Below are 71009 nucleotides of genomic sequence, written 5' to 3'. Positions count from 1 at the left end.
ACATTATAATATTCGAGTGCGTATATCCGACGGACGTCACTTGAGCCACGATAAGCTCGCTATCGTTGCTTTAAGAAAATGTTGTGGGGATTCTCCGACAAGACTCCAAATTAAAAAAAAAACGCACACCGTGAGAGCGACGGAAAAAAAGATCGTGTTTCAAATTGCGAAGACAAGAGACGCGACAGGGTGAAGTTGCACGACGGTGTAAGCGGCTACAATTTCAAAGTCGACAATGTTTTTTTTCCACGGAAATAAAGAAAAGACTCGATAGTGTGGAGAGTATCGAAAATATCGAATTGAAAAAAAATTCTGCTTGAAGTGTATACAAGAGGCTTTAGAAAATCAACGACGCACACGCACGATAATCGCGAATATCAACGCGAAGTCGACTACTATATGATTTTCAGATATGAAAACGAGCGCGCCACGCGCGGCCTAACGTCCGCGTTGGCTTGCCGCCTTGCATCGCTTTGCGCTTCGCATTTTGTGCATAAGGCACGCGTCCGACGCTCGCGCTTCGCATTCGTAATGCCTGGCGGTGCTTATACAGTATTATCCTGTTTTTTTTTTCAATATTGTTGTCAAAGTTTTGTATTAATTATTTATTTTTGTTTGTAGATATTCTTAAAATATATCTTATATTAATTTTATTCTATTGTAATTTCAGATAAATAATACAACACTTTTGTATTGCAGTTTTCAAGAGGAAGTAAACAAAAGGATGATATTTCGTTTGTAGAATTTTAATTAGAATATTAGAAAATTGATTGTTTAGGTATTTAGCTACTTAGAGCTTTTCTTCAATCAAAGCAATTTTCTTTATTGAGTTTAGGTTTTTCTAGTTCAGTATATACACTTGAATTTTGAAAGTAAATTGTACTGATTCAGCTTAAAAGATTTAATTAATATAGCGTACGTCGTTATATGATGCCAAGTTACACGGATTGTATTTCCTAAATTATGCATTTTTTATAATTTAATTTAAAAAAGTGGTTTAATTTTGTATATATGTACGAGATAAAGGCCAAAATATAACTTTCAGCTTTTAATAATATAGGAAAATTGCTGAAAATAATTGGGTTGGATGGGGCATGTTGCACCGAAGTTATTATTGAATTTATGTATCAAAAAATCGCTTTTAGGGTTGTGTATGCCAAAAAGTGTTTAAAAAAATGTTTGCCACGGTAAAAAGTTGTATTTTGAAAATGTTTACAACTTTTATATTTAACATTTTCATGTCAAACGGAAATCCGTAATGTTTTATGGCAAATAATTGGTTTTTAGCTGTAAAAAATCGATTGTGGGCTGTAAATTCGAGTTCTAAGCATTTTCACGATTTGATGTTAATGGGAAAAAGTTGTATTTTTCAAAGATCTATAACTTTTTTTTGTAGAATGTATACGTGCAGGATCAAGCCCAAAATAAATCTGTCAGCTTACGAGGGGAGTTCACACACAAATTTTTAGCCCGATTGATTAAAGTCTTTCCGATATAATCGCATCACAGGAAACTTTTTATTAAAAAAACGCTTAAAAATCGAACAAATTGTGCCCGCATTTCAAATCGACGTAGAGGATCGGGATAAAAATAAAATAGTTTTTAGCTTTTGCAAAAGGAGACTTCTCCTAAAATTTCAGCCCGATCGGTTGAAAATTGCGTGAGATATCGCATCTCACACATTTTTCGCGCACGAAACTATAAGACACTTCCGTGTCGCGGTCGTGCCTAAAAAGTAATATATTATCTCCATCTATTAATCACAATCAAATATCAAGCATATTCGAAGTCTGCGATCGTAAATTCTTTGACGCGTGCGCGATCCGTTGGCGCGTAAAAGTTCATAAAATCACGCTAAACCGATTGATTATCGAATTCGATAGTATCTGAACGAGATAACAGAATAATCGAGGCCGACAGATATTATAATGAGAAAGTAGAGCGAGTAGGCAGAGAAACAAAGACTTACGAGGCTGAGCGAAGGCGAAGACGCTCTCGGTCTTGGCGGCGAACTCGTCGATCTCCTCGTGATGCGTTATGCCGGGCTCCAAGGGCTGGTCGGCCTGCATGCCGTACATGTCCATGAGCTTGGAGATCGGCGGTATCCTGGGCAGGGCCCTGCCGGTCATGTTGGGCGCCTGTTTGAGCCCGAGCTTGTTGAGGATCTGCTCCTTGATGGCCTCGAGGCTCATGGCCCGTATCTCCTCGTGGAGCCGACAGGTGTTGCAGCTGCTGCCGCCGGCACTACCCATCGCCAGCGTCCTCCTCGGCGAGCAGCTCGCGACCATGAGAAGCGCGAGCAGCACCGTCCTCGTGATCATCTTGCGCGACTCTGCAGCCGGGTCGGAGTCTTGTTCTCGGTTTTCCTCTTTCTCTCTCTCTCTCTCTCTCTCTCTCTCTCTCTCTCTCTCTCTCTCTCTCACACTCCCTCGAATCGAACTTTCGATCGCCGCAGCCGAGCGGAACTGTCACTGGTAGCCGTGCTGGATCGCAGCCGGCAGCTTCATTCTCTCCCGCGTGTGCGTGCGTGGTTTCCCTCGTGACTGAACTTCGCTCGCGGTCTGCCTATTGCTTTGTCCCGCTCTTCGGCATCTGCGGTTCTTCCTTTCTAGCGGTTTCGTTTGCCGTAAACTTGTAGGGCGTCAAATTCTAGCCATTAACACTCCGGAGAAAAGCACTGGCGACGCTGCACTCGCTGTCTCCGTCGGCGTCCGGCAAAGTCCGCAAACTACACGCGCACTCGCACACGTCTCTCCTGCGCGTTGAGCGTCGTATTCGAGTCGACGGTTTCGTCTCTCGCAGCGATCGATATCGCAGGCAATATGCGTGCGCGCGAACGAGAGATAGATAGAGAGGGAGAGGAGAGCGAGCGCCGATCCCGCGCGTCCTCCCCGGCGGCCGATCTTGCTCGCGGGGCGGCTGCTACTACTGCTGCCGACGACCGATCGCGCACTGCATCGCACTGCTTTCTTGCTCACACGTGCTGGTGGCGGCGGCGGCGGCGGCGGCGGAGGGCAGGAGCGCGTAACGTCGAGTAGGCCGGGGATCGAGGATCGCGACCGATGCACTTAATTCCATCGCCGATCGTGCATGCGCGTGTTTCTCTCTCAGCGGCGGTGGGCCGGCGGTGGCAGCGGCGACGTTCTCTTGCCGATAATCCGAGGCGAACTCGAGCGCTCCAGTCTTGCGGAAATCATTTTACGGCGAGCGCGCGCGACTGTCGCGCGCGCGGCGCTCTCTGCCCGTCACTCTCTCTCTCTCTCTCTCTCTCTCTCTCTCGCTCCTTCTATCTCGAGTCAGCTCCCTCTTCGCGCTCCCGCGGTGCTCCTCTCCGCTGCTCGACGCTCGCACGTGCAGCGGTCGCCGCCGATGGGCGATCTCTCAGTCTCGCTTCATCCCTCCGAGCGAGCGGTCATCTCCCGCGAGGGATGTTCTCCGCCGATAGGTGAGCCTGAGCGAGAGAGAGAGAGAGAGAGAGAGAGAGAGAGAGAGAGAGAGAGAGAGAGAGAGAGAGATAGACGGCCGGGGTCTGCCAGTCCGCGAGAGCAGCAGCGCGCCGGCGGTGAAAGGCCCTCTCTGCTGCAGCGCTGCGTGACACGGACACTGCGTGCGCGCGCGTGGAGAACTCGGAGAACTGTGCAGCGCGACGATCGTCGGGGGTGCAGCGCTACTCGGCTCGCTCGCTCTCTCCCTTCCGTGGCCCCGCGCGCGCGGAGGACTATACAGTGCGTTGTTAGCTGTAGCGGGCGGCGAATATATGCGTGCGTGCAGCTCCCGAGAGAGAGAGAGAGAGAGAGAGAGAGAGAGAGAGAGAGAGAGAGAGAGAGTGAGAGAGAGAGACTGTATTACGCTCTATACTCCTCCCTCTCTCTGCTTCTTCTTCTTCTTCTTCTGCTTCTTCTGCTTCTGCTTGCTCGGTCTTCCGCGCCGCGAAGCGCAAATTCAATGCGCGAGCGATCGGCTGCGCGGCGGGCGAGCACCGCCGCGCGCGCCCGAGCCGGGCACACTGCTCGCGCAAGTAGCCTCCGCTAAAACTATACGACTGGCCAATCTGCTCGCTGCGGCCTAGCCGGCCTTCTTATTCTCTAGGTTATCGGAGCGAGCGCCTGCGTATGTGTGCTCTACAACATGCGTTTGCCGAAGTAACGATCTAGAGAAAGGCTGATGATCGCGATGTGGTCGGAGCTCGCCGGCCTGTCAGTCACTGATTCGGGAGACACACGCACTCCGAGCAACCTCCACTGCTGACGCGCTCTTCTCCTCCTCCTTACTCTTCTCTGCATCTTACGCTTTCGCATTCGCGCAGGGACAGCGACAACATGCGCAACGCTTTTTAGAGAGAGAGAGAGAGAGAGAGAGAGAGAGAGAGAGAGAGAGAGAGAGGGAGGGAGACGGAGAAAAAGACGAGAGAAAGATAGACTCTCTCTCTCTCTCTCTTTCTCTCAGTTCGCATCTGCAGCAGCGACGACCACCCGTGCTTACGTGCGCGCGCTACTCCTCGCTAGCTCCCAGCTTCTTTCTCGTTGCTCCTTTTTGCTCCGAACGCAGCCCACCGGCATTCGCGCGTACATGTAGAGAGATAGAGCTCCTATGCGTGTGCGGACGAGGCTGCGAGATGCTCGTTGACGCCGACGAGGTGCCATTGAGTATAGACTGATTCAGACAACCATATGAAAACAATTCCAAGGCTTTTAAAAAGATGCTCGAGCTTTTTTATTCTGCAGAAGTTCGAAACATCATTTGAAACTTGATCGGACGGATGCATGAATATCAATATTGATTCATTTATCAAAGCTGGAACGATTCCATTTATAACTGCGTTGATAGCGCCGTCTCCGCGGAAATTTTCACATTTGAAACTTTATGAGATTAAAAAACATTGATAATTTTCACGACGGGTCTTTGGACGTAAAAAAAGTACTTATTTATGGGACTCGTGCGTGACCGATCACGGTGATTACCAACTCGTGTAATTATCAGGCGACGACATTCACACTTGTCGATAATCACCAACTTAATTCCGCTCTTACATAGCAATAATCTTTTTTGGGGACGAAAGTGTGGTAGAAAATAATTTTGTCCACCCCTTTTCATCGCTGATGCGTTCATCTTTTTTTCGCTTGCTTTATTCCATTTTGTAATTTCGCCGCGATGTAGTCGGGTTGTTATCGCAAGTTTTTATCATTTTATTAAAGAGTTTGCGTGGCTACCAAGCTTTGGGCGGCTCCTACAATCTTAGGAACGCCCGCTTTTCTGACACATGTCCCAATCTATTCTATTCTATCTATATTCTATTAATATTCTTTCACATATGTGTCTGAAAGATTGTGTATTCAATATTTCACAAGTGAATACAAAGATGCTCGTATCTTTCTATAGATAAAATATTTTCTAAATATTTTATTTATTTTATTATTTTCTAAATATTTTATTGATTAATAATTTGATATAAATAAAGTTATGGTTCTGATTAGGATTATAATAATTTAGAAAAATGTTTATATCACCCAAAACGTACAAGTTAGGTGCTAAAAATCTGGCTATAGGATAACAAGAGTAGTGTCGAATATTATTTGTTTAAAGTAACCTGCAATTTTTGCCTTTTCTCTGCTTTAAATACTTTATTTTATTTATTTATCAAACCAAGATAATAGCTTACATAGTATACATTACCAGTACGCATGCTAGCAAGCCTTGTAGAGGTAAACTAAGTTACCTGTGTACAAGCTTGGTATGTAACAAAAAAACTTAAAACTAGTACTTAAAACTAAAGATAATTTCCTTATCAGATTCTTACAACAAACACTATTTACATTTTCTTTTCTTAAACTTTAACAAATTTAACAAATTTAAAACTATTTAAAAACTAAGTTTAGGTTTTATCCAAATTTTAAGTTTACTTTTTGCCGCGGTTTAGCTTATATCTAATTCCTTGAGCTCAATGGCATTATTTATTACTTACTCGTTTTTTGCTCTTTGGTATAATTAAACTTATTTTCCTAGTAACACTTGTAGACATTTGGAATTGAGTTTTGAGATCATTATAATCGATTTTAAGGGATTCAAAATTAAAAATTTGCTCTAGGTTTAATGGTCTATCTTGTATACTAAAAGTATTTTTATTAATAATCTCAAGAATTTTCTTGTGTAAACTTTGCAGTAAATCACTCAATTTTTGATTGACATATCTCAATTGTATGCTTAAAAAGGACATTTCTCAACCTGAAATTGAGAAAAGAATTCTTTATCGACTTACATTTTTCATACGTTCTCGCATAAAGAAATTTCTGACTTGGCAAAGTAGTTTCGGAAATATTGCGGTATCCCCCCCCCCACCACGCATTTTCTCATTAGACCTTTAAAAAGTTGAAAATTTTATTTTTACAATGTTTACTCTAGGAGAAAGCATACTTGCAAATATGTATATCAAACCTTTCTATTATTTTTAGAAACATTAGGAATAATGATTTGCTATAGTAGGATTTTTTTTGGTGCTAGTCTTTGCAAGAAATGAAGGTGCATGTAAATTTATACCCGTAGTTTATAAACTCAACGAAAATTTATAGTTTGAGAAATTCATTTAATTGTGATAATACCGCAATATATATATATATATATATATATATATATATGTGTGTGTGTGTATGTGTGTGTATGCGTGTGTAGAAGGATTTGATTGATTAATTTTTGACCCCCACCAAATTCGTTCAAATCTTATCTGCCGAATATTAAAAACCAGTTTCTTCTCACTTGCTCAATGAATTTGAATGAAAAGAGTACAAATTCATCAGTAGAGGATACGACCACTTTCCCCATCTCTCGAGGGAACAATGTTACGAAAGAGCTGGTGCAAAAATATCCGACATCCGACAGTATAATCTGGATAGATTCAAAATGCAGTGAATAACTTGTATAAAGGATAGATCGAATTCTAAATGGTGGACGTTCAAGTCGCAGACGTCCTGCGGGTGACACACCTATGCGCTCGCGCAAATCTCTCTTCATACGTAACACTGCGAAATGAGAGATCACTGGCAGCGATAAAAGTGAGCGCGAAAAATTCGCGGTCGCGAGCGAGTTCAAGGATCAAACTGAAATCTTGCCGCGGACACGATTTTAAAGTCTGATTCAAACGATTTCGAAAGAACAAGAGCGTACACTCGTTTGTTAGCATTAGAACTTTTTTGCAGCGCGAAGGAAACTCAAAGCTTATGTAAACTTTCCGAATTATTCACTTTGACCGGTAATTTATTCTACGATCCGAAGGAGAGGAAACGATTTTGTTTATCAGATACCTGTAGTTTTCAAAGCGCGCGCACATCTTATTCTTTTTCTTCTTCTTGCTGGCGAAACAGTGCATCAAGGAAAAACTTGAAGATTATACATTCTGGCTGGCTTCAGAGACATATTGTATCTTGCATTATATGCGATACCATGTATACAGTAAATTAGAATGAAAAGTGACCATTACTTATATAAACGCGTGAAGAAATAACTCGGTGAATTGTATGTTTTCGAGAAATTTCTAGTTAGTAAACTGAATTCTGCGCAATCAATGGAGTCAGTTTCAAAATCTCGCTGTCAAATAAATCATCGATTCAACACAAAATAAATTGAAAACATGATAAAGTTTTGAATGGTTCCTTTATATAATAGAATGATTAGATGAAAACAAACCAATGGGTCAGTTTCGATCCGTCTCCAGGCGTGCGCGCACAAGCAAGAAGCATCAGAGAAAAGAGTGTCTCGAAGAGTGTAGCGTGGATAGTGTAAAAGCGTGACGAAATTGAAGCGTCTGTTGGCCAATGGCTGCTGGAACTGTTGGTCAAACTTCATAAAATTGGCCAGCTGTTGGCGAATGGTTCGCGAACGTTTCTACTAGGGAAGCTTGTGTTATTTACTTTTAATATTCTAATTATTAATGAAAATAATACGCTTAATAGTGACTAGTCTTTTCTAAAATTCGCATCTAATTTTTGAATCAAGAATTATTGACAAGATCAAGATTCTTGGTTCCATGAGTCTTGGTATTGTCTCGAAAGTTTGATTGCATTATTGTCTTGAATATTGTCTTGAAAATCAAGACAAGACAAGACAAGACCAAGAATACTCTTGTGATCTTGTGAAGCACTATACCATAATGTTCATTCAATAATCGCAGTTTGTAGTGAACCATAAAGAGTTTACGTTGGAAAAAATTTCGTTGAATGAGTTTATCTGTACTTTTTGATATTGATAAATCGAAGTGTCACTTTGAAACGTTAACCGATTTCTTTGAATCTTCTCTCGATGAAAAAAGATAAGGCAATCGACTGTTTCTGTACACGTGTCTATCAGCTTTTCTCAATGTCCGCGTGCCTTATTTTGGTTTTTATTAACTTTTCGTTAGGAAAGCGTGCACGCGCGGATCGAGGCAAACATTGATAGGAATACATAGTTGCAGCAGCAGTTACGCTCGTGTTAGTATCAACTTTGTTGTTTTAGTAAATAGAATATCGATGCCGAAATTTCTAAAGTTTTGTCCAAATTGGCGTCTTTCCAAACTTTCGAGCGCGCATTTTCTTCTCCTCTTCTTCCTCCTCCGCCTCTTTCTCCTCTTAACTTATTGTACTCAGGGTGCTGACCCTGGTCTCGTTTCTAATTTTCGCAAATATTGCGTAACGCTAGCGCCACTGTTCCATATAGAGAGCAGCATCGGCTATAACGGCTTGCCAGAATCATCGGTTCTGCCTGCTCGTGTCATCTTTTCAGAGGATGAGAGAAAGAAACCGACGGACGAAAGCTGCAATTATTGCGAAATACTTGACTCGTTGCGGTTAAGGCAGGCGCCTGCGCTGCTTTAGCTGTCGATTTTTATGAGCGCGCGCGAGGTTGAAGGTGACACAGATGAGCGACGTCTCAGGCGACACACACGAGGCAATAAACTATAAGCGTTCGCTTTTCAATGCTTCATCAGCATAATTTAAAATTCACATGAGTGCAAGCAACCTCGAGAGTCTTTTTACTACATTGTCTTATATAGAGTGTCGCTAGATGTTAGGGTCACCTTCAAACTCGCTAGGATCGATTGGCATTCCTTTGTAAAAGAAGTGATAGATATAAAAGCTTAATAAACATCATTACTTCGTAGAAAACATGAGCGTTAGCCAGCTCGCGAGGATTAGTTTATTACGCTTAAACATTCATACAGTTAAACGATATTAAAACCAGTTACACAGCTTTTGAACTCGGTCTTTGTTCAGAACTTATATTAATCGCACAGAACAACTCATTCAAGGCAATTAATTACTTCATCAAGACCACAGTTATCGCATCAAAATCATCATAGCACTTAGCTTCCTCATATTTTTTTTTGTAATCGCTCTAATATGATAAGCATATTAAAAAACCGCTGCCAATTCATTGGCACGTAGCTTCCTCCAACTAAATTTATAGGTCCAATAAATAAAATATTGTTTTAATATATCTATATATCTGCTTGCTAATGTATGAGGCGGTTTTTGTACATAATTTAATATATAAGTTTTGGATGGTTAATTGTTCAAAAGTTTGCAGACCCCTCTGTTTTTTTATTGTAGAATATGAACACTGCCGTCAAATTTTTTTCACAGAAATTCACGCATGTTTATATGTGTTCCTAACCAACCTAACCATCAAAACAACAGGCTATCCATTAGATAGGTCGCTTGCGCAATTTTCGAGAAAACGATTTTTACATTTTAGCACTTTAGTTGAAAACCGCTCGACGAAATCGTTTAAAATTTTAGCAGCAGATAGCTTTTTTATGGCGAATCACGGAATAAAATTTTGAAGCATTTGACTGCGTTGTTTTAGAGATATAAGGAATCAAAAAAATTTTCAATAAAAAATTGAAACCATAGGGGTATCTTATCTTACGAACCATAGGGGTTTGAAAGCCGTGCAATGAATTTATCCAAAACACATAAAATATCTACTTTTTCCCGCAATCTCAAATGCAATAAGGCCTTTTTGCGTCCGTAATCGAGGCACAAAAAAATTATTACTGAAAAATTAAGTGGTCAAATTACTTGAAATTTTAATGGGATATAGTTTGACACGTGACCCATCAACATCATTTTTTCGCGAGGTTATGATGTTAAGTTTCAGAGATATGAATTTTTCAAAAAAATCACTATTTTCATTTTACCTGCCGAACAAAGTGGTCGATCCCGAGCATCAAACGAGAAAAGTAGGTAACTTTATTCTCTTTCAAATGCATTATAGCTGAATTGTTTGTAACAATGGGATGATTGAAAAAAACGCAAAATAGTGTTTTTCAAAAATCAAAAAATGGCCATAAAAAAATATAGTTGAGAAAATAAAAAATAACTGTTTTTGCCGAATTCAGAATCCAAATATATATATATATATATATATATATATATATATATGCATGTCAAATTTTATTGATATTGACGGAGTAGTTCCAGAAATATTGCGGTATACATACACACACATCCATACGGACATTTTCTAAAAACACTTAATTTGAACTTCTTACACACCAAAAAGTATTTTCTAGAAGTTTTGAAGAAACTCAAAATTTTACTATTGCAAAGCTTCCTCTAGGAGGAAGCAAAATTTTGTACGCTTGGGCTTGAATTCTATTTAGTTTAATTTCGTCACAGTGAAAACACAGATTTAGCCGAAAATGTACGCAAACGCGCTACAAAGCAATCTTTCGTTACAAATACGCTACAATTTGATTGATACTGCGTTGAATAATTATTATGTCGATCAATATACTGTCTTATATTTGTCATAAATCAGTAATAGATGAAGAGCATAAGCAATCTACAAAATTTACATTTCATAAACATTATGAGTTCATTGAAAGCTTTCTACTCACGCAATCGTTGTAAATAATCAATTTTCAATTTGAAAAAGTAAGCATACAATTTACATCAAAATATTATGATGAAATAATAATGCGTTGCATCAAGTTAAATATATCAGCAATGAGTTTTATCAGCTGGCAAAATACGTGAAAAAGTCCTTTTCCCAAAATTTCGATTAAATTTGAACACTTGCCAAATCGTTATGCATAAAAACAATAACTTCAGGAGGTTTCGTAATGTTTAATTTTGAAGATGTGAATAATTGAAGAAATTTATACCCTATTTTTATAAAAAACAAAAAAGAACGGTCAATTTAATACAACCGGGAACAATTTATAGGCAATTTATATATGCTCTAATTCGGAGGAATTATTCAATTCAGTAATTCATTATGAAAACTCAGAAAACGTTATAAAAATAGAAAAATAAAATTAAAGTTTTACCGCTGATGGTACTTACGAGCAAAGAAAATAAAATTAGTATTAGTATTAAAATCCATTGAGTACTCGGTTTAGTTAAAGGTAAGATGTAGAAACTAACATAAATTAACATATGTATTTCGCTTTCAACTACCTCCAACAGATTTGTAAAATGTTTTAGAAAAAAGTTGGTAAATTACTATTATAAAGCTTTCTTTAAGTACCCAAAAAATTTACTCGCGATATGACTCATTACTTTTTTGTTCCCCTTCTACCTCTTTTTTTTGCAACCATACCCGAAAATGGTAATATATAGCAAATAAAAGTTTAGAAGTAACAAATTTACGCATGAGAGAGAGAGAGAGAGAGAGAGAGAGAGAGAGAGAGAGAGAAAGAGTGAAATTGCAGCTGATGTCTTCACCCTGATAAGCTTACGAAAATAAATTATAATCAGTCTTAATCTTTGTATACAAGTTTTTGTCCTATTTATCAAAGTAAAAAGAATAATATGTGTTGCAGTGTTAAATGGTTAAATGATTTTGATATGTGTTCTACATTCTTTTGACGAGATTTACGGAAGAGATTTCTAAGGAAGAATTCTGCAACAGATCTGAATTATGTGATGTATTTATTTTATCATCTTTGAGGTATGAAAACAAAAAACAATAATAGATTAGAATAATTTATCATAACATGGTTTATCTCGCACGTGCGTTCGTTGTACAAATACAAAATTTTTATCCATTGTAATTTATTACCCTGGTAGAAATCGATACCAGTTTAAAGTTAGTAAACACCTCGTATCAATGGATCTATTTTTCAACCAACGATGAAATGCTTTTTCGGACATTTCTTTGCACTTATGAGAATAAGAATAAAGTTATACCGTATCACGAGGCATTTTCAAGCTTGTAAAAAGAGATCACATTCTTTGAAGCAAAGCACTAGTGATGGCTAATAGCTATGAAAGTGCTACGCAAAATAAGAAATCGGATCGAAAAAATTAAAAAATAAGAAAATCAGAAATATTACCACTAATAAACTGTTAATTGTGTCAACCGTTCGGGAATTGATTAAAATTCTTAAGCCTCTTTGCAATTAGTGTACGACACAAAAGTAATAGAAATATGAAAGATTTAAGGTTGTGTTTATTCTAAAAGATGCTTAAGAAATGGAAGAAAAAGCAATTTATAACAAGTTAGTCTAGGCTATTTCTCATAGCTATTTCATATTTTCAAGTTCATTATAAACTTTAGAAAAGTGAAATATGCATAAAATTGTTCAAAATTACTTCATAATTGAATAATATGAGATAATACAGTGTGAAACGCATAAATTATACTCTTAATTTTTAAGGTAACGCATGCAAAGAATAATTTTACATTTTACGTACGCACTCATTGACTCAGCTCTGTCTCATATTTGACACTGCGCCGTGCTGAATTGAAATCTGTCTCTAATCTTTGCTCGGTTCACGGTCAGTAGGTTCAGATGCATTTACTGCCTTGATCGTTTTGTTTTTGTTTTCTTTAACAGATTCTTTTTGTTACTGGCAATAAGTGCTCAGTATTAGAAAGTTCATTCGTCTCACTAGACTGTATTAAGAACAGTTTTATAGTTAGTAAGTTATATTTTAAAAAAGTAATGTATAATAAAGAAAAATACATACAAAATGTCAAGATGGAAAAAGTTATTTTCAATGTTTAATGTTTTGATTATAAAAATGATATATTAAATAATTTTCAGGATAGGATTAAGCATAATTATGGAAATGTGGTAGAGAATATTTTACGTTATTCATAATAATTAGATTGAAACAATTATACTTTTTAAGATTTCTTTGTGAAAATTAACAGCCAAATCTAAAATTCCTTAAATATTCGATTTGCCGTTTATTATATAATTGTCGTTGGATAACGAAGTACAACTTTCAGCTAACCTTTGTTATTGGTGGATCAAAGTAAAGTATCACAAAATAGTACATTACGATACGTTTGACTTAAATGGTTCTTCTCGCTACGCTCGGGTGCTAACTGCGCCGTGTAAAACTGAACCATTTAAGTCAAGAGTATCGTATAAAATTTTATAGCACAGACTGCTAAAGTCCGCAAGTCTCGCCTATTCGTGACTAAAGTAGTCTTTATTTGCACCGTGAGGTTAGCGCACGAGCGTAGCGAGTGTGATAAACACAGTGCAAAAAAGGACTACTTTAGTTACAGATAGGCGTGACTTAACAGCGGATTTTAGCCACACTGTGCTATAAACATAATTATTTTATAGATAAAAACATATCTTGTCATATGTCATACAAAATGAATTATTTTTTACTGTATTTACACTGTTATTAACTGAAGATAAAAACTATAAATGATGGGTATGCTATGTGAAAAGCTGTATTTTTATCCCATAGTTAGTAAACAACATTGCAGAATAGCTATTGCGATTTGATTACTAAAAGCGTACCTGTATGTTGAATTTAAAAAAATTATGTTATCTCATATAGAATGAATAAAATCTGCATTTGTACTAAGGACATAACGTATGTGTTTCCTAAACCTGTCTTGCATTCAATAAATAAAATAATTTAATAACTCAATGTTTCTCGGGAAGATTAGCACAACTTATGCATTTGCCGCAAAGACTAGTACAATTCGCGAGTTTTTCGCAAAGAGTAGCGCAGCTTAAAGTATCTAAATTAAAACTTGATATCTGAATTGTGATAGTTTTTGCTAGAGAATTTTTATGGTGATAGTTTTTTTATGGAGCCACCGTACAACCGATACCGTATGTATCCTACAATATTTACAGCCGATAATGTAGGCAATGCAATAGCCGTAGCGACAGATTATCATACAGACTATGTCGTGAAAAAGTAGATTGTACGATTAAAGATAGCTGTATTATCGGTTGTACTGTTCACAGCTTTTCAGTGTGTAACTGTTATAAGGCGGATTTTTGATCACCGTAAATAGATTTTATTTATTTGCGCGAGCCTGTGTGTCTGAAACTATAAAGTACCAAGAGAGCCTGGTCGGGAATATGCCTCTACCTGTCGCTGCTTTTCAGATGTTTTCTTTTCAATATAATTATTTGATTTAAATTACTTATATAACACAAGAGCTGTTGTTTTGCGGTAAATATGATTTTTCTTATTTTCAGCGGATCAATAAACAGGGAAAAATTGACTAGATGCGTACACCCAGGGACTGATTTGTTTGTTAGTAAAGAAAGTTGGTCTGTATGTTGTTAATTTATTTGTTGTGTAGTTAAATTGCAATTTCTGGTGCAATTAGAGTCTTTTCACATGAGTTTGATTCGCGGATTACTAAGTGGATGTAAAAAATTCCGGTTATTTGTCTTTCAAATTTAAAAATTATTTTGTTCTTTGATTTTTAACGTTGCACTGTGACTCTACATTGCCAGCGATTCTCAATATTACTATTTTTAGTTTGATTTTGTTTTTATTTTTCAATCTGAAATCGCGTTACCTGTCGAAATTACGGTCTATTACGGTTCTTGTGTGCATGATTATAATTAAAAAAGCGAATACTTCTAAATGATTGACTCTGTGTATGGGTGTGTCTACATGTATATTACGATACGTGTGACCTAAGTAGCCGATTATTGCACGACGTGTATTAGCACCCGAGCGCAGCGAGAGTGATAAAACGCCGTGCACTAATAGGCTGCTTAGTTCACAAGTATCGTATATAATTTTATTTTGGCGGATATAAGCACAGCTGCTTATATCCGCCAAGTCACGCCTACCCGTAATCTAAGCAGTCCATTATTGTACCGCGAGGTTAGCGCTCGAGCGTATCAAGTGCGATATACACGGTGCAATAATTGACTACTTAGGTCACGGATAGGCGTGACTTAAATGCGGATTTAAGTCACACTGTGCTATAAATTATCATTTATACAATGAACAAAAACGCTGCCAATTCTTTGGCACGTATAGCTTCCTTCAACATTATGTATCGCTTTGATATCTGAATTGTTTTTACTTCATATATAATTCTATAAAGTTTTTGTACTTTCGTTTGATAGATTATTTCGAATTAATTATATATACATGATCAATTATAATTCTCGCTCTCTCTCTCTCTCTCTCTCTCTCTCTCTCTCTCTCTCTCTCTCTCTCTCTCTCTCTCTCTCTCTCTCTCTCTCTCTCTCTCTCTCTCTCTCTCTCTCTCTTTTCTCGAATATAACTGTAACTGTTTAACTAAACTCCAAGGAGCTCCTTTGATGATATCATTTCCTCACCACCAAGCGATGGATATCTCGGCGCGTTTTTGTTTTGTAAGGAAATGTAACAGTTTTCCTATCTCAACTTTTTTCTATTAACTAAGTTGAAATAATTTTCAATTTTCTTTTACATTTCCTTAAAACAATGTTTTATATCTCACCATTTAATGAGATTTACATGTAGAAGTGTTAAAATGAATGATAAATAGGCTTACGTACTGCCATCTGACGGGAGGTATACGTGGGTGCCTTACGCGAGAATTGAGATTTGTCACGATAACGCGCGCCAATTGCCAAAGAAAAACAAACAGAAAAAGGAACTCTGCACGTTGGAGTTAAAATTCCTCCTTCCCGTTTTTCTCTGAATATGCTCCATGAAATGACTTAGAATTAAAGTTGCCTATAGTTATAATGACATTCGATAATCATGATGTTGTAAAGAAAAGTTCAACATTTAGTTTCCGAGTTATAATGGTTAGGATAGTTCGCGGAACGCATCTAAAATCACTAGTGATCGAAAAATCGCCATGAAAAAATGCACATGCATAGCTGAAAATCTTATTTTTAGCGAATTGATAAAACAAAAACGAGCCTAAGTATACATTAAAATCCATTAAATAGAAGCTAAGATATAAGCGATGCAGTTTTCAATTATGCAAAGTACCCTGTTGAAAATAATGACGTCATTTTATTACGTCATTGACTGACGTCATTAAATGGGGATTGGGGCTAATGTCCAAGAAATTAATAATTTTTAATAATTTTATTAAATAACAATAATTAAAAAAACAATATTTCTTTGGCGTTAGCCCCCATTTTCCGTACTACCATCCGGATGGTAGCACCTATATAGGCAACCATTTTATCCATTTTAATGTATTTAAGAGTATACGTATTTAGAAGTACAACCTGTTGAAAATAATGACGTCATAAAAGGTTCCAATTTGTAGCTTTAAATGACGTCATTTAACGTCATCATTATTTTCAACAGGGTATACAGGGTGAGAAAAAAAATGTTAAAGCTTAATATCTTTGAAACTAACTACTATCATAAATAACCGAAAGAAAGGGATTAAGGTGCTATATAATGCTAACTGAATCCAAAATTTTGAATTAATTATTGCCTTTTTACTCCACTTATCGCGTCACTTAGAAAAACGACTTTTTTCAGTTTTTGATGTTTTTCTCAGGATCTGCCCCATTAAACTACTTAAATTGAAGTGGATTATAGTCCTAATAACTTTCAATAATCACTTTTTTTAGGAAGATTCAACATTTAGTTTTCAAGTTAAAACAATTTCAAAAAATTACGGTTTATGGTGTATATAATAAATGAGCGACGAAGGATAATTTAATTTTTCCGCGGTAAAAATATAGGTAATTATATTCTCTTTCAGGTACATATCAAGCAATTTACTTTTAGCATTTTTTCCAATAACTTTATTACAGAAAAAAACTGAAATCTCAAAACTAAAAAAAAAACGCGTCTACAAAATGTAAAAACGGGCTTTTTTTCTGCTATGTCCTAGTGAGAACAAAGAAAATAAGATTTGGTGGGTTAAAATCCACTGAGTAAAAGCTGAGATACAGGCGTATACGAATTTACACATACACACATCCGTACGAACATTTTCCAAAATACCATTTTTCGACTAAAAATGCATCAAAACACACTTCCCACATGTTTTTACACCTCCTTACTCCTAAAATTACTATTACAAGGCTTCCTTAGGAAGAAAGCAAAATCTACTCGTTATTATTGGATACAAATGTAACAGTGAAAATCGCGATATAAATAGTTAAATTATTGAGTATGAAAACATGAAAATATCAGTAATTTATTAGTTATGCCAATATTATTAATAGTAAATTGTTTAGCTAGGGGGTAAATTAGCCTTTTCTAGCAGCGTAAAATAATTTAAGCACGAGTGATTAGTCGAAGGCGCCCAAGACTGATAGTAGTCTTCAAGTCTAAAATGTATTTTATTTTATTCCCTGGAAGTAGAGAACTGATATCAAATAAAATACATAAATTTCATCAGGATATATAAAAAAATATATTTTGTGATTTTCTGCGATTAATATTCGTGATTTGCTGCAAATTTTGATTTTTTTTTTGTTGCACTAAACTTGTAACCCTCTATATTCATGATTTAGATACGAGTTATATCAATTTCTTTTTCTATTCACTAAAATCTTTTGTCAAAATAGCAGAGTCATCGGCGGTAATGCAAACAATAGACCATGATTTGGGACATCTGACAAGTTAACAATTTATGAATACACAGGTTTAATTCTGTGATAGAAAAGATAAATTAGTATTCAATCGATAAATTAATAAACCACCTAGATAGTACTTCAGTTTTTTTGATACTTTACCTGTACCTTTACTAGCAGAACGAGAACTTAATTTGCATAGCAGAAGCTTGTGCACAAGAACATGTTTTTCCATAATAAGTATATCTTTATCATGATTGTAAATACTTTGAGAATTGTTCAACAATTTGTTATTTTTTAAACATATAAAAAACTGTTTGACTATTGATATTTTTAGTTGATTCCAGCTGAATCCCTTGGAGAAACCTGCATTTCTTTTTTAAAACACCAGGGTGAAAATGATAACTTGCTTTTACCTGAACGGGTTTGGCGTTTTAATTCAGCTACTGGAATATTTGATAAGCTTGAAGCTTTGAAACCAAATCGCAGTGCACTTTGTTCTGTTGATTTTACATCAAATCTTGAAGGGAAAATTTTAAACATCGCTGTTGATGAAGTAAATTGTTATTAAATGAATATAAAACTTAATCTTATACTGAATCTTATTGGATTTTCGATAAATTTTTAATTTAATATATTTTTGTAGCTAAATCCGTACTTAATTTTCTTGAATAATAACACTGAAGTTACTGGATTTTTTGGTGATGCTTGGACTGCAATACAGGATGCATTAAAATTTAAGTAAGTTGAAAATCAACTTGAAGTACAAAATTATTAATTTACATGCAATTTTTTCTAATTAATCAATTAAATTGTACAGATCTATCTATGAACCGTCTTATAATTATGCACTTTTAAAAACTGGTAAATTTCATGCTCATTTAACAACTTCTCTTATGAAGCTTCCACCTACTGCTTACTATACGCACAGCACAGTAATAGGCAAGAATTCGTAAGTTAATTTAACATTTATTGCTGAAATAAGACACCATGATAAATTAATTAATGAGTTTGAACTGTAAAAACATTTAATAGGTATTCACTTTTTGCACTTTCGGAGGGCACTTTTGTTTCCAAATGGTGGTATACGCGAATATTTGATTTTAATGTCTGGATTATATCGACTGTATTTGTGGTGATATTAACCATTACAATGATGAGTATTCAGAAACTCAAAAGAAATTGGACAAAGCAAGCTAAATATTGCAATGAAAGTAAAGAGTTTGGTTTTCCTACTTTCAATCTACTCTGCGTTTTGGGTGCCACGAGTGGTCAAGGTTTGTTCTTAAAAATCATATTGATCAAAGTCACAACTTATTATTTAAACAAAAAAAAAAAAAAAGAACACGTTTATAGGATTTCAAGAAATGCCTCGTTCTTGGTCTCTAAGATTGTGTGCCCTCACCTCACTCAATATGGGAATGCTACTATCGTGTGGATTCAATAGCACTTTGACGTCTTACTTAGCATTTCGCGCACCATACGTAGGAATCAGTAATCTTGATGATGTCTGGAGATTAGGGACATATTCTCTTTGCGTGAGGAATAAAAGCCTTGCTTACGATGAACTAACCGGAGTACGTACATATTATTGCTATTATAAGATACAGTTAAATTCTATTTATGAGAAATAACTTTTTAATATCTATTTAATATGAATTCAGGCTATAACTACTGGAAATAAACCAACAGCTACGAAAGAGAAGTGGGCAAAATTATTAAACAAAAATTGCCCGGATATGGAAAATGAATTGGAATTAAGAAAAAACCTTTGCCGTACTGGTTTCGTTTATGTTGAAGCATCAGACGTATTTTTAAAAGAATATCGCCATGTCCAAGATATATGTCAAATAGTAAAAATACCTGGCACTTATTGGAGTTCCAAAATATCGTTTTTACATTATCGAGGTTCCAAATATCGAAAAACTATAAACAGATAGTAAGTTTAAGTTCGCATTTTGTCGCATATACGAATAATATCAAAATTTATTATATGATTTAATATATTTACATAGCTTGATGCGGCTTCGCTCATCCGGTATTTTAAAGTATCTGGAAGCTAAATGGTCCTTCCAGCAAAATCTTCAGCATGGAGTATTTAATAATTTTCAACCAGTTGAGTTGGGTCATATACAAGTACTTCTTGTAGGACTGATTATAATGATGATATTTAGTGTAATTATTTGTATTTTTGAGAATCTGTGGTTTTCTTATTGTAACAAGACAAGAAAATCAACTCCTTATTTCCTAAGGAATGAAATAAGTGATCTGTATAAGCCAATTCATGAAAAGTTAGTTATCAAGCAACCAAACACGAAAATTAAACGCTTAAAAAGTTCTATCAATAAGCGAACTTCGAATCAAATAATGAAGCACTTATCGCTGCATGGAAGTATGAAAAATATGAATAAATAAAATATTATAAATAAGTGTATGAGATATGAGTATACGAAATAATAATAAATAAAAAGTCATATTTAAATATGTCAACATTAATGTAATTTAAGCTAAGTACATGACGTACAAGTAAAATACCAAAAAATAATTACATACATCATAGACGTATCACTTTCGTATTTTTATATCAAATAATACATAAATTATACACAACAATATATTTTATATATATAACGTCAAAACCTTATTGTTCATAGCTCTCGACAATGTAGCAGAGACGTTATCTTTTTATATCCAATTATGATCAATGTACAATTAACACATTTTAACAAATTCACATACTTATTCACATCTCACTGCGTACATTTTAAGGCCTACAAATCGCATTGAATACATAAATCGTCGTAACGATTTACTTAATTTCTTTTTATGGTTTATATACTACGGTTTTATTCGTTCGACTAGCAATAGTTCTGAACTCTGTTTCTCTTTTTACAATTTTTGTTATTTTAATCACTGTCTATTTACGCAGGAATAAAACATCGGTTTGACTATAACTTTGAAACACTATAGTCAATGGTTGGCTAAGTTATTTTGTTTGACTATTTATCATCGGCATATGATGACTGAGAATAAAAAAACATAAAACTTAAATATTTCTTCAAGTGTAGTAATTGATTTTTTAAGAGTCTTTACTTTCAATCGCATACGAAATCTTTTTAAATTTCAAAACAATACCTATAAGTATAATGGCTGTTAATAATACATTGTTCCTTATCAATGAATTTTTAATGTTCTTATATTAAATATAAAATGCGTTGAAAATTTGAGAAATTATAAAACAAATAATTCGTTATCCGTCTTTTATTTCTTATATAATTTGTATTGTAATAGATAATATGAATAAACTGCAAAGTATTTTCACTCCAAAATTTTGGGTTCTTCTTTCTCGATTCAAAGAAATACCTACATCTTCTTCAATTTCGACTATTATAAAAGTTTTCTCAATTGATCGTCTGTGTAACTTATTAATTAACTACAATTAAATTGATTGCATTTTATCGTAACAAATAATCAAAATCCCGTTATATTCAAATATATTAGTATAAAATATGTTGTTGAACCAAGTTATTTATATATCGCCACGTTCAATTCGCAGTACGTTTTACATATTGGTTTGACTATCACAGTATATACTTGCGCAAAAATTCTATTCGATTGTTAGTATCCTAAACTATTTAAATTCTGTTTATATCATTAATTTTTCAATTTAGTGTTGGTAGAATATTCGCAGCAGTTATGACAAATAAATGAAAGCAGTAAGAATAATCATCAAAATTTGATTTTCTTTTAAAATACGTTAGGTATGAATATACACCTGAAATTTTTACACTTTAGAACATGAGTTATCAATAATCAATATAATAATTAAAATATTAATATATTCATCACATCGATATTATTTTAAAATAATTTTTTTAAGCTTATCATCTATCCTGCCTGCAGAAATAACTCGGCGGCACTTTGACTATAAGTTTACTCTGCTTCAACGAGACGACTGTTTTGACATCGTACAAACTCTACACAAAAATAACCCTACACGCTACACAAAATAATTCTACACAGGAAATAACTGCACGGAAAAATTCTACACAGATATTTACTGCACGGAAATTCCCTACACAAATTTTCGGTAATTTTACTACACCGCAAAACTCTACACAATCATATAACCTATTATTATACATTGTGGACAACAATAGGTTTTACGATTGTGTAGAGTTTTGCGGTGTATTAAAATTACCGAAAATGTGTGTAGGGAATTTCCGTGCAGTAAATATCTGTGTAGAATGTTTCCGTGCAGTTATTTCCTGTGTAGAATTATTTTGTATAGCGTGTAGGGTTATTTTTGTATAGAGTTTGTACGGTGTAACTGTTTTCAAAAAATTTTCCACTTTTTCTACTTTTACTATTTATCTTCATTTATCTAAGTCGTATTAAGTTTCAGAAAATAGGAAGAGCAAGAATGATATACTGTATAGTATTTTTTGAGTATAAAAGTGGAAAAGGGCAAAGGTTTAAACTATCAATTGCAAATCGTATACAATAGCAAAGTAATACAATTTCATATACAGGTATTGTTGTTGTACAAAATCGCTTCTGCATGGAGCAAACAAAACTTTAGATTTTGTTCAACCCCTTAATTGTTTGTCTCGAAGAAGCAGAGTTCCATGGTACATATACCCTTTTCTTCCATAAACTCCATAAACGAGATCAAGCGTTTTGTCAAAATTTCTGGCGGAACGCGAAAAATGTGCAATTACTGACTGACGCATCATATTACAATTTTTCATTAATTGGATTCTAATGATCAATTGAGAGAGAATCTCGTTTCACCCCTCTATGACCAGCTCATGGTACGTACAGGTAAAACGTATAGATATACCGCTTAAATTCGTCTGTAAGTTCCTGTTTGGATTATCACCAGTATACAGCCAACGCAGCCTTTACGTTGTATCAAACATTATAATTTGGACCTCGATTTAAAATCCAACCCTTTATTGAAATTCAATCGCAGTGGAAGCTGCGTGAGCCGTACCTGATTGATTAAAGCCTCTGGAAGGTCTCTTAAAAAAGTTTAGCGAATCAAGCATGCAAACGCATTACCATACTTCGCACTTGTGGACCGGATTCATTCTCGTGCCCCTAGGACAGTTGAATTCGGCAGAGAACTCGTCGAGATTCGACAAGGGCCCAATGACCCTGAACTTGGCCGGACAATGGGAGTCCTTTTCAATCTGAAGACCGATCGCTTCGGACGTCACGGCAGAGCACCACACCTGCAACATGAAGCGCGCGCAAAAAAAGGTAACAAAGGTCATACGATTCGAAAACGATTAATTTACTTCGCTTGATTGTTAAAATTAACTTTATCGTTCGAAAAATAGTAGCAAACTATAATTTTACTTTTGAACCTTTTCTTGACATACCTGAGCAAAATTAAGGAAAAATAACTGACGATGCGTCAAATTAAGTCCAGGTAACGGCAGTTGATCCTTATAGTCTTTTACCGTCGTCAAGTATGCATGGTACGCAGCCTTAAGGCCGCCATTATCGGCAATATTCTCCCCTGAAAAGTGGTAACATGTACATAATTTTTAATGGTCCGTAATTATCTTGCGAAATGATCTGCTGTGGGATACAGGGTTGTAAGAAAGAGAAAATTACCCAGTGTTTGCCGGCCATTCACATGCCGGCCTTCAATTTCGAATTCGCTATATTGATCGACAAAACACTCAGTCCTTTCCTTAAACCTCTCTATAGTTTCGTTGTTCCACCATTGATGAAGATTGCCATGTAGGTCGTATTCCCGTCCTTGAACAAACCATATTATTATGTTTGCGTTATAGTGTTGGTTTCATATCGTTTAATTTATAAGCAAAAACAAAATAAACCAGTTCCAAAAAGTACTGTTTAAATTTATCAACGAAACGTTCCGCGTGATATTTTTCCATTTATAATTCATGCAACTCACCTTGATCATCAAAGGCATGCGTAAGCTCGTGTCCCATTACGACGCCCATTCCACCAAAATTCAAACTACTTGGATTTTTCATGTCGTAAAAAGGACTTTGTAATATGCCAGCCGGGAAGACAATCTGGTTTTTTGTTGGGGTATAATAAGCATTTACCGTTGGCGGCGTCATGATCCACGAAGTCTTATTCACTGGTTGATCGAGTTTTTCGAGATTCCTCTTTAAATTGTACTTATTAACGCGAATGTTGTTGAAAAAATATTCATTTGGCTTTATTGACAGATCTTGGTATCGTTCATCGAGTTCGGTTGGGTTCAAGATGAAATCGGGAAATCCAATCATGTCTGTAATAGCATTCGCCTTTTCCTCGGCTGATTTTCGCGTTTCCGCGTCCATCCAATCTAAGTTCTTTAAATTTTTCGTGAACGCTGTCCTTATCTCGTTGATCATTTTCTCTGCCTACGGAAATTGACAAAGTTTCATTATACTCAAATAAATTGCAAGTGAAATTTTCAAATAAGCGTGTAACTAACCATGGGTTTACTTTTGCCATGAAAGACTTCTCGGACAAACATAGCACCGATGGCGAAGCCCATGACATTGTTGGCATCGTTCACGCAATACCGCCACTGTTCCTCTCTGCCCTCGGAGCCGATCAAGGCCTTCCGCAGACCTTTGTAAGCGTCTCTAAATGGTTTGGATAGACATGAAGTGAGCGACCTCACCGTCTGCCACACGAGGTAATCATTCAGGATACTGGAAATGGTAAGATAAAAAAATTAAAGCGCGCGATATACACGAGTTAATCTGTTACAGATACATGAAAGTATTGCTGAAGCCATCGCATACACGCACACATACGCTTCGACATAACGTACAGTAATTGGACAGGACGTACACTTTTCCTTCGTTCGTTTTGTTGTACTGCTGCACGAGCTTCGTTAATTTTGCAAAGTACTCCGGCGCGTAATTGACTATTTTCAGCTTGATAGTAATTTTCTTATTGACGAGACGAGTGGCATTTTGGAAATAGTCAAACCATGACATCTGCAAAATAAGAAAATTATTAAAAGAAAAATTGCTGATTCAATGCGACTTATAGATGCGTTGAATAAAAGAAAATTTACAAATGGAGCTTTCTGTTGGAGTTCGCTTATCGTCATAATGTTATATAATTTTTCTTCGTCCCTTCTATCTTCTTGCGGCGTTGTGATTTCTGCTAACTTCGTTTCAAAATCAATTATATCTCGCATGTGCTTTCTAGTGGAATTTTCTTCGCCCCCTAATAAAACTCCAATCTGTAAAAATGGGATCGGATTAAAAATTGCTTATTCAATCATTATTCGATTGTGTACTATATACTGTAAATAAAATACCTTGGTCATATAATCTAAATAGGCTGCTAGAACTTTACCGTGCTCAGTTTTGTTTAAGTAGTTGTCAGTTGTTGGCAACGTTAAACCACCTTGATCAATCTGTAAATCGTTATTTTTTATTCTACCCGTTTGTAGACAAATCATGAAAAATTTTCCTGTTTTTTTTCTTCACTTTGTTGAAATATCTTGGAAAAAGAATAACTTTGTATAACTCACTTGAATAATGTGCCTACTGCTATTTCTGTCATCTTCGTTTACTGCCCAGGAAAACAATCCGCCCATGTTGTACTCATTTTGCAGCACGTGCATACTATTTTGAAGCGACCACGCGCTGACATTAAATTTTCCATTTATGCTCCAACCGCCGATGTTGTCAAGCAAGTCAAGCATGGGCTTGGCACCTAGAGCCTCTATTGTTTCATTTGCATCCATACAGGATGTATAATACTGTTGCGCTTTTTTCTCGGTGTTTGACTTCATGCTGGCATAAGGCCTCTCTGAAAAATTAGGCAAAAATGTTGTATTTGGTGAAGATTAATTGATGATTTGCAGAATTTCTGGATTCAAATTACCGACCTAGAACATTCTTCACTACCAATTGATTGTCTTGCTCGAGTTTCCCGAACGTGCCCCACATGCTCTTTCCGTCGGGTATGGGATTCTTCTTAATCCACCCACCACACGCATACTGATAGAAATCATCACATGGATTGGTGGACTGGTCTATACTGTTTATTATCGACGCCGCTACGGTTACGCAGTGCTCCGTAATGCAGTGAGAGCCGTCTGAAAGAATCGGGTTACTGATTGTGTATTCAGATTAAATAATTTCAATCATGCTTCGATTACGTTACATTTGCAATATAATATCAACGCTACACGAATTTTGAACATATAATCGCATTTTGAACTCGAAAAATAAGGCGCAAACTTTAGTATTTGCGACCACTAATTCCAATAACATCGTTCGGGTCAAAAGGGGCGGAGAGAAGAGGATTACAGACGAGTGTAGAAGTTCTCATCCGAGTGGAACAACGGTGGTATTAATTACATAAATAACACGCACACGATACTTTTTGTTTAATATTTGCACCGAAACTTTGCTATTGCACGCAACAGAGAGTGCGATTCCGCTCCAGGGCGTAATAGCATAGTCCCGGTGCAGGTATAGGGCCACAAATATTTTGTTTATGAATTATAAATACAAAATATTTAATTACCTTCGTTATGCGATGTGATATGAAGAACTTGAGCCTCATCCCATCCATTTTTACTGCTGATTACTATTGAGAGTACGAGGACCATAAGTAGTAATGCCGCACAAATAACGAAGAGACATCTTTCCAGCGTGCTTCTTGCTCGCCACAACGACGAGCCCTGAGAATGAGAGAGTAAACAGAATGAATTGTCAAATATTTGTATAAAATTTTGAAATGGTCAGCGATGATAAATGTCTGATACAGTAATCAGGGCAACAGATCACGATTACAAGAGATAATCAGCTTTGATCAATCCAATCTAGTCCGGATTACTTTACCAATATCTAGCTCTCTGGGATCATTTGCCTTTATAGTCAATAGTAAAATGATGCACTTACCGAACGGTATCGTATGTGAGTTGCAGACGTGCTGATCCCATCGCTGTTCAATACAACCGAGCCAATGCTGCTGCTGTTATCGTCCTCAAATTCTGCCTGTTTGTACCTCATCATCTATAGAAAGCAAAATAAGCATAAAATTATAATAGCGCAGATATAAAATCGCAATATGATATTTGATGTACTTTATCCAAGCATAGAAAGTTTTCTTCTCATCTACTTTACAGGGGGATCTACGATACGAAGGATCATTTTTACACTGCAGTTGGTACACACTACGAATACTGCGTCACTATAATATTTATAGGTATACCTATGCAATAATATCTATATGTAGTTTTGAAAATGTTTACCTAAGCGATTTGAACTATATATTAGATATATCTAGTGAAATAAAGTTAATATTTTGTAAAGTTATTGTTACTATAACTCTTTTTCACCTGCGCTTTTATTTAAAAATTATATTAACACAGTGTTTGTTTGTAAGTTAGTACTGTGATTTTATATGAGTTGAATCCTTCAGAAACAAATTCGTTTTGAAGTTCAGATGTTCACAAAATATTTGTTTTGACGGCTACTACACAAAAGCAAAGTTATGAAGAGGTATATAAGTATGTAAGCCGATTACAGGATTCGTTTTACATAACTTTCAACAGCCTCTGCACTAGGAAATAACTCGTTGCGAACCCATGAGTAATTGAGACATTTATATGTATGCCCTTAAATTTATTTCAATTTTTCTCTTAAAACTATAAACTATGAATACTTTTTTGCTTATCTCATAAGCATTGTTATTTCATTTTCCCGTGAATGTATTAAATGTATACCTCGCACAATTTCGATCATCAGCGGCGTTCTTTGTGTTTGATATATACGAATTGTAAACAGCTATGCGTTTGTCAACTAATTTATGTAGTGCTATTGTTAAACAGAAGTTATGCAAACAATTGAGATAACAGTATTGATTGGTAGAATACTAACGAAATATTGCAAATAAGATAAAATCACGAGAGTATAAGTCAGACGACCTTACTCGCAGTTGTTTATAAAATTCATTAATTTCTCTACCCAAAATAATACTCGAAGAAAGCAATTGTTCACGTTTTTTCAGTAAAACTTTTCGCGTCGTATAAAAGTATAAATTGAAAGTGAAAATACGAATAAAACTTTGTTGACCTCAATCTATGTAAATTGAATTCGGCAACTCCCCTTGTATACGTTTGTATGATAATAAAATGTATACGGGGCAGATGTTAATCTAAGTAAAAAAATCAGCATTTCCCCGAAATATCCAATGCGGCACATTGCGCGTAATGCGACTGAAAAACAAACTCGGCTTACACCTTATAATTATATTATAAGGAAATGGACGGACTACACTTCAATAATAATATAAGTCGGTATGTATCTTATGAACATTTCGTAACTCTGAAAGCTCAAAGGTTGACGTATGCGAGTTGCAGTTTACATTTGAATAATTCTCTCAAAGAGCGACAGAACAGCTCACCTCGCTGTTAGAAAAAGTTTCACTCGAAAGTGCGCATTACCGTCGCATCCAATTTTCCGAGTTTCCGAATTTCGGCGAAATTCCAATGGAGCGAGAGCAACGTGTCCACCGTCGCTTATAAATCGGACCGCAAGATCTCCTGGAATTCTGCCATCGCGATTCCCAAATCTCTCGAGAACCCACACACACACACCACCTATAACGTACACTCCGCGTGGCCGACCGACTTTTCCGCTCCGATCAGCGGCCTCCAGCGCACAATTAATCGGACGGGCCGGTGAGATCCGCACTTCGCGGGTTCCGCCGCGTCTCTACTTCCATACGCAAGCCTCTGCAGCGCGGCAAAATATATATTTCAGTCCGGTCTAAAAATATCTTCGATTTTCAGTCGCTCTCTCTCTCTCTCTCTCTCTCTCTCTCTCTCTCTCTCTCTCTTGGAGCTCGCACTGCGCTCGGCCAATAGAGCTTATCTCGCTCGTTCACGCTCTCTCTCTCTCTCTCTCTCTCTCTCTCTCTCTCTCTGCTCTTTTATAATACGCGCGCATGCGGCGCTTCGTGTTTATATATGCGCGGCGCGATTCCCGAGAGGCATCTGCTCGAAATCCGTGCGATTGGCGATGCCTTTTGAGAGAAAGCAGAACGAGTTCAACGCGGTCAAGGGTTTGTGGGAACATCAGGGTTCGTCCGATAAACGAAATTTACGAGCTTTCGGCTTGTTTTTGATCGCTATTTATCGAAGGCAGATGCGTGCGTGCATGCGCTGAAAATAGTCGCCTGTATATTTTCATTGCAAATTGTGTAATGACGAGTTAACGTTGTTCCACGCGTCGAAGCTTTAAATTCGAATTTCGATGAAATCGTGTATATAGTATTAAAGCTCATGCATGATTATACCCTTTAAAGTGGCCATTATCAAGGTATTAATAAAATACTCACAAATTATACGAGCTCACCCATACAAATGAATGCCCCTTTTTAAACTGAAAAATGTATTCATCACTGGAGCGTATTTATGCCATTCAACGAAATCAAAGGCAATCTCAATCAGCTATAATGTGCGCTTAAATAGGTGGATTACATACGTATAGCAATTAGTTTGAATTCAATTTATTTAAACAGGTTGTTATAGTCCATCGCTACGAGCGTTATTACTCTTTTAAAACTGAATTTTACAAAATAAAATTTCTATGTCCCATACCAATTTTTGCTATGTAGTCCTTCGACGATCGTGCACACTAAACCAAAAATGTCTCTAACTATTCTTTACCAAGGAACTTTGCAAAAGTCTCGACAACCGTAAACAACTTCTTCACCGCGTATCTGCACATAGAAAATAAAACTCTTCTAGAATAGAAGCACAAATCACGCGAACAGCGGTAGTTCTCAGAAAAGCTCCCGCAGCTCTTCGGATCCTTAGCGTCTCTGCAACGACAAGGCCGTTCGGAATTCGTCGAGGCGCACGCACGCGCGTGCGATTGCGAAGAAGGGAGGTCCAAGACTATACTGTCGCGAGGAGTCGCGCGGAAAATACAAGCCGACGCACCAGTCGTGAGCGCACGTGACGTTAGTGCGTCGTCGCAGACGCGTCAGATTATCATCGCTGGAAAAAAAAACGATCGCCAAAACGAGAGAAGCAATTATTGCATATATGTATAGAGTGAGAGAGAGAGAGAGAGAGAGAGAGAGAGAGAGAGAGAGAGAGAGAGAGTATACGGCTGATAATAGTACAAACCGCGACGCGATCGTTAATTAGATCAGCTGCTGTGTATTTATGTGTTCGATTGCATTTTGCAGGAGAAAAGCTCATTTTGTTGCAGTCGCCCTGTGATTTATCGCGGTGATTTATGCAAGCGCGGTATCGACATCGCTGAATGTTTATGAGATTTTTGGAATTTCCCGATTGTCTCCTCTTATTTCGGTACGGAAGGCATTGAAAATTTTGAATGCATTTAGACATTTTTGTTACTGTGCAAGTGCAATTATGGCCGAGTAATATTGAGCGACAAGCTCGCGTATGAAGGCTTTATCGGATTCACCGACATGCGCTTCTCAATATCAGTATATCGGGTGTTTTTGCCGGATTGCCAAGGGAAATGGCGCCGCGGATGGCGTGATTTTACGGGATTCGCACATCTCCATATAGCTTCGAGATTTATGTCTGTCGCTTCACATGAAAATATACATGCTTTTACCGCGCGTATGCGTATACGAGCCGCATCCCCCGGATGCCCGCACGAATAAATGTATACGCGGAGAATTATTCCGCGCAGATATCCGTATGGGATTTTTCTGTGCGACTAGATTGTTATTCATCGATCTGCGTGCTGCATCATGTAATTTTTATATTAGCTAACTTGTCGCGAACACAGGATGTGATTTGTACGAAGACATCTCAACGAGATTTATTTCATTTTAGAGCTTGAATTTTTTGATTCTATACATTCAAAATAGAAAAATATTGTTGATAACAAATACTGCATAGATTCAAAACACTAGTAGATATTTTAGCTTAAAATGAATCGATCTACTTTTTGTGTAACAAAAATCCGTAACGCATGTTTTTTTCTAAGATGAGATAATAATTCTTTTGTTATGACTGAGCTTGCCACACGAGCTTTATGTTTTATGCAATACGCGACGTACCCGTACATTCGTACTATACTCACACGTATATAGTACAGCGTATATACCTCGCGAAAAATACGCACACAGCAGAGACTTGGAAAAAATACGGCGACAATGCGTGTTCGTTTTTTTTGTCAAAGGACAAAAGTAGAGTCCCGTGTACAGCGCGAAGCCTGACAACGGCGCAACTTTTCCAATAAATTCTTTTTCAAATCAACTCTCTGGGCTTGGTGGAAAAAAATAAAAATTAATTTGCCCATGAATAAAACTTCGTCGAACAATTTTTCATCTCGGGCACAATTTCCACTCAATTTACGGAGATTTATTTCCCCGACGAGCAATTTTTTTTTAAACTCGTCGGATTAAATTGAAACTTTTCATGTTTGCAAAACTCTGTCGCATCGTCGAACAACGCCGTAATTAACTTTATTAAATTCCAACAGATCTGTATAGCGCGCGTGAGGATCTCCTATATATATATATATATATATATATATATATATATATATATAATTTAGAGAATCCAGTTTTTGAAAAAACAGCATGTGTTTTACAGCAAAGTTAATTAAATCCGCTGTGCGCGCGTTCCGTTAAAACGTTCGGACTTTGAAACTGCAAAATTAAATCGATGGAAGCAATTAACTCGTAGCTCCTGCGAAGCGCGTGGGCGCTGAGTAAACATTATTCCGTGTAATAAATTGGCCTGTCACGCCTCCGCCCGTTAAAATAAAGCGCGACGCTAGACTTCGCGGCCCATCTCTTCCGCTAAGACGTTCTCATTAATAATCGGATAATAGACAATGTTGCGGCGTAATCGCGCGCGGCATTGTTCAGCCATAGCACACGGGTCAATTATATCCTCCGCGGCGAGTCGCGAGACGTTCTTGGCACCGCACACACAAACACGTCTCTGTATGACTATGATACACTTGTATATACACGCTTATAAAAGCTCCATAGGCTATTGTACGCACACAGCGACGGCCGTGAGCAACAGGAAACGAACACTTGTACGACGAGGCAGGCTTTGAGCCGTACCATCAATCGCAACAAGTGCACGTGTACGCGTGTGTCCATAGTGCGTCGCTCGATGAGGGTATTCGATTTCGCGCTGTTTTTTTCCAACCTGCAGCTTGAATTTACCGCGGAAGTCGCTGCGACAGGGTCGATATACCACGCCTCTTATTGTCGCTTTTCTTTATTCCCTGATCTGCCAGGAATGGTCGATGATGGAAATTAATTTGGTCGTAGTGCGAGACGCTCGTCCCGTGTGTATACGTGCGCGTCGTGCACGTGAGAACGTCCCTTCGGCGCGTTTGCGCAGTGAGAGCTTTTTTTTCGGCGAGCGGCTGATTGCCACACGGAGGAGTTTTTTTTTCTCTTTGCTTACCCCCGGGGGATGCTGGCGGGGTTAGAGGGGTTTAGGGATGGATTGGCTGGTAAACAAATATGCGATTTTGTTTTTACACTTTACAATAGCGCGCAATTGGCATTATCGCTTATTCGTACGAGGAGAGATTTTTCCGCGCACTCTATCGAAATGAGAATCACGAAGAGTGGGAGAGAGGAGGATCCTCTGCAAGCTCGTTGCGGAAAAACCAATAGTGCTAAGCCCTTGATGGATTGAAATTGATTCGGTCATTATACACGCGTTTACACGCGTCCGTAATCGCGTCAGAGTCAATAGACTTTTGTTGTAAAATATAGAAACGTTCTATAACTCGATCCCTCTGATCAATATGTGAGCTTGACGGTGAATTGATTATTTGTCTGCAATTTAATATTCCTGAGCCTAATGTTGACAAATGCTCTGACGTGCGAGTATAGAGCGCTGGAGCAAACAAAGCTGCTAATCCCAAATTAATTTGCATCCGCCGCACATACGTATTATAGTTGGACGTGTTTGAGAATATTGAACAGAGATTATAAACGAATGGGGGATTGATTATGCAAGATGAACATTTCTATATCCTACAGCAGAGATTATGGAGCTCTTCATTATAATTTTATGAATAATTCGCGCAAATTGAAAATTGATTGCTCTACTTAACGTATTATGGAAGGTACGACATACTATATTTACAAATCATAATAATAAATATTGTACTGAAGCTTTGGGAGATATATATACACAATAACGTGGTATGATATAATCTACGGTTTACACACATCGAGGGCATTATATTACAGCAAGTCAATTACACGCGTAAGCATATAACGGTCACTGAATGATAATTAACTGCCGTACGTGCAATAATATACAGTATATACGGTAAACACGCATGCATTTTGTATTTTACACGCGTATTATCCGCGCGGCGAGCTTTTAGATAATTCGCAGATAAAGTTTCTATGTGAATATCGATTCAACGGCAGGTAATCTCTAAATCTCACAACAACGCGAAACATGCATATTTCCGATTCGATTTATATAAAGATTCAAAAAGCATAAAAGCTCAAAGCTCGTATATTTTACACGTCAAAATATAACCTTCTCGATGATCACGTGTACACACTCTACTACTGTGCATCACACAATGGCGTATATAGATAATTCAATTACTGGGTACACAGCAATAACAACTCAAATATATATTGTAAAATACAAAATCATTACATCGTACGTCGTCAGGTATATAATATTATTGTATTATATATACCCAACGCAACGATCTGCAATTACGCAATCCTCGCGTTTCTACTGGTTGCCATACGGACGACTCTCACAATGTCAAAGCACACGACATCCTAAGTACCAACGGTTATATATCATATTCATATGATAGACTATATAAATATAATGACAAACGAAATAGGTAAAACGAGTATATATAATATGTGGGTGTATGCTCACAACGACAGTATAAAATATATAACAATGGCAAAATCTGTGGCCAAAAGTGAATTTCGATGCCTCTTACTTTATGCGTAATCGCTCTAACGTGTGTGCAGTGTCAACTGAAATCTCTGCGAGAAAAATTATTCTCTCTCCTCTTTATACGCAGCTGCGCGTGTGTGTCTTAGAGCGTCGCGAGGCTCACCTTCACAGACATCTTGACGAGCTTGGAGAGCCAGACTGGACAGGCTTACACGTATACATATACCCGCGACTTGTGTCTTCACTACACAGCTCAATGTTTATTGTCACACGAAGAAAAGCACACGCGCGGTCGCACACGCACACTTACTGGAAAATACTTTTTAACTCCGCGTTAAAATCGGCGGCGGAGCTAGCTATCTAGAGAGAGAGAGAGAGAGAGAGAGAGAGAGAGAGAGAGAGAGAGAGAGAGAGAGAGAGAGAGAGAGAGAGAGAGAGAGAGAGAGAGAGAGAGAGAGAGAGAGAGAGAGAGAGAGAGAGAGAGAGAAAGCGAACACAAGAAGAATATTTAAGTAGCCGTGGCCACGATACAAGCGTACGCCGACGAGAGGCGAAGAAAATCAGCGGCGAACTGTCTGTAGGCGAGACATTTTCTTGTGCGCCGCAGCAGCGTCGAGAGGATCTCGCGCGCGATAGTCGAGCTTGTAAACCTCACACGCGCGGCGGTGCGGCGGCGGCTGCCGCAGGGATGCTTCTACCCCCTCCTCCAGTTCCTTTATTGATTTTCCGACAAGACCAGAGCTATATGCCTCCCGCATACACGCATGCGGGGGATACATATTGTACACGCATCTTCTGTATGTCTGCGTGTACGTGTACACGCGCGCGCTACTGTTAAATTCACTCGGCTATGAATTTCATCGGAGTGGCTCTTGTACCGCGGCGCGCACGTGGCCTTTGATCCCCCCTCCCTTGCCTATACCTTGCCACACACACCTCTGATGTGCGATGTCGAGGGTTGCTATACTGTCTGTAAATGTTTTATTTCAATTTTTTTTTCCTTTGATCGTCACCTATATGTACAGATGTAGTTTTCGAGGGGAACAAATAAGAGCTTGCGAGCGGTTTGTACGTGAATAAATATTTTTCATGTCTTTATTTTTAGCAAGACATTATTCATATTAGTTACAATATTTTACAGTGTCCTTGTCTTGTCATCAATTCAAGTATGATTGCACATTATTACAGGATGTCGTCAGAGGGCTTTTTTTATTTCGCACCATATTTGCAGTTATCCTCGCCGAATCGTACTCGATCGTGTTGTATTGGAGCCATACGCAAGCGAGAATTCACGTCGGTGTCGTCCTGATGATGCTCTATAGGTACTTTTCCCGTTTGAAGACATTTAAAAAGTTGTTTTTTTCTTTCCCTCTGCACATATATGCGGTATCGTTGCTACCATAAAATAATCAAGAATCAAGATTAACGAACATCGACGTGACTTCCCGAAGAATACGATTCGCACACGCACGTCCCTTCGATGGCTTCCATTTAGTTTAGAATATACCTAAATACGTAATTTATATGGCATTATTATTATTATTATGCAGCTGCGGCATGGTGTTTCACGATTTCTCGTATATGTAATAATATACACAGTTTTAAACACGAGTTGCGACGAGGAATTCGAAGATTATACAAAAAATAATTGTGTACGTAGTCCATGCGCACCTTATCTACTGGCATCATATATTTTCCCGTTGAATCCACCCGCGTTTCATAGACGAATCCCGTGGATTCGTATATGTGTCACTTTCAAATATATTGTATACGCCATTAACATGTATATCCGAGCGTGAATCGTCTCCATTCCCTATTACTTTGTTTTCAGCTATTGGCACATACACTTTTTGGACCGCTATTTCGAGTTGAGAGAAGGAACGAAATATCGAGTCTCCAGTACTATTTTTTAGACTAAAAAGCTAAACGACAATATTTCGCTTTTGACTCTGCACTCGGCTTCTCTGCGCTTATTTGAACCTTATTCTTTCTCCTTTACCGACAGTTTTCACAACATTATTATTATATAATTCGAAAGCGATGCGAATCTCTTTCTCTACACACGTGCGATCGCGAATCGCTTCGTCTGATATGATTGTGGGAAGATTGATAAAATCTCACATTTACAAAGATGAGACAATAGACGTAACGTAAACAATTAAACGTTCTGTTCTCGTTATAATATTGTATATAGATGTCAAACGGCTGCGCACACGCTCATGGTTCTCCCGCGCAAAGTATACACATTAATCATAGACATTTTGTAACGTTGTTTGTCTCAAACAATTGTGCTTTTTATGAAATATTCTTGGTTTTTTCTCGTATTTTATAAAAAATCTCGTGGTTTTCTGTTTTGTCCGCGAGCACCTCACTATACATAGACTTCGTCTTGGAATACATCGAGCACGGAGCAATATAATGACAAGTACAAAATGGATACTTATTTTTTAAATTACAAAAAATAGTAGCTAACTCCCTCGCGTGAGTTGTTTCGAGGTTTCTTACACACTCAGTTGGAACGCAAAGGTATGTGTACGTTGGCATCCGTTTGGCTGAAAAAAAATCTGAGATCAACTCTATCGTTAATACACGTTCTTTCTTTTTGTTTTTACTTCAAAGTATCCTACTTTCAAAACTCTTCAAACTACACACACATACTTATACGAAGATAAGCGCACTCTTTCACTTGTAATAGTTACGCTTCTCTTGTGCTACATCCTCCACAGCGGGTTTCCCCTTTGACATTCAAGCGCGATTCTACATTTGTTTATTCGAATATTTCTATACACCGAGTGTGACCTATTCGTCGGTTCATCCTTACAGGAAGCGCTCGACGAGCCTTAATTTGTATTATATATATATATATATATATATATATATATATATATATATATATATATGTATTTGTTAGAAAAAATGCTACGCACTGGAAAGAGCGGACGAGCTTTGCAATATAGAGAAAATAACGAAGTAATCGGCGCGCTCGCTTGGCGATTATTACATTAGTTTTACATTAAGTACGTTACACGTTAAAAATAGAGATTTATTCATTCGTATATCCCTATATTTATATATATTATATATTTATATATGTATATATGAGGAGTTAAATCAAAGCAGTTATCTATCCTGGTGTCTGAATTATATTCGTGTGCGTGTATAATATATGAGAGACAATTGTGCGTAAGTCCACTTAATATTGACAAAGAAACGTGCTGTGGCGCGCTTATAAGCGACTAGGTTCACAAAGTGTTTGGAACACCTGAACAATAAAAAAGAGGACAAAAACAACGGGGACAGTGCTATTGTGACTGCCGCTTCGACATTTAGAACATTTTTTCAAGTCTTTTTGATTCTAATGAACTATTATTTAAACTATATTAGTGAGCGAATTTCATTTCTTTCTGAGAATGTTATACCATACTTTAACTGATTCACAGTAAAGATATGAGATCTACAGAACCGTCTCTTTTGTGGTGAATACAAAAGATAATGATTCGCAAAGAGGTAAAGTACAAGACGGGTAAAATGGTTTCATAGAGAGGTTCAATACACAGTACAAAGGTCGGATATGTTATTTTTCTGATAAATCAAAGATCAACGTCGATAATTTAATCAACATCAGTATTTCGTAATTGTTATTTGATAACAATGTTCGAGAAAAAAGTGATTAAAAATTGCTTCTTGTTCGAAAAATCGGCACCCTATTCGTTCCAAATATACTAATTCGATATGATCCACTAAAAAGAGTAAATATTTAAGTGTTAGTTGTGCGAAGTGCATTCACGATTTTTTCATCGTCTGTGCGATAAATTGATTCATTTTTGTTTGTGAACTTAATATTGTATTTTCCGATCACCAATTTATATTTTTCTATCACCATACATAATGTTTTACGTGTTTATAGTATACTTACAGTATATATAATAATAAATATCATTATCGATACGCCTATAAACGAAAATAACGATGAGTTTCTAAGAAACTGACTACTAGAACGACAGACAGTGAACTCTGACATCGTTTTCGCGCAAAAATATATAAACTTAGATTACAACTATACGTAGCCCTAAGTTTTTAAAATTTTAGAATGTTTGAGTTTATTAGAATATCAAATATTTAGTTATTTGATAATCAACATGTTGGACCGTCAAATTACTTTGAAAAAGGATATTGTTTATTAATTCGTACAGTGTAATACACACCGCTTGTGTAAAAGCTGCGGTTACGTATATCTCAATGTCGCAATTGTTCCAAAATTAAAGTTATTTTGGAACTATTATGGGTTATACAGTTGAAAATCAAATAGCAGTTGAAATGTATTGCGTTTATTCGGTGAGTGAATCGATATACAAGTTATTGTACTCCACTCAATATTAGCCTTTTTAAGAGTAATTTAGAAAGTCTAGCACGATCGTCAAGTCAGGCAATTGTTACTTGGATAGTATATAAGTGACGTTCAATCAAGATGGCGAGAACAGTAAATAGGCAAGGTCAAACAACATTTTTTGTTTCTCACACTCGTAAAATACAAGATTAGAATCTCTTTGTCGAATTTTCCACCATAGATATCGCGCACATCGATTTTTAGTTACGTCAATCACGCGCTATAATAAAATCTCTTCTTCTCATTTATATTACACGCAGTCGAGGGATGAAGCACAGACATGAGCATCTTTCACTGCCGCATCGAATGACGCTTGCTCTTTATTACTTGTAGAAAAATATGTTGTTTACCGTAGCATAATACCTGCATACTCTTTAAAAGCGAAATCAAGGAAAAACTTATCACACCTTACATTCTATGTTACCCATTGGTATTGGATATACTTAAAAGTAATTTAAGAAAGGAACGCAATCGTTCGAATCGACAATGTACATTTATATATTTAAATGCGATTCGTGCGGTCAGTTGAAAGGTTTGTTAAAAAATTATTACTGGTGGTCAGCTTATCTGTACAACGCTTTATAAAAAAAACGTATTCAACAGCGAAAAATATTAAGAAAATTGTGTGTCAACCCTCTGCAGCAATGCCAAAGAGCGGATTCCTTAAATAAAAGAGAATCGATAACCAACCAGGAAGAGGAAAACTGAGGAAGCATTCAAAGATGCGCATGTCCACATACGGCTTATAAGTTTGCAAGCTTTGTTATCATACTGTACACCACGCGACTTCTTCTCTCTAGCAACCATCAGGGCATCAACAGTCCACACTATCTATTATAAAGTATTCTCGACATAGCTCTCTCTCTCTCTCCCTCTCTCTCTCTCTCTCTCTTGCTCTCTCTCTCTCTCTCTCTCTCTCTCTCTCTCTCTCTCTCTCTCTCTCTCTTTCATTCGTCATCTTCGCGTCATCGCTCTCAGTCGAGCGACCTCGACCTGTCTAGTTTGCGTTTACTTTCAAGATTAGAATTTGTACTACTTCGTTCAGCGATCGTGGCTGCTGGCTGTTGCTGCTGCTGCTGTTGTTGATTGGAATGGTGATGGTGATGATGATGATCATTCCGTTGGTCGTCCACGGTGCCACTTTTAGAAGTCGCGTTAGCCGCTAATATCACATGGCTGGATGGACTGGATTGGGGCTCGGGCTGCTGTCGCCTCGTCACTTCCGGCTCTCGGCTCGACGAGGCCTCGCAGTCGGTCGAGCTGAGTCTCCGGCTGTTCCGGAGCGTAGTCTCGTGCTGCTGCTGCTTGCCCTGTTGGTCGCGTCTGCGGGGTATCTTGAGCGAGCCGCCCTGGAGCTTGCGGCTGCGATGAATCGTGGCGCAGCCCTCGAAGCCCAGAGACGTCGTGGCCACGGGCTCGACACCGAGTTCCGACTGCGACGAGCTCGGCGAGTCGAAGTCGCGCCGAGACATCCCGTGCACGCTGAAATTCGTTTTTACATTCAATTAGGGCAATTACACTCGCCAGGCGAAATTAATTTCATGTCAATTCACTGCACGAGGCCATTAGTTTGCGGGGCGGCAATTTATCAAGGGATCTCTGGGGCTGTTACCAGGCTTTATTTGCTTGACATACATTCGTTCGTGCGTATGTACGCGCGACGTATATATCTATATCAATGCCATGTTGACGTTTTGCGTATTATGAGCTTTAACGGCTAGTGTATGCAAATGAGCGCGGGCAAAAATTGCAAGTATGCATTTCGCACACCTGTCGCGCATAGTCGAATCAGCCGCGCGTTCTATTTAATTTCATCGAATTACCGCGAAACCTCGGCAAAATCGTTCGAGTTCATCGCGAAATATAAAGCTTGCAAGCTCTGCGTGCGACGAATGAGCGTCATCAAAATGCACGTCGTTACATTTTTCATGAATTCCGGAATCGACGTACCATGAATTTTCGAAATAAAGCCGCGCGCTCTTCCATTAAAAATATTATAAAATCTACTTTATTAGGCGCTCGCGTTCGTGAAATCGTTTTAATTAAATTTCATGGATAATGGATTAAAGAAGCGCGCGCGCGAGGCGTGTACACTGGCATATATCGATTCTGAGAATGCACATCGCGTGCAACATTAATAATAGCAGCATCTCGCGAAATGACTGCAGCTGCGTCCCACATTCTTTTTATCGGGGAATAAGGCCAGCGTGCATGCAACAACTTATCGCTTAAAACTTGGCGAAAATTGAAGCTCGCGGAGACAATGAGCGCTCACCCGACTCGAGAAGTGAACTTTCCGGCAGCAGTAGCGGCAGCGACAGCGGTGGGCGCATAGCAGTGATGGAGTTTCCGATTAGCTGGGCAGTTTAACATGTACGCGGGAAATCTGCTGGGGTCGTCCGGGCTGTTGGCCTGGCTGTAGTTATCCCCCGAGTTCTCGACGTCCGAGTTGTCCGATGCAGCGGACCTGTCGTACGCGGCCGCGGCGGCGGCGACGTTGTACGGCGCGGGCTGATAGAGCTGATGCCGAGGCGAGTACTGCTGTTGAAGTCGAGAGTAGAGCCTGACGTACTCGGCGGTGTCAAAGTCCTTGGGTGGACTGGCCTGGTACTGGGGCGCCTCCAGCGGTGGCGGGGGTGGCGGCGGGGGCAAGAGACTGGGCACAGTAGGGTAGAAGCAGCCCCTCATCGCTGCTGGCTGGGCTGCCGGGGACGAGCGGGGCTGAAGCTCCGGCGACGAGGGCGACGAGATCTTGCCCCGCGTCTGTGCGATCACAGTCTCGTAGCTCGGTGGTGGACCGTATAATTGATAGTACGGGCAGTTCGCGTCGTTCAGCACGACGCTTGTGTTCTGGTAGTGGGCGGCCGAACTCGCTGCGCCGGCTGCGCTGTAAGCTGGCGAGCTTGCGCTTCTTTGTGCTGCAAAGACACTGCATGTTAGACGCTTCATCGATATGCATATAGGTGGTGAATAATGATGAAGTTATATATAACTTTGATTCAGTTTGTAATCGATTTTATAGTTGATCCTGAGCATATTTAATATTATAATGTGATTTTAGAGTGACAAATATTGATAGGTATTGAGAAAAGAGCTGTAAACCTATAAACATGGAGTGCCTGACTCGTTTACCCTATTACTACTTGTTAGTTCATCTAAATCTCTATTTTTTTCACTTATAAATTTTAATTTCACAAGCATAGAGAACACAGTTTTTACAAAGTGCTTTGAAAACTGAAAATTCCTTGAACATTACCTTTAAAAAAAGAAAAAACTAATCAAATAGCAGAAAAAAGATTATGAATGCATGCAGATGATTAATTTAGCAGTAACATAGTACTCTGAACATTAAATTATGATAGCAAATTTTTTCATTAGAGACCTTTCCACATTCGGTGTAAAAGGACGGTATTCCTTGCTGTATTGTACGTAATCCGAGCTTGCTGTGCTTGACATGTTGGACCTCGAAGAGGATTTTGGGTTCTTGAACTGGAAGATCTGGTGGGAATGGCAGATGCTGCTGCTCTGTACCTCCCTTGCAACCAATATCGATACCACCAGCCACCACCAGAGCACACCAAAAACATAATTATTACCAACAACCTGGAATGATATAAATCCTTTAGAAATCAAATCATAATATTATTACTCGAACAGATTCATTAATTTGAAAAAATGTAATCGTACCAATAATACCACAGATGATAAATTTGAAACCCTGGTGATACGCAACAGCCAAAGTTGCAACAGTATTCGGTTCTTGGACACCTGTAAGAGTGGTATAATTTCAACATTAATATTACCATTACAAGCTTGCTTTGAAGCATATTTCATATAAATATTAAAATGTTCGCTTACACATAGTACTTTGGTTCTCTATTTATTTCAAAGGCACAATGTTTTGCTTCTGCCTGTAACATAATTTATGTATTTAATAATACTTGTAGACTTTACTTAATACAAAAATATTAAATTAAAACTGAATTCTTTGAAAATGATGTAAAATTTTCTGTATGGTGGACACGATTGAATCAATATGTAACATAATGAACATTTGGGTGGATTGTGTACAAGTCTATAGGAACAATTAAAACAATTCAAATAAATTTTAATTTACTACAACTTCTGAAAGAAAGAAATCTTTGTACAAGTTCTCACAATATGTGTAACTTTAATGTTTCTCAGTAAAATTTAATAAATCAATAAAATATGCATTTATTCGCGCTTATATTTAGATTACTATTTTTATCTCACTACTACACTTTTAAAAATAGATTTGATTAGTAAAAGGTTTCTTTCAATTTCAGTAATAGTTACATTGTTGAGTTGATGAGATTGAGTATGAAAAAAAGAAAATTCTTGTTTATAGTGTGACAAAGTGTATCAATGAAAGGAACTGATAATACGAAACAAAGCGTGACCCAGACATCAAGAATCGTAAGTGTAGCACATACGTAAACTAAACACTCGGAAATTCCGGCAACGATCGCGAGTTTCCACTTTGTGCTTCGCGACATACTTTTAGACAAAAATTATTTCTTATTAACTTAATGGATCACAGACGGTGCGCAATTAACACTATGTTTTGGCATGACAGCCATTTCCTTCCCTTCGTGAACTGTCATGTGCACCGACTAGTACGACAGACAATTATTGATTTTCAAATTTCGGAGTTCGATATGACGTCAGAAGCAGGTGAGCCACTACAAACATCACTGTTCGAATTTCTAGTCTCACAAGTTTTTGCTCGGTCGGTAAGCATTGTGATTACAGATTATTTACAGTAATCATTTATATTTTCTTGTTCTAATGAAGTTTATAAAATTTTTGTCAAACTAAAAATTTTGTTTAATAAATCGTAAAAAATCAATCAAACTTGATAGTAACATTTTACTAGCGTACAAAACGAACTCGTTATTTTATTAATTGATTATTACAATATTTACATGAATCATTCAGTTGTGCAAGTAAGTACTTAAAAAATTATATTTTATAAATGCAGTACATAATATAGTATACATAATACTTTTTTTACAAATATGCTTGCACACTCTTGGAATGAGAAGAAATTTGACTAAATTGTCTTTTTTTATTGCACAATTTTTCTCCAAAAATAAGACTGATAAGTTCCACCACATCTTATTTGATAAATCACAGAAATTTTTTCATAAACTTTAAATCATCAGGAGATTCATATGCAAAAATCCATTGGAGTAAGGAAATATAGAAGTCGTTCAGCTGTTAGTCTTGTAATCATTCGAGTATTGATATGTTGACTGTGTCAATCAGGTTGTTCGATCAAGAGATTTTTTTCTGATCGATGTTTGAAGAATCGGCATAAGACTTTCCTATCTCTTAATAAACTACCACATGATATGGCTACTACTAATAATCCTGCTAATATCCAGGCTCTGAAGGTAAATTTTACAAATATTATTTTTTCATTCTATTAGTTTCAATAAAATGATATACTTACATGATGTAAAATGTGTTAACACTTTTAGGACAACACTTATTAGGTCCACAACATTCTTCCTCTTCTTTACATATGCCCCACTCGCAGTAATCTAAGGCTGATATCTGCAAACAATATATGATGAAGCAACAGATCATTGTAACCTATATTTTTCAGAACTACAATCCTGTAAACAACATTTGATGTTTCTATACAAACAGTTGTTTAGAAATATTTTTTTACATACCAATCTAATTTCAGATATCCAATACAGAATAATGAAAATAATTCTTTTCGTAAAGTCAGCCATTGTGAAACAAAAGAGGGTAAATCAACAATAAACAAATAATAACTTCAATTTACATTATTCATCATCTCTTAGCTAGCTGCAGACCCAAAGTGAGAAAGTGGCAGCATACTATTATGACACATTCACACATCTGATAAAACTGAGGTTACAAACTTACAACGCTTGCAAATAAAATAATTCCTATATGGTTCGTATATTTGTCACTAGTAGTAGTCTGACAGTAGGAACATTCCTAGCACATTAGCTTAACTGGTAACTTTCTTCACGTAACCGAGATCAGCCGAAAACAGAATTGCATTTATACACGTGTATACAAAGTGCATCTTGATTTTCAAAAATTGCAGCCCAAAAATTAAACGAGACAATGTCGCTGTCTCCACAGACCAAACAGAAAATATCGGTTGTGTTGAATGTTTCAAAAACTGTATTCCACTGGGGATTCATACCTGCAGTACTGTATTTAGGTTAGTTTTTTTTCTCAATGTTCACATAATTAATAAGATGTATTCCAAATCAATAATGTTAACTTATAAATATGATTACTCATTTTGTAAAATCATTGTACAATTACAGGATTTCGAAGAGGTGCTGATCCCGGAATGCCAGAACTTTCCTTTATGCAGTACGTTCAAGAATTTGACTATTACTTACAACAAAGTTGAAACACAAATCTCATTCATTTATAAATAATGTTGAAATTTTATGAAAAAAAAATGCAATTTATTTTTTAATTTTTATCATTTACTATGTCTTTTATTTTTAATGCATTAATAATATGTACTTTAATGTTACAGTTTACTTTGGCAGTAAAAAATTTGATTCCAATTTGACCATGGAAAAAATTGAAGGATTTCCAGCTCACCTGCAAACCCTGTAGATAATTTTTTACAAGATTTTTTGTAATTATTTCTTCTAAGTTGGTACAAAATGTATGTAACATTCAAAATAAATGTCGTTCTATAGTAATCCTATTTTTTATTAAATAATCAGTTATGTATGTTTTATTTAAAAGCAAAATGTAATTTAAATTACTGATTGTGTACATATAGGAGATGCATGTACAATATAATAACATGTAAAATAAAACAATCTATTATTAACTGAATTTGTGTTATAATTTTTACCTATTGCGTAAAAGTATAAAATATGTTTTTAAATGTTCGCGCATCATGCCTAATATAATATGTATTAAACTATTGATTAAACAAAATTTTTACGATAGCCCATTTAAAATGTGTAAAGTTTTGTATTACTATATATACATATGCATACCTATACTATACTGTATATGCAAACAGTATGCGAGAGATGTCGTTCGTATAGCCGTGAGCGTGAATGTGATGGAGGTTGGATGGTCGACACGGTTGGAGGGGGCCGCAATGCGAAAGTAGATAGTGAAGAATGCACGCGGCGTGTGTAGAACACGCGGTCAAATTTCAGTTACTACGTGTTAATTTTTCGAATAAAAATATAAAAAAGAGTGTTGAATTGTGCTTGTCTTGTGCCCATTACTGTAGGAAGAAAGAGAGAAGCGTGGATTTAATTTTTGAGCAGTAGTCTACCTTATTTATCAATGTAAGTTACATTTTTGTGTGCAAACATAACCTACAACTGACAGTATGGACGTGTGCAAAGCACGTCGAATAGTTAGATTTTGTTATGTATTTATAAACATTTATCATTAAAATTTATGTTCATTTGAAAATTTGCTGAAATTTGTTATTAGTCATTATTTTGCTATGAGTTATCAAGTTTAAAAAAGTATACATTGAGTTCACATTGCACCATATTGTGCTGTAGATTTTATTGATTTTATTGATAGTTTATATCTGTAATCATATAAGTAATACACCTATCTACAGCATATATAGTTTAAATAACATATTAACTATTATTTACTTTTTCTATGACAGATGTCTATCGTATCATCTCGAGTCAGCAGTGTTTCATCAATCCTGAAAGGGTCTGGTGTGAGATCTGCGTTAGTCAACTCACAAAAGAGAATATGCTTCAAATTACCTAGAAATTTAAAGACAGTACTTTTAAATTATGAAAATGGATGCGATCGTCAAGCTTATCAAGATATGGTTTGCATCCTTCGAGATTCAAATGTTAAGGTACGTTTAGAGTGTTCCTGTTATTTTTTTTTATATATATGCCTTGTAATTATTATTCATAAAACTTAAAAACAACATTTTTTTTTTAACCAAAAGTTATTTAATATTGGTTTTATGTATTATTTGATTAATTAAGTAGAACATTAGAATGTTAATTTAAAATTTTGGGTTTACAAATCATCTTGACATTTTTATGCTTTTGTATTGTTGGCAGGATTATGAATTATTAGAGCTTCTTAATGATCTTCAAGAATGCATGTCAATGCTTGGACCGCTTCACAAGCTTTTTATTGAAGTCTTACTCAATATAAATTGGACTGATAGATCTTCTGAAATAATAGCTTCTTATAAAAAATTTGTGGAAGATTTGACATGTATGCACATTTACCATTTGAAGCTGGTGATTGACAAACTTATTTTCCAATTTAGATTAGGTAAGTTTTGAAATGACTAAGGAATAGACTGAGCCTTGTACTTGAAATCAATACATATTTTCGTATTTTTCTAGTTGGTGAAGGTGCTACTCCATGGACAAATGGAAAATGTCCAGAAAATTATAAAAACAAAATCAGTCATATACATGATACACTGAGAAAATTTCTAAAAATTATACCAATGTAAGTGCTTGCACTGTAAAGTGATTAAAGTAATCTTAAAATATAAAAATAACTAATGATTAAACGAATTTCAGGTCGAGTGATGTTCTTGTTCAAAGCCTCACATCACTTTATCCACATGTATCGGAAGGAATCGTACCAACACAGCAATATCTATTTTCTCTAATTCAAATTCTAGATTATGCCCCGCAGTTGAGAAAAGACATACTGTGTTTGATTATAAACAGGTATATACTCTTCTCAATAATCATTGCTTAATTATATTTGAATTGATACAGTTTTCAAGGAATAATTTTTTGCTCTACAGATTGGTGGCCTTAGATGTTAGTGTTCCTCCTTCTGAAATTCAAAATTGTGAGGATGATGAGGATATGGAAGAAGATGAGAATGAGGCAATATTCAAATTGGATGACACAAATATTGAAAATAATAGTAAGAAATCTCATAGTACAGAAATGAAACATCCAGGTGCACAAATGTTAGACGTGTGCATGGAGCAGGTACTTGCATATGTGTACAACTGCTGCCACGTCGAAGGACAATTACAAATTGATTCATTAAGAATCATTTACAATGACTTACTATACACATTCGAAAGAATAATTTTAACAACACATGCAAGCCATCATGTTCAGTTTATCATGTTCTACCTTTGTAGCTTCAAATTGACGGTAGCCGAAACATTTATTAGGTGGTTGTGGCAGAAAGTGTCGAATCCAAATGTAGCTCCTATAATCAGACAGTCAGCTGTATCCTATATTGCTAGTTTATTAGCAAGAGCAACATATATCACAGTTGGGTAGGTAGAAAGGCTGATATTGCCAATTTATTAATAGAATCAGTCACCTGTTTGTATGATAATTCTGACAATGTATTTGCTAACTTTGTATTAAAATAACTTTCAGCTTGCTTCAAAGTGTCCTGTTGGAAATGTCAACATGGATCCACAGTTACATCAGTTCACAAGATAGTTTGGAATGTGCCAATAGTGACGTCAGAGTGCACACAGTTTTTTATTCAGTGTGTCAAGCTATGTTTTATTTATTGGCTTTTAGGCATAAGGATATAATAGATGGAAAGAAACGTAAGTTTATTACAGAGAACTTTGGAACAAATTTTGTTTATTTTTTAATTACGAAAAAATCATATATTGTACGTTCTTTTCAGATTTGCTGTTTTTACAAGGACTTAACCTTACCAAAATCGTCACATGTAGGCTAAACCCGTTAAAAGTCTGTCAGCCTGCAGTTGTACAAAATTTTGCCGCAGTCACAAGAAATTACCAACTAGCTTATTGCTACACAGTCATCGAGCGGAATTCACGCAGCAATCTACCGGTACTACAGACTACCAATCGCTTCATAAATTGGTTAGACACGTTCTTCCCTTTTGACCCGTATTTGTTAGTATTAAGTGGACAACGAATAACACCACTGTATAATAACAGTCAGTGCACAATGCCCAACACGACAGACTCCTACGTTTCTAGGAGTAGTAAATCGGAATGCGACGAAGACGACTTCATGGACGAAAGTTTTACGTCTCAGAGTCTAGACTCGCAAAATCACTTTGACAAATTTTCGTATAGCACGTCACCGGGTTTCATATACACGTGATTCGTATGGTATTTAGGGTTTTCGTAATAAATAGTTAAAATATTGGTTAATCGTCTATTGCCATGTATTGTTTTTCTATTTACATGAGGCAATATTTAAACACTCATGGGTTTGCTCAAAACCATTTTCGACTCGTTAGCTAGTACAAGACTTAAAGACTATATAAATTTATATATATAACAAGAACAAATATTCAAACTTATTTACAGATTGATTTACGTTATTGCTATAATCGATTAGAGATGTTAATGCAATGTTACGCAATTGACAGCATTGTTGTTTTCATATTATATTATTAATCATAATCAAAACTTTATTTATGTACATAAATAAGGCGTATAAAAAATTGAATGAACCTAATCTAAGTTGACAATTGCCATAAAGAAATACTGCCTGGTGAAGTATGCACATACTTTCGTTGCAGATTCGTTTTGAATATGCAAATTCGTTTTTCAAACGTTCGACAACGTTGAGGTAATGAATTTTATTTATTCGCAATGAATCAAAGTACGAAAAGCGGCTCATCTTGCTGTTTGACAAGAATCGCGAGAGCTTCTTCTAAGTTCTCTGGCAAGTGGTCCAGCAGCATGCGAGGCATCACAGACAGTTCCATAAAATCTTCTGGATGCGCCCATCGCATCTCGAATTTTTTGTCTTTATTTTTTTTCCTGTAATAAGCGAATCGTTATCGATTAAGGCATTCGATGTACTGTTAAATTGTAAATACGATGTCCACTATATTAGATTGTATCGATTATCGAACCTTTTCTTCTCCTTCGATGCCGGTTTACATCGAGCAATGTGCAGTATCCGACCCGCTGTATAAAGTCTGACTTTTGAGTACCTTCTTCTTGTAACGTCTCTTTCTAAAATTGTTTCCTAAAATTTTGTTTGAAAATAATGTTACTTCTGATAGACTTATTTTGTATTAAGTTCGAGTATATTATCTATCGAATGACTATAATACGACGAGCGTAAAATAGTTTGTACCGATAAGTTCAAACTAATAAGGTATATCGATATAAAATTTAAATTCGTAATTTGGCCACAAATATAATGTTTATTAGTATTTATATTCATTTCATCATTATTATTAGTAGTAGGTCAGCGTGATTTTTATTCAATCAAGAAATAATTCATGCGATTTTGAGAAAAAGTTAGGTAGAATTCGTCATCATCACCATTCAAATTAGGCAATAAATTGAGGATACATCAATTATTTGCGTTAAAAACTCTTTAACGTTATATTTGTCAACGTTGATATAGATCTTATATCGTATATATTTAATCTAAATTTTGAATTGTGTAAGCAAATAGAATAAGATTTCTTACTGTCGGTCGCATCGATGGCGTTTCGGACAAGAGAGGTAATTGTCCTGGTATGGAGTTTATTGTATTACCATTTCTCCATGTCCTATTTAGATCTCTATCAGGAACTCCAAACAGTATGTAACCAAAACCATTAAGAACTACCCTGTACTGCAATTGAAAAATAAATTTATCTTACCTATATATAATAAAAAAAAACGTTTGCGTTTTACTTATGAATTTTGACATTGATTTACCTTTGGAAGTCTGCAGGCTTGAAGCGTAATCAATAACGAAGTCCTAAAGTTTTCCATACTGTCAACGCTAAGTCTCATAACTAAATCATCGCCCAGTCCAATAGATAACACAAATTCTTCAGTCACTCGAGCAGCGTCTCTGCTCAGCAATCCAGCTATACAGAAGTAGAATCATTTTAGCACAAAAATTTCTTCCAATGTATAATGTGATGACGCGAAATACGATAACTTTTGAAAAAATTCTAGCACATACCAGGTGTCGCGAACGCGTAAACCCTGAGATGAGGATAACGAGGACGGATCAATGTACCTAATAATACAGCGAGTCCAGCACCTAAACTGTGTCCTGGAAGCGTGATATGAAATTGAGTTAATTGGTAACGCAAAATGTAATCCTTTAAACGTCAATTTTTTTTCTGAGCTATATACCTGTTAGTGTGAGGTCATAATGAGGATACATTTTGAATGCGTTTTCAAGCACCTTATACTGATCAAGCTGCTTGAGAAGTACTTTAGCTCCAATGATCATTCCTCTGTGCGCCTGAAAAGTAAAATTAATATGTTAATATGATAAAATCGGTTGTGTAATGAATATAATTATGAGTGTGTTAATGTACCATGCTTCCAGGAGGAAGACCCTCTGGCTCAAAGGAGTCGGAAGCTGCCGCAATGTCCGTAATGAGATCCCTGAGGGACAAAGAGCCCCTTATGACTATGACGATGCTCGAGGTTTTGTGATCGGCCAATACAACGAACGGTATCTGCAAAAGACAGAAATTTCGTTATTAACGCACATAACAACCACTTAATCGGCATGAACCGTTTGAATGGAACTGTTCAAACAAAAAGTAATTCTCGATTGGTGTTTACAGTTACAAAGCGCATACATAAGTTTTGATATGCCTCTATGCTTACCTCGCACAAATGATTCCTGAAGGACGCAAAAAGTATGTCGTCCTCCGAAAGCTTGGAAAGAGTTTTCACGCCCGACAGACTGCACAGACAGCAATTGTCGTCGAGAACAACGTTCCGTTTCCTCCTGCACAGGCGTAAACCCGTTATTATGAATTCTCTCTCATAAAAAACGCTAAATTCTATAACTTTGTTATTAAAAAAATCTCAATCGGTGCTACATGTCAAGCTAACAGATTTTTTTCTCGAACAGCGCGCCAATTTAAGCGCATAATGCGGATCGTTAAAGGTTTTTTTATCCGTGCATACGTACCGCATACAGGCGCAGCACGTCATCTCGCGCACGAGGCGAAAGCAGCCGGTGCAGGCGTGCCTGTAGATGACGAAGAGCCAGCCGTAGGAGGAGATAGCCAGCTGGAGGTAGTGATGGGCCCACTCGAGCGACATCCAGTCTGGCGCCCCCGCGAATATGCTGACGCCATCTTCGTGCACACGCGAAATTGGAAATCGGTGAAATTAGTTACTTCTCTTAGGTAAGCTTCGCCGTGGCGGGCTTTCTCGCGCGCTAATGTGTTTATGATAATTTGCTTGCCCGGCATTTAAGACGTGGCGATATTTTTTCTTTTCAGAATCGAAATACATAATAATACGCGGGACTTTTTTATTTGGCTTGGGCGCGATAACAATACGCGCGAGAGCTTTTGTTGCGAAACTTTTTTCTCGCTTATATATTTGAATTTCATGCAATTTAGTGCAATAACATATGATTATGTAATTGGGATGTTTTGTATAGTTTAGAAGAAACATACCAGTGGTGTATTTCGGTCGCTCGAGGATGTTCAGTCTCCTCAACTCGAGCGTCTCGCGCTTTTGCCTGACCCTCAGCAGGACGCATCCTGCCATCACGTCCGACGGTACCAGGTCTGTTCCGCGAAAAAGAGCACTCAGCAGTCCTGGAATGTGAAGAAACGATGATCATCAGCCTTATTCAAAGTTCATTGTGAAAAATCGCATCTCGATGAACGATCGTTATTGGCTGAACGATGTAATAGCCAAGGCGAAATAGCATTTGTCAATTCATCAAATGGTTCGTAGGAAATGCTAATGAAGGCAACGACGATCCCGAGCAGAATATAAGCTGACCGCAGTTTGACCCATTTATTCGTTCGAAACCGATCGGAGAAGACACATAATTGGATAGCGGTCTGACAGTCGTCGCGAGTGGAACAAAAGAAGTAAAGTCCTTAACTGTTCGTTTAAGCCTAACGTCACGTCAATGTCTCAATGTCCCGCGCGCGACAATTACCAGGAAACACACGCGCGATCGCGATATCTATTATATCGAAAGAGTTCGAAGCCCTCGGTATACACGCGATCCCGTCAGCTCGGCCTCACCCGCATGTACCTATGTCTCACCAGCAACATGTTGAAAAGTCTCGCTGGCGCTCTCGTCGCGCCTCATCCACCAGAAGAACTTGAAGCGCCTGAGCCAGATCCTGGAGATCTTGCCGTGCTCGACCGAGTCCTCGAGTTCCTTGTCCTCGAGGCCGAGCGAGCCTAGCGGATCGAAGATCAAGGCCAGGCCGAAGATCGTCAGGCCGATGAGCACCCAGTCGAATATCACCAGAGCTTCCACCACCCCAGTCGTGTAGTGCTCGCTGCTGCACTCGACCGCCTCGCTGAACAGCCATATCGTGCCCAGGATGTTCCAGACTACTTCCGCTGGGATCAGCAGGACTCTGTGGGGATCGATCGGTATGGCTTAAAATCGTATATGATTGCGCGTATTTCTCAACTTCCTGCTGTGCATGATGAATGTTTAAATATAGGCAACGCGTTTCCTACGTTTACAGGAAGGAAGGTGCTTGGAATCTGTATACTTATGACTTCAAATGTGTGCATGTATAGGTAAACTGTACTGCCGACACTCGTCGGTGTATTTTTTAACACGGATTATCGTTGACTTTTTCAAACAAAAATATCTCGAGCATGAATCACACGCTGATGATAGCGGCATTTGTCGGCTAAAACGAAACTTAATAAGTGCCAAAAATAAAGCGCATTTATTGTACTATCGCGAACAAATATTTTTCGCCCAGACATCCGCTACGCATCGAAGGTCAATTTAAAGTTTTTTGTCAAGCAATCTGCGGTATTACGTGGCCGGACCTTTTTTCCGGGTCGATAGAGAGACAAAAAACATCATCGTTGTTTACTTACTTGACGGTGAGCAGAGGCTGGACGTAACGCCGCGCGTAAGTGTCAGCTATCGAGCCTCGCGCGCTGTGATTCACTATGAATATTATGAGGATCGTCACGATCCCGAGTATGGCCATTTCGCCTATGAGAAAAACTCTCACGAGATCTCCGCCCGATCGGCATTTCCACGTCTCGCCGTAGTACCTCAGGCAGGCTATTCCTATCAGCACGAACCTGTCGACACACAAGCGTCATCATTAACTTATATGTATACACACGATCTTTGTGTGTATCGTCTCTTTTTTTCCACGACTCTTGAGTAATTCGATATTCGCGGAAAAGCAAATGTCGTGTCGCGGATGTCACGGATTTTGATTAGATTTCATCTTTGCAAAAAAGTCTGTGTACGAGAATCGTGCGACTGATGAGTTCGAATTTTTCGACGCGATCGTTTGATGAGAAATTAGCTCGTTATTGCAAATAACTTTTTTTGTAAACTTACCATACAACCCTTATGAATATTTCAAAGAGACCAGGGTAAACGAGATCATCTGTGGCCGCGAGCCATTTCCTTCCGAAAAGTTTCAAGGCCGGCATTTTTCTGTAAAAGACGAAAATATTCCTATGAATTTACTCATTTAAATGCAACAAAGTTAAAATATATTACTTTGGGATAATTTGCTAAAACTGACTCATTGATCATGTTTGTTGATTAACATTCTGTGAAGAAATGTGTGTTATTTCATACGAATGTGACGAGTTGTTATGTAAACCGTGGCTTCACTGCGTGGAAGAAAAATTCAATCTCGAAAAAAATGAAAAGTACAGTTAGGAAAATTGTAGATTTCTATGTAAATAGTAATGATGCCGCACAAATAGCTGCAGCAAAGAGATATAGCATTTGCAAGTCACTGTACGAAAATTATCCGATCCTCGTACGCAGATAACACTGATAATTATCGCGCTGTTTAATAATTTAATGTTTTTTTCTTATTGACCAGAGTTTTGATACATAGTTGAATATTTTTTTCTTTTTAGGAAAATAAACGATGTTCAAATATTAGATCTCTACGTGCGTTCTTTTTGAGTACATTTATTTTAAAATTCGTATCTGCTCTTCGCGGCTACGAATTTAGTTCGGGGAATCCCATCCTATTGTGTAACATTAAATTCAACAGGAATTGGCAGAAAAGGAAACATTTAATGGCCAGCTGCTTCGAATTCCAGTGAATTTGCAAAAAGTCTACGTAGACAAGTCTAATACCGCATTTTAAGAATTAAAAGGTGAATTCAGTGACTCTCAAAATAAAACTGACATGCGCGTATCACGAGAAGATTATGCTATCTCAAATTCGATAAATTCGTATACTTTTTGACAAACTTTGCAGTAATTTATTAGATGCTTATGATTAAGTTTATCAAATGACTTAAAAATAGATAAAGCGTAAATATTGTAGCTCCGGTATTTCCACACAAAAATGAATATCTTTAACGGCAATTTTCGCAATGTACCCGCGAATATTCAATTTGAGACAGACGCTCACCTATTAAATGTATAAAAGCAGAGTTGCTTAATGCCGATTGCGCAGAGCGACACTGGGAAACTTATTGGACTCTGATGACTTTCTGCACTTCCCTGCGCAATGTGCATTGGGCAATTTATTTCGCGATTTCTTAATGCGGAGCTTTGTTAAACATTAACAGATCGTGTTCACCATGGAAATTAAATCATACTGACTCAACACTGCACCAGAGACAAACTTCGTTCATTTTTTCGCGATAAACCTTTCTCGTCAGCACTACTCCAAAACTATCCTTAGATTTGTAATGACATAAGAAGAACAATACTGAACCAACGATTAGATATTGCCAATTATAAACACAAGCACCGAGAATACGCTGTGGAGAAGCAACTTTTAATTCAGTTGATGGATATTTTTAATCAAGAAGCGCAATCAACAAGGAGCATTCTCATAAAAAAAAATATTCATATCATACACATATATACAACACACCGATATGATGTCCGTCCACAACAAGCGAGCGTTTATTCACATACAAACGTCGACGCGAGCATCGAGTCAAGTCGGCGCCGCGCGCGAAATGAAGAGCAAAAAAAGCGAAAGTTCATTTTAAAACAGGAAATCTGAAAAGTCAAAAAGCACGTTCCGAGTCGTTCTTGAAGAGCGCTAAAGTAAGTAGTAACAGTGAGACTCGATCGTGATCGAGCTCGCGCTCAGGCACGCGACGCCGTGTAACGGCTTTCTCCGGTTTCATGTGAATCTTCCTCCCGGAAACGCTCTCGCTCCAGTAAATCCGATGTGCCGTTCATTTTTTTTCATTAATTTCAGTTCGTTTGACGGCCGTACACAGCCGAGCGGAAGAACCGCCTCGAGCTGACTCGCACGCACAGCATATATATAATATACGTGTGCGTTCGCTCTTTTGTCATGCCAGTATCTATTTGTCAATCACAACTATGATGACTATGCGTTGTAACGACAAAATTTGTTTTTGTTAATAACATCAACCCAAAAAAGTAGCTCGCAAAAGCGAGAAATTTCTCTCTCGCGGATGCTTAAGTGCATCTGCAAGACGTTACCCAATATTCGAAGGAGAAATGTTGCGTCGGCAAGGTCGCGCGTGAAAATCGGCCGAAAACTGAAACTCGATGACGCGGCGGCCCAAGAATCGCTGGATCTTTTCGCGGTAAAAGTACTCGTTCGGTCACTTTTTCGTTCTCGCGCTCTCCGTCTCGCGGTGTTCCTTTTGCCAAACTCGCCTCTTGAAATTTGCCCTACATTTTACGAATTCGCGATGCATAACGTAATACACATAATAATTGGCGTGTGTACCTGTATGTGCGGGAACCTCCGACGGCGTCGCGCATTTAAATTTAACGTATACGAAAAAACTTTCCCACAAAATTCTCTATTGTTCGAACGCTCTTTTTTTGCATTGTTGTGCAAAGTGTTTGATTATTTAGTATACAGCCCCTCGTGAATGCATACATCAATCATTCAAGAGTTGGGCAAAATTCAATCACTATAAATAATTTTCATAATTTTCATCTGAAACAATATGCGAGGGTCTGTAGTAAAGGTATAAAATTCGCAAGAATAAGTCAGGACCTCGTGTATAAATAAATCAGAAAATCCCGACGTGATTCCCCAACTGGATTTTACGATCTCTAAACATCAGGCTCTTTCGTCTCTCGCCTGGTAATTCTCGACGGCTATACGAACGACCGGCGATCGTTTCGTCATTTCCGTTAGCTCGCACCTTCCTCTCGATGCTCGTCGGCCGTCGGGAGGTAAACGCACGCCGGCGCAACTTGGACACGATAGACGCGACGAGGCACGAAGTTATGCGTTTTTTCCCATAAACTCAGCCGCCTAGAGTAGCTTTCGTAAGAAGCCGTAATTTACGACGGACATACTTGTACATACGCGTGTGTACTCGGTACACGTGGCCGTGGCTCGCCTTCGTGTGAATGACTTTAAGCGCCTTGGCTGTAAGAGAATCGGTTGTAAGTCAGATTGTCTTTTGTCCTTTTTCGGAAAAAGTATAAGTTTTTTATTATTATGCATATTATCGTTATAACGTGGTTTAGAAAATTATGTGCTAGTTTAGGCAAAAAAAAAACAGTTGTATTCGCACTTTTAAAAAAGTGCTTGTAAAGACTCGGACGGTCAATACGATACGTATTTCATCTTTGCAGATGTTATTATTTGTGCCCACGTAAAAGTGATAACGATTCCAAAGTTAAATAATGTCATATACCAAAATGGTAACACAAGTATGAGTTGTGTACAAGCTTCTAACTCAAGTCGTAGAATACATTCAATGTTATAATTTTCTCGATACACACAACGCTTGTTAATTACTAGAAAAACTTTCACCGGCACTAATGAGTGAAAAAATTCAGTTTTTCCTTACACTTGCGCTCATAGTTTTAAATCGTCAACGCAAATTATCCTGGATAAAAAGAAGCAGAAGTACGCTCATTAGCATATACGGATGATTCAACGCAGCGAATGTCCCGAGCGAATTACAAAAAAAAACATCCTTAACCGCGTGTATTCCACGAATATTACAAAATCAACCAGATAAATAAAGGATCCTAGATATCAGGAAAACTCGCGCAACTTATACAGAACTGAACCTACGTAGATTTATACTGTATGCGGGAAGCAGAGATGAGCCCTCGTCATCGTCATCGCCTGCATCCGGTTGTATAAACAGCTGCACGTTCACAGCTTATATCTTAAGATTCGTTTTAGCACCTTAATTGACGTGTGCGTCTTCGTCCCGGGAATCCCGTCGACCGCAAGTCAAGGAAACCTTTCAGGTTGTCTGCTCTCGTCTACCTACGCAAAGATTCGCTGCACGAGTTGTATATCTGTATAGGTGGAATGTATACAGGTGTATAATATGTATGTGTGCAAATCCACGGCCGACTGAAAGCAACTCAGTACCGAGAAGTTAAAGTTTTTTCAAAGGCACACCTACCAGACCACTTTACTGAAGTTCGTTGGACACTATCGTGAAGTGGGAAAACCCCCTCGTGCGCACGCACTGCCTTGTCGCTGGCCGAACTTTTCTTTTATAAACTTTGTACATTAATCAAAAATGGAGTTTACTGACCGGTTTGTATCTCAATATATTCAAGCGCGAAAAACACTTTTCAACAGCGAAACTAAAAAGTAGAAGACAAAATCATGGGTCTTTCAGAGAAAAATTGTATAGCAATTGATAAGAAATCGTCAAAAATCGAGAAAAATTCTTCTTCTATTATTTATAATATTTATTCATTATTCAACGACTTTTTCAAAATTGAATAGTAAAACTCTCTTTTTGAGCGGTATACAGGTACTCATGGAAAAACTTAAGCGATGCGGGGTTTACCCAAAGAACAAAAAAGTGGTCTGGTATAAGGCGTGCCCTCGAAAATGATACAGACTTCTAGGTACACCAAGTTGCTTTCAGTTGGCCGTGGATTTATACGTGCACGCACATGCGACTACCAATGTCAATGACGTAAAGCTATACCTATGAACAAAAAAGTATTTATTTTATATACAACTCGCGAGTTCAAAAGTTTTCCTAACACCCTTCAAGCCTTATGTATGTACGATAGTTTACTATATATAGGATTCAGCTGTTTATTTAATGTCGAAAAGTTTACTAAAATGGTGAGTAGATCCTTTCTGAATAATCATGTAGCCCAACAAAAATTCTCTACCGCTACAAGTCGTTGCAACTTTAATTTTTGAAAAATTTATCGGATCAAATTGTTTTCTTTTGCGAGAATAATCATATATTCAATATTCTACTACCTGTACCATGGAAACAGTAATAAATAATTTTCATAAAACTATAATTTTTTTAAATCAATATACATACAACATTGAACAATGTCAAATTTCTTTCAACGATACAGCAGCGTTAAAATAAAATACCTAAAGACTCTTGGAGCATATTGCCACTCTAAAAGCTTTGCCAATCACATCTTTTTTCAACAAGCACACTTCTACTATTTTGCAAAGATAAAAGAGATGACAGGCTATATGCATATTCAGCGCACTTCTTTTCTGCTTACAACCATGCGGTCATATTATAATATACTCACAATATCCTACAAATTCATTCACCTTCAATTCATCGTCAGCTAAACCCGAACGTCGCCGATGGAATTCATCAACGTATACATACATCACATTCCGTACACCTATCAGCTGAATCGAATCGATCTAGATGTGATGTAAACGTTAACACGCGCACCAGCCGATTGGCGGCATTTGTCTCTCGTCGCGATAATCCCGAGATTCCACCTACGCTCGGCTCTCCGCCGCATCTCAGTAGGCGTTGCAACGCTCTCGTGTAGACTGACCGCACCGCGTGTCATGAAGAAAGTATATACAGTCCTAATCGCGCGCGCGCGAACGAGCGGGTGACTGCCGATGATGTATTATTCACGAGGCCGTATAGAGCGTTCACGTGACGCTTTCGATTTTCCTTTCTTCGCGGAGACGCATCAGCCGGCAACAGGCGGCGCTATTATTGCCCGAGAACTACCTAACGTGAGAATCGATTATTTAATCGTCGAGCGTTGAGCCGCTTCGCTATATGATCTGCCTGTATGTGTACAGCTATAATAGCGCGATCGATTTGATTAACGACTTGTCGAGTTTTGCGGCAATTGATACGACGAGGAGCTATACTTATTGGTTGATCGAAGAGTAACGTCCTGGCTCTCTAAACCCTCTTGGCTCATTGTTATTACAATGAGTGATTACGGACGGTCCTTGGGTTCGATCGGATAACTAATTCGATGAATTGATAATTTATGAAAGACAATATGTTGATCTTTGACGGTTTTTACAATGCAATCGATGCAACATATAGATTTTTGCGATAGTCTTCGCGTGTCCGACCGACACATCCTTTCCTACTGAACGTGGAGCGATACTTTGGGCAATAAATGATGCTTTCTAGATATATTGACAATATTTTTGTTTGTTAATTGTTTTCGAATTTCAAGATATCGATAACAAAAGTTATCTCAGTGCTGCTCATCGCTCATCGGAAATATCATTCAACAACATAATATTAGATAATATATATATATATATATATATATATATATATATATATATACTTATTAATTTTGCTTTTGATGAAACATTGATCTTATATCTTTTAGGACTTTGAACATATTTAAAAATCAGAAAAGCAAGCGCGTCGTCATTGTAAACTTATTAAAATCTTAACAACGATGAATCAACAGATGTTGCGAAAATCATCTGAAAGTGTACCAACAAATTAAAATTCCTGCATATAAACTATAATCACAACTTCGTTAAGACCGCTGCAATTAAGAAAAACTCGAATAATAAACTACTCGCGCCAGCAGCTAGTAGATAGGCAAATACGTGAAAACAGCCCACTTACGCAGAGGAGAGCTAGCCGGCACATGAAAAATTAGACTAACAAGATTTTAATTAAATTATATCAGCTCCCTCCATCGTTCTCGCACACTTCGCTTTTACATACGCTCTCCACAGCAACTTGCGGCGGAACATTCAAGATTTCTCGGAATAAAAGCCGCACACGTTGTCTTATCATCGTCGATCTCCCGCAAGCGCCGCGGTATGCTCAAAGACTTATGGGAGAGTTTCTGAATGAGCGTAGGTAGCTATATATACATACGTATACATAGCGGGGAAGAAACTCGCAAGATTCGCGCATTGTGCGCGATATGTCCGATATGACGCGGGGACAGCGATATTATTGCGCGCGCCGGCGACGGCTCATCAGAGAAAGTATCCGCCGGTCGAGCTTGAGTGAAAGTTACGCGCGCGTGCGTGCTTGTGGGTATATGCGCGCATTGATATAACAGCGCCGATTATTTCATCTGTCGCGAGGGAGAGACGCGCGACGCGAAATAAGCCGCGTGAGAGACAAGAAAGTGTGTTAGGACGCGATTCTAAACGCGGCTATGGTGATGCACTCTGTGCTCGAACGATTTTTTAGGACATCATTCTTAAAATAAGGTAAAAGTTCTGAGAATAGACGGAGGTGTGCCGCAGCCGCTCTCCGATGTGCGAATTGGGAATCGAGGCGAAGAACGCGCGGATTTTGTAACTGTATATTTTAGAGAAGAAGTATGCGGGCGTTACTTAACGGCATTAGATAATGCGGTCTTATGTCTCGGTGACGTTGAAGAAAGTGTTTATATTTACGAATTTTGAATAAAATTTTTGCAGCTCTAGGATCATTTATTACGGATGTAGTGCCACACACGGTTTATTCGGAATTTCGGGAATGCTCTTATGTGCGAGATAAGAGTATAGCTTAAATCGGGAGAAAACTGTCAACGATTTCCGGAAACTCTCTGGAAAGTCATTGTCTTCGCCGGTAAGCCGAAAATCGATGATGCGAATGAATTATTCGTCGACGCTTGTTTAAAAAGAGATTTTACATTAATGGCGTTTTGTCGCATAAGCTCACCGGAATCGTCGACTTTATACGCCGTAAAAATCTTAAATACCTCCTCGAGGAAATGCAGCGCGATAAAACTGGTTTTAATTATTACACGCATTAATCGAAAGCGATTTTCTTCGTATAGGAAAATTATTTAACGAATACACAATATAGTACGGATATGTTTGGCAACATCGATTTACAAGAGGGTACAGCTGCGCATACTTCATTGTTGAATGTATAATAATATAAGTTTAGTTATCGGAATATAGTAAACCAATGGCAAATTAAAAGTTACGTCCGCATTCGCCAATCAGTTTACATTTCACCTGCGTTATAACGTAACCAGCGCAGAGCGCAACTGTTCCGGCGAAAAACCGGTTTCAGAAATAGATATTCGAACCACAAATAAAAATCCACAATGCGCCCGGATAAGCTGCGTATATTCGCGCTCGGATTATATCGTAGCTCCGTACGAAGACTAGCACAGTTCAAATTTTCAAACGAAAACTAGCACAACTCACGATTTGACGCGAAGAATAGCACAGTTCAGAAATGCGGTCAAGAGTAGCACAACTCACGACTTTATATTACTTAAAATGGGTTATTTTGTTGGTTAAGTTCATGAAAACCTTGGACAAAGACAGACAAACCTCAAAGTTTGAAAAGGTTTTGGAAACTTTAGAAGGTTTTTAAAAAAAGTGAATAGTTTAAAAAAATATTCGTAAAAAATTATTGCATCTGGGAAAATAATTTTAAATTCGGTAAAAAGTTGTAAATTGTGAATATTTAAAAACGTTCATTAGGGACAGTTTCGCAAAAATTGAGAAATTTTTATAGAAATTCGTTGTTTAAGTTGTGAGAAAGTTTGAGTTGTGCTAGTCTTTGCAGGAAATTTTGAGTTGTGCTAGTTTAGCGTGCGTGAAATGAGTTGTGCTAATGACGGAAAATTTGAACAGTGCTACTGTTCGTAGGGAGCGACGATTATGAGCTCGAATCAAACTTATTTCATAAAAACCGAGTAAAAAATTCCAGCTTTTTATGGATGGCTGGTTATCAGCCAAAGCCGCCGAGACATCAAGATTTTTTCATCCGAACAAAACGCAATACACAAACGACTGTGAGCAAACCATCTCATCAGTGGCGAGAAAGGTTTGCGGGATTTTTTCCTTCGTAGCGAGCAATAATTACGAGTCGTCGCATTCGTCTCGATGGACTCGCGTTATTCTCGCGGTTTCGCAAGCACTGCAATATATGCTAAGAAATCGGAACGAAAAATCGATGTTCGAAAAGTTCTGGACACGCGATGAAGCGTAATTGTTTTGTCAGTTAAGGAATTTCGATTGACGCGAGTTAGCCCGGAACCGACGACGCGAGCATTTTTTGGCGGTCAACGCTCGACCCACTGTTTAATGTAAACGCGCGTGTGGCTCGATGTCGTGGAGTTGGCCCAATTACTTCGCAGCGACGAGGCTGATATAAAATGTAACCGCGTGACTTTTCTTTTTCGTCTAAACTTTCGTCTATATACCATACGTGGTTTGGATTTTTTTTCGTTTTAATGACGATGAGTCATCGAGATGAACGAAGCTCTGTATAATATGGATGTAACTGTATACTTTTTTACAACGTTTTTTCGATTTTTAGATATAAATGGAGATCGTGATTCTAAAACATACATTTTTTTCGACAGTGCAACAGTGTTTCTGGTCATCTGAAAAAATTATGGAATTTTTCAATCGAGCAAAAGTCGTATTATATCTATATGTTATTCTTTTAACAATCACGTTATAGATCGGTAGGTATAGTAACGTTTGTACGGAAACTGGAAAGTTTTAACTAGCGTTTAGCCAGAGAAATCGTCGGATAGGTTCTTTTTCGTTTCTATTATGAAATTGAATTCGTTATAGTAGCGGTCACGGAAGACGAAAAAAACCACATTAGTACTAAATTCAACCTGTAAATAGGTCTCATTTTCAGTGGTGAAGTATAACTTTTGCAAACTTTACTTTAATTTAACAAAACATTTCTGGATCTCGCAGTGTTATTTTCTTCTAGAAACAACGCTGTTTTAATATTGTTATATTAAATAATTGTACATGATCAAGGGCTATATACTACTCGCAGCTTTATTCAATTATTCACTCCGTACTATACATATAGAAAAAACAATGTTTAATAATTTAAGGACTTTAATAAACTATTGCACTTGCATCACTACTACGCTGCTAGCGTCAAACTAAACCAAACGGTATAATAACAAAATGACCCTCTCTACATCCTCGTAAACCCGCGCAATGCTTTATCGGTCTTAAAAATTGATCGCTTGGGATTTCGCAAACGAGGCACAGCAAAGCAAAGCAAAGTAAAATCCGCGCGGCCCGCACTTAATGACAGAGCGCCGCGTTCGCCTTATTTCTTTCTCGTCGCGGTCTTTACAGACTACATTTCTTCAAATGCACTTGTCGCGCTGCATTTAGCCATACTCTATAATCCACTCCAGCGTTGTACAAAGGCGACGAAAAATTTATCCCAGCTGTAACAACGTTCAACCGCGCGCGCATTAAAAGGAAGCTCCGCATCGATTCTTCGATTAAATGTACAGGATGAAGGCGGAAAAAAGCCGCACAGACGAGACGCGCGTAAAAATGCTAATCCGCTGGAAATTAATTTTCCGTTCGTCGACGACGACTTTTTTCCCCGAGCATAAATGCGCGAGGCCATTAAAATCGTCTGCGTATGCATCATCACGGCGACGAGCACACGCGTGCACTACACGTGGGCTCTTATTCTTATTCCAAGCGACTCCTGCGAGTGGGATATTTTGTGGCGATTGAGGATTCACTTCTGCGGTAGATCTATCTTGGATTCCTTGAGAGTGGAAAGAACAGTGTGTTTCCTTGTTCTGGCTCATATACCTCTTCCTCTTTCGGCGCTTTAAAATGGGAGAGGTGAAAGATTACGCCTGCGACGAAAACGCGTGTGTACTTCCGCGTGATGAAAAAGCAAGGAGCCCGAGAGGGGAAGAATGAACGAAACAAGAGAAGCCACTGTATCGAGGGACACAGACATGACTTCTTAAACTTCTCGCTGTGTGCCGAAAATAAAGAATCAAATCAATCGTGCAGGAGGCTCTTTGGGTTTTTGAAGAACAGAACAAATAAGTTATACGTGCTTTTATTTCCGGCTATTTTACAAACCATCCCATAAACCGATATTTTCAAAAGCCCACTAGGCGTATTTACAATCAGAACATTCTCGCACGAGCAGATAGAGTACGGGTCCGGCAAGACACACGTTCGTTAAGAACAATTACAAACGTCTTCTCGCTTATCGCTTGCCCGACGCGCGACGAGGGAACTAGAGCACTGTGTCAAAAGAACATCAGCGCAGCGCTACAGTCCTGCATCAGCTGCAATTCGCGGTTACACGCCGAGCGGCCAATTTCCTCATTATAACATCGCGTTCGCGCGAAATCGTTTCGCCGGAATCGGCCTACATAAAGCCTGCGCCGAATCACCGAGAGAAAGCCAACAGCTCGGACAGCTCGCGCCGCTGTACGCTATACTCTCTCATAATATAATTCGCCTCCGTAATAATCTCACCTGGCACCACTGCATACACTCATTGCACACTATACTGTTATACCGTACACTCACCTGTCTTGTAATGGAGCTCCTCCAGGGACGCGCCGCCGCGAGAGAAAGAGCTGCGAACGTACGCGATCGAGAGAGACAAAGAGGACGTACTGCCCGGCGTCCTTCTTCAGCAGGCCTGTAAGTGTCTATTTCCTCGGCGATATTCGTTGTCTCGCTGATGATGCTGTCCGGTCGCCGGCCTGGCCGATCGACCGCGACGACTCGCTGCTGCTTCCTTGAAGGCGCTCCCGGGCGCGCGGAGCCCCTCCTGCATCGCTTGCTCGCCCCGGCAACAGCTGCCTGTGTACGTGTCCTGCGGTGTGTTTGTACGGTTAATTGCTGTTTAACGATATCTTTAAGTGTTTTTATCGATTTGCTTTTTCTCGCTATGTACGATTTAAGTGCCGGTGTCACGATCGCGCGTAAGTATTGGTCGAGGCATTAGACGGTGAGGTTGCGTATTACAAATGTAACGTATGAAAAATTACGGCGATGACACATATGATAATTAAAATTACCTTTTGATAGGCGTATAATCGAAGTAAATCATGCGTAACATAGCAAGGTGTTCGGAGGAGTCAGGTTGATTATTCTGTGGGTTAATAGTGTAATTTTGACTGCCGCGGTACAGCCTGTATATTGAGCATGGACGCGATGAATAATCCAAAAAAATTTATCTAATTATTTATAATTAAAAGATGAAACTTTTACGCAGAACTTGATTCATGTCAATTATTTAAACTTAAATTTTGCATTAACTAACAATTTACTAATTAATTGGATCGGCAAATGAAATATGCGAGAAATAACTAAAACAAGTTCAAAATAATTTGCAGAAATAGTACGTTTCTTCTTGAAATAAAGTGTTTGTATGAGAAGAACTAATCGTGTCGATTTACAGTTACACATCACACAGGCATGTTCCGAGTCACTGACCGAAACGTAAAAGAGCATTCGGTAACACTGGTAAAGTGAGGATGCAAATGGTGATGGAAGTATCCCTAGTGGCACATCATCCCAAAAACTATTTGCAATTTCTAAGAATAATTAAAAAGCGCATTCGAAATATATACTTATTTATACTGCAGTAAACGAGTAGGATGAAAATATAAAGGCCGTAGAGTCAAAGTCGCATACTTTCCTTACACCGTTACAAATCAGAGGCAAACAACGCTCGACCTCGCGGCCGGCAAGCTTTCATAAAAAAATCGGCAAGTCGCCCACCAAGTCCAAGAGCGATAATGCGCGTTACGAAACTACCAAACAAACAGCAATGCACCAGAGTAAAGTAAACGTACGCTTTGCCTGGTTGTAAAGTCGTCCTCAAAAGCTTGCCTCCTGATGCTCCTCTCTCGTGTCTTTCTCCTCTCTCTTCTGCAGCTTCTGCTGCGAAATCCGTGAATTGGCCGGCTCCTCACTGCGAATAGGCAACTGTACGACGACACCCGCACAAACTTGAACAACCGAATAACAAGCCTCGAATAATCGCAGCACACAATACTTGCAATGCAAAAAACTCGGCGAAAAGAGAGACTCGCGCGGCGGCAGTGTCTCCGCGCGGTAATATAAGTACAAGAACGCGAGACGACGACGACTCGTTCACCTTCGCTCGGCGGCCACACACGCGCCCGCACACACGTACGTGCAGCACTCGAGTGCAGCGGCAGCGGCAGCTACTCGCGGCGGGGACCTCCTGCTCGAGCGGGACTCCGAGCTGCGACTGGGACTTTCCCCTCGTGCTACTTGTCGATAGGCCGAACTCGCGTGGTTGCTCCATCGCTCGCTTCCATACACTCGCGGAGAGCTGGACGGCCTCGCGAGAAAGGGGAGAGACGGGCCTCGCGAGAGATCGAGACTCGGACTCGCTCTCTGCCGTCTGTCTGTGTTTTTCGCGCTTGCTTATATCGCGGATTTTTGCGAATGCGAAGGGATTATTACATACTGGAGGTTGACTTTTCAAACGATGCTGATGCGTAATTATAGGGGATATTTATGAAGCGCGAATTGGGAGCGAATTGCTTTAGAAGACTGTGAGCGCGGACAGCTTTGATCAATTTGTTAATGAAAACAATTATCCGCGTTGATCTTTGCAAGCTTTTATTGTCTCGGTCCTCGTGTACATTGCGTCTACAGCCAATTGACATACGCAGATAAATCATCTTTAATATCACTTCATTGACCGCGGATTAGTTAAATAGTAGTTTTTTTAACTCTGTTTAAGAGACTCTTCGCGTTCAAATACCCAAGTAAATTGATGTATTAGTCTATTTTAATAAAACACGATGTTATAATTTTTTTTTTCGATCTGTACGAGATACCACATTTTTATGACGTTTCTATATCTTTCATTCTCTCTGGTACAATTGATTTTTAACTCACATACACTATTACAGAGTTATTTAGGAAACTCCAGAACACGACCGAAAAGTTCACCAGGCAACAAGTTTTCGCGAGAACTTTCCTCTTCGCATCTGCAGGCGTCGAAGTCGCTGCACTCTGTTCTCCCAGCTTGTACGGCTGTATGCGCACGCACGGCCCTTCGCACATACGCACGTATATAAAATAAAAAAAATTAACTTTTAAAAAAGTAAAAGGTTAGGCGAGTTTGATGTATTCCGCAACGAAATAAGAGATAAAAAAGTACTGAGATCAATCAAACAAAGTCAAGTTTGTTATGTGTAATGATACGGAAGATGAAGCAAAAAATTGTTTTATAACTTATACAATGATCAATCAGGAACAACTCTGAAGATACTTACTACGTAACTTGCCATGCCCGTTTTATTTTACTTATGGTGTTATCTATTTGTAACTTATTTGTGTACATAAACTTTATAAAATACTTATTTCGATACAATGCTATATTATCAATGTAGATAACACGACACAGATTTGTAAATATAGTTTGAAAATAATATATAATATGATGTAACATTTTTTCCCTTTATGTCTAAACAAATTATAGAAGTTAGACATAAGTTATGAAAATTTTATTCATTTAGTAATAAAAAATATGTAGAAACAATTAATTTCTAAACCTTTACAAGTACCAATATAATGTATGTGCAAAGTTAAAATATTGATAAATTATTAAATATTACGTTCTAATAGATATAACAAGAAAATTTAAGTTGTTCACCGATAAAAAATGAAACGAGCATGGCAACTTACGTAGTAAGTATCTTCAGAGTTGTTCCTGATTGATCATTGTATAAGTTATAAAACAATTTTTTGTTTCTCACAAACGTTCTTAATATTTTGTCATTTGATTGCAAAATTGAAGTGATTTTGTTAAAAACTCCGAGTTGATCGGTATTAAATTTAGTAATAGAGTTTTGTAGATCTTGCTGACTTACAATAGCTTTTTCTACTACAGCTTGAAAATCGTTCATAGCATTTTCTACTTCAATAGGTACGCATCAGGTATATGAGCTTAATTTTGATGTATTGATGTTTCATTTAGCTCCAATTGATTTTGAATTAATTTCTGCATATTATCCATTGCTTCCTTAATAACTGCACATTTATCATGGTATTTCATCTCATCGCTTGTGCTAACTGATGCTGTTGTTTTCTAAAAGATTCACAATATGTTTCGTCGGAGTGTTTTAATTCATCTAAATCTCTCCAAGGTTTGAATAATAATAACAAAGCGTGGTAGTAAGCGTCCGGCTGATTATCTGGATTAAAGTTATAGTGATTTATTAAATAAGGTTTCTTTCGTTTTTTACAATATAAGCTATTTGACATTTCATAAAATTCCGCTTTATAAACTGTTTTTTTTTTCGAAATCTCGAACCACTTAGCAAAATCATACAAGCATAATGAATCTAATTCCTTTGGTTTATTGGGATAATGAGTATCTATGAAAGAATCATAAAATATATCTGTATAATCTTCTTGAAGATCTGTTTTTTCTTTAAATGGTTTTAGTTTTCTACCCCTTATAATATTAACATTTAGCCATTTAATAATTGTGTCAGGGTCAGTACTATGCAAAGGATGTCCTAATAAAACATCAGCAGCTTCAATAGCTCCACATTCTTTATTTTGTAAAGCACGTACAGCAAAGGCCCAGAGACGGTTAAACAAAGGTTTGTTCGATTTTATATCTTCAAAATCTAAATTACTCTTTTCACCTTTTATTCCATATTTACTTACGTATTTTGTCAACAAATAAGATGATTCTCCAATATATTGAGCATCATTATTTCCTTCCCAAATAAGTAAAAGAGAAGGCATATAGTCATTGATGTTTTGTTCATCCGTTGTTCGAGGTAGATCGTAAAATCGAGATTTATTTTTTAATTTATTTCGATTCGCAATAGCGACAGATACGTCTTTTAAAATTATCCTATTCGTTACAGGGCGAGGAAATCCGAAACGACAAGCACTTGAAAAACCAGTATTTCCCTTTTTCTTGCGCATACAATAATTATTGTGTTTGTGTTGTTGATAGGCTAATACGCGACGATGAAGTTCTGGCGAGATTTGTTTATCTGGAATGTGACATGTTATATGTCTTAAGATGAACTCTTGTACTTCTTCATTTGAACTTGTTCCATAAATTGGAGCATTTTGAATCCAAAACAAACAATGATAATGGAGTAATCCTCTACCTTGATATTCACGAACCCAGTAATAATGACTAACTTTTCCAATAGGATTTGACTGAGACAGTATATAAGCTAACACAGCTTTAAATTTATTTTGGAAAATCTAGCTGTTGATACTGGATCTGCAGCTATTAATTGCGAAATAGAACAATTATCATTGCATCCATTTACTTGTTTTATATACTCGGCTAGTGCAGACCACATCCATTCTCCGGGATTAAAAGTAATGAAAAAAGTGGCAGGTCCATACTCACGTGGCATACAAGTTAACTCATTACGAACTTTTTTCCAATATGATTCAGTACCAGGTAAACGAGAAAAAATTGTGTCCAGATTACCGTCTAGCTTATGTTCATTTAACATTTGCAGAAAATCTTTGACCGTGAATTGATACCTTGGATTGATAATATTAAGCATTTGAAATATTCCAGCATTTATCTGTCTTATTGTATTATTGTACAGTGAAAAAAAAAGATATTGAATGTTCAATCTAAATTGTGAATGTTTTGATGCTAATTTACTCTTTATAAAATCAAAATCTCTTAAATTCGGCTTTCTTTCATCATGTTGACCCCACTTTCCATAAGGATATAAATCAGGAAAGCATTTCAGATCTAAATCTTTTCCTCTGTTGTCTATTAGCAGAAACTTCCAACATTTGATACAACTCAGTATCCGATTCATTTTTTTTTGTCATGCAAAGGATAAATGGTGTAATGGTCTTAAAAAGGATCAGTTTGTGATTTTTGAGTTAACAATGGACGTTGGATTAGATGTTCGTTTTCTAGTAAATTTGTTTCTGACCTACATTTTTCTACTGTATTTTCTTGATTTATTTCATATTATAATTGTTCGTTTAATTTATTTAATAACGTTTGAGGATTATATGGGAGTTCAATTTTTTTAAAAATTGAATTATTTTGCTTCAGCCAATGTAACGCTTTCCATACTTTACTTATATCAATATATTATCCCAAATTTTATTAGTTTTTGTTGGTGTGTCCGAACCAAAATATATAATTCATGATCTACATTAATGGGATCAGTATCAGGACATATCTTTTTTAAAGTCTCTTCTAGTGGTAAGGGTAAATGAAATGTTCTCCCAATAACTTTATCAATTTTTACATAATGAGGAATATTTTTATTCATAACTGTATTCATTTTCGTAATTGTTTGAAAAGCTTTAGCTCTTTGTATTAAAATTTTTTCTATCATATTGAGACTTCGAATTTCTTCTGGAACTTCTTTCACAAAAAGGTTATTTAAAATGCTATTGGATGGCATATTTTTTTTTATATTTGTTAAACAAGGTCTACACATAGAATTGTCTGTATTGTTGTTCAATTTCTTAATTTTTTTAAAAAGATTTTCACGATCTATGCCAAGTAATTCTTATTAACAGAATAATAAAATAAAATCGCGCAGATTGGGATGGGCAGGGCACGTAGCGGGAATGGGAGACGACCGTACGGCAGCGCGTGTCATGAAGGGCAGGCCGATGGTAACGCGACCTCTAGGTAGACCTAGACGTAGATGGGAGGACAACGTAAAAGCGGATCTAGTAGAGATAGGACGGGTGGGTGTCGATCGGAGAGGTGCATCTTGGGTGGGGTTGACACAAGATAGGGCAGCGTGGAAGGCTTGCGTAGATGAGGCGATGAACTTTCGAATTCCAAATGCCATGTAAAAAAAAAAAAATGCCAAGTAATTCTAAAGCAATATTATTTTCATTATTCTCGTCATAATGTTGAATGTTTCTCCCACAAAATAATCTTTCGCATGAAATACAAGGAATCGTAGGTGGATCTGTTACTATTTTCGTATATTCCTTAATGCCAATGCTGAAATCTTCTTTTAATTCTGATTCATTTAAACTTACTTGATTTATATTTTGATTACTTTTAATAGGAAGACCAAGCTTCTTGGATT

The 71009-nt window shown here is 37.7% G+C and overlaps 7 protein-coding genes across 17 annotated transcripts in view; 3 read left to right on the top strand and 4 right to left on the bottom strand.

Annotated features, from left to right (window-relative positions):
* The window catches only part of LOC107980724 (growth/differentiation factor 8), a 21674-nt gene extending 17851 nt beyond the window's left edge, over positions 1-3823 (bottom strand). The window contains exon 1 of the mRNA XM_031924876.1: positions 1970-3823. Within this exon, the coding sequence (XP_031780736.1) occupies positions 1970-2321 (352 nt within the window). The 5' untranslated portion in view covers positions 2322-3823. The remainder of the gene's footprint in view (positions 1-1969) is intronic.
* A 13157-nt stretch (positions 3824-16980) lies between these two features.
* LOC103316860 lies at positions 16981-21139 on the top strand. Its single transcript, XM_031924871.2, has 8 exons — positions 16981-18002; positions 18081-18299; positions 18390-18484; positions 18564-18695; positions 18779-19020; positions 19100-19320; positions 19408-19682; positions 19759-21139. Exons 1-8 carry the CDS (start codon positions 17967-17969, stop codon positions 20156-20158), a joined length of 1620 nt encoding a protein of 539 aa, XP_031780731.1. The 5' UTR covers positions 16981-17966; the 3' UTR covers positions 20159-21139.
* Positions 20220-34312, bottom strand: LOC100118168 (endothelin-converting enzyme homolog). 5 transcript variants are annotated; one of them, XM_031924868.2, is made up of 14 exons: positions 34199-34312; positions 33703-33978; positions 26650-26763; positions 26273-26429; positions 25629-25838; positions 25269-25549; positions 25053-25151; positions 24804-24974; positions 24575-24723; positions 24210-24432; positions 23676-24135; positions 23369-23515; positions 23131-23270; positions 22613-22980 (listed from the first exon to the last, which is right to left on the bottom strand). In XM_031924868.2, the coding sequence occupies exons 3-14, from the start codon at positions 26761-26763 to the stop codon at positions 22804-22806; spliced, it is 2328 nt and encodes a 775-aa protein (XP_031780728.1). In that variant the 5' UTR covers positions 33703-33978; positions 34199-34312; the 3' UTR covers positions 22613-22803. The 5 variants fall into 5 exon arrangements, with proteins under 5 accessions (XP_008209638.1, XP_031780728.1, XP_031780730.1 ...); XM_008211416.4 differs by having other exon boundaries at positions 20220-22980; positions 33823-34242; XM_031924870.2 differs by lacking the exons at positions 33703-33978; positions 34199-34312 and adding an exon at positions 29355-29720 and having other exon boundaries at positions 22804-22980.
* Positions 34313-34724: 412 nt separating this feature from the next.
* LOC100678361 lies at positions 34725-43625 on the bottom strand. Of its 2 annotated transcripts, none has more exons than XM_031924874.1 (6): positions 43523-43625; positions 41905-41957; positions 41734-41814; positions 41429-41649; positions 40322-40964; positions 34725-39528 (listed from the first exon to the last, which is right to left on the bottom strand). In XM_031924874.1, exons 4-6 carry the CDS (start codon positions 41631-41633, stop codon positions 39021-39023), a joined length of 1356 nt encoding a protein of 451 aa, XP_031780734.1. In that variant the 5' UTR covers positions 41634-41649; positions 41734-41814; positions 41905-41957; positions 43523-43625; the 3' UTR covers positions 34725-39020. The 2 variants fall into 2 exon arrangements, with proteins under 2 accessions (XP_031780734.1, XP_003424906.1); XM_003424858.5 differs by lacking the exon at positions 43523-43625 and adding an exon at positions 42501-42787.
* On the top strand, positions 42926-44911 carry TOM7 (translocase of outer membrane 7). 2 transcript variants are annotated; one of them, XM_032596259.1, is made up of 5 exons: positions 42926-43463; positions 43551-43690; positions 43763-44275; positions 44385-44433; positions 44606-44842. In XM_032596259.1, the coding sequence occupies exons 3-5, from the start codon at positions 44176-44178 to the stop codon at positions 44619-44621; spliced, it is 165 nt and encodes a 54-aa protein (XP_032452150.1). In that variant the 5' UTR covers positions 42926-43463; positions 43551-43690; positions 43763-44175; the 3' UTR covers positions 44622-44842. The 2 variants fall into 2 exon arrangements, with proteins under 2 accessions (XP_032452150.1, NP_001155867.1); NM_001162395.1 differs by lacking the exons at positions 42926-43463; positions 43551-43690 and having other exon boundaries at positions 44084-44275; positions 44606-44911.
* Positions 44912-45115: 204 nt separating this feature from the next.
* Positions 45116-49688, top strand: LOC100118089 (RNA polymerase I-specific transcription initiation factor RRN3). Its single transcript, XM_001602103.6, has 8 exons — positions 45116-45386; positions 45725-45928; positions 46143-46362; positions 46437-46545; positions 46620-46772; positions 46853-47344; positions 47451-47629; positions 47713-49688. Exons 2-8 carry the CDS (start codon positions 45725-45727, stop codon positions 48159-48161), a joined length of 1806 nt encoding a protein of 601 aa, XP_001602153.1. The 5' UTR covers positions 45116-45386; the 3' UTR covers positions 48162-49688.
* Positions 48208-66178, bottom strand: LOC100118049 (sn1-specific diacylglycerol lipase beta). 5 transcript variants are annotated; one of them, XM_008211386.4, is made up of 15 exons: positions 65760-66178; positions 64483-64774; positions 53340-53438; positions 52859-53071; positions 52055-52377; positions 51448-51591; positions 50952-51120; positions 50642-50765; positions 50344-50487; positions 50156-50267; positions 49980-50072; positions 49727-49881; positions 49494-49640; positions 48925-49040; positions 48208-48829 (listed from the first exon to the last, which is right to left on the bottom strand). In XM_008211386.4, the coding sequence occupies exons 3-15, from the start codon at positions 53432-53434 to the stop codon at positions 48664-48666; spliced, it is 2001 nt and encodes a 666-aa protein (XP_008209608.1). In that variant the 5' UTR covers positions 53435-53438; positions 64483-64774; positions 65760-66178; the 3' UTR covers positions 48208-48663. The 5 variants fall into 5 exon arrangements, with proteins under 5 accessions (XP_008209608.1, XP_016838435.1, XP_016838434.1 ...); XM_016982946.3 differs by lacking the exons at positions 64483-64774; positions 65760-66178 and adding an exon at positions 58470-58732; XM_016982945.3 differs by lacking the exons at positions 64483-64774; positions 65760-66178 and adding an exon at positions 58492-58732.
* Positions 66179-71009: the final 4831 nt, after the last annotated feature.

The sequence above is a fragment of the Nasonia vitripennis genome, chromosome 2 (genome assembly GCF_009193385.2).
Source record: "Nasonia vitripennis strain AsymCx chromosome 2, Nvit_psr_1.1, whole genome shotgun sequence".
Classification (NCBI taxonomy): domain Eukaryota; kingdom Metazoa; phylum Arthropoda; class Insecta; order Hymenoptera; family Pteromalidae; genus Nasonia; species Nasonia vitripennis.
This window is presented reverse-complemented; position numbering and strand designations above follow the sequence as displayed.

Bases quoted from the DNA above. Each gene is read 5' to 3' on its own strand.
- LOC103316860 (XM_031924871.2), top strand. From the start codon at position 17,967: ATGTTTTTCCATAATAAGTATATCTTTATCATGATT. The intron at 18,300-18,389 runs GTAAATTGTTAT...ATATTTTTGTAG, and splicing joins TAAACATCGCTGTTGATGAA to CTAAATCCGTACTTAATTTT. The intron at 19,021-19,099 runs GTTTGTTCTTAA...ACACGTTTATAG, and splicing joins GGGTGCCACGAGTGGTCAAG to GATTTCAAGAAATGCCTCGT.
- LOC100678361 (XM_003424858.5), bottom strand. From the start codon at position 42,563: ATGTCGCGAAGCACAAAGTGGAAACTCGCGATCGTTGCCGGAATTTCC. The intron at 40,965-41,428 runs GTCTCTAATGAA...GTGTCTTTGCAG, and splicing joins TTTACACCGAATGTGGAAAG to CACAAAGAAGCGCAAGCTCG. The intron at 39,529-40,321 runs GTGAGCGCTCAT...AACGAATTTCAG, and splicing joins AAGTTCACTTCTCGAGTCGG to CGTGCACGGGATGTCTCGGC.
- LOC100118089 (XM_001602103.6), top strand. From the start codon at position 45,725: ATGTCTATCGTATCATCTCGAGTCAGCAGTGTTTCATCAATCCTGAAA. The intron at 45,929-46,142 runs GTACGTTTAGAG...TATTGTTGGCAG, and splicing joins TTCGAGATTCAAATGTTAAG to GATTATGAATTATTAGAGCT. The intron at 46,546-46,619 runs GTAAGTGCTTGC...AACGAATTTCAG, and splicing joins TTTCTAAAAATTATACCAAT to GTCGAGTGATGTTCTTGTTC.
- LOC100118049 (XM_008211379.4), bottom strand. The intron at 51,121-51,447 runs GTATGTTTCTTC...GTGTGCACGAAG, and splicing joins GCGACCGAAATACACCACTG to ATGGCGTCAGCATATTCGCG. The intron at 49,041-49,493 runs GTAAGAAATCTT...ACAAAATTTTAG, and splicing joins CGCCATCGATGCGACCGACA to GAAACAATTTTAGAAAGAGA.
- TOM7 (NM_001162395.1), top strand. From the start codon at position 44,176: ATGTCGCTGTCTCCACAGACCAAACAGAAAATATCGGTTGTGTTGAAT. The intron at 44,276-44,384 runs GTTAGTTTTTTT...GTACAATTACAG, and splicing joins ACCTGCAGTACTGTATTTAG to GATTTCGAAGAGGTGCTGAT.
- LOC100118168 (XM_008211416.4), bottom strand. The intron at 26,430-26,649 runs GTAAGTGCATCA...TCTCATTCTCAG, and splicing joins CTCACATACGATACCGTTCG to GGCTCGTCGTTGTGGCGAGC. The intron at 24,724-24,803 runs GTAAATTTTCTT...CTTATTTTGCAG, and splicing joins TCCAACAGAAAGCTCCATTT to ATGTCATGGTTTGACTATTT.